At 42.1% G+C, this 72,089-nt stretch overlaps 1 protein-coding gene across 1 annotated transcript; it reads left to right on the top strand.

Annotated features, from left to right (window-relative positions):
* Positions 1–20,934: 20,934 nt before the first annotated feature.
* On the top strand, positions 20,935–67,750 carry LOC144679744 (NSFL1 cofactor p47-like). The gene is made up of 9 exons (XM_078540452.1): positions 20,935–21,109; positions 34,796–34,899; positions 44,936–45,016; positions 46,619–46,784; positions 48,183–48,275; positions 55,696–55,805; positions 56,777–56,914; positions 58,029–58,187; positions 65,575–67,750. Exons 1-9 carry the CDS (start codon positions 20,999–21,001, stop codon positions 65,735–65,737), a joined length of 1,125 nt encoding a protein of 374 aa, XP_078396578.1. The 5' UTR covers positions 20,935–20,998; the 3' UTR covers positions 65,738–67,750.
* The last annotated feature ends 4,339 nt before the right edge of the window (positions 67,751–72,089 follow it).

Genomic DNA, 72,089 nt, shown 5'->3' with positions numbered 1-72,089 from the left:
ACCTCTCAACCTGACTATTCTATATCTCCCAATTCCATCCTCTGCAAACATGAGGCCATTCAAAATTCTGCCTCATGTATCCTAACTCAAACTAAGTTCCCCATGCTTGTTGACCTACAATAATTCCCAATTAATCAAGGCCTCAACTTCAAAATTGTCATAATTGTTTACAAATTCCCTCACCCCTCCCTATCTCACGAATCTCTCCTAGCCTTACAGTACCCAAAGATCTCTGCACTCCACCAATTCTGCCCTCTTGAACATTCTCAATTTTTATCACTTCACCACTGATGGCCTTGCTACAAAGACCTTAAGCTCTGGAATTCCCTCTCTAAACCCCTCCACCTCTCTATCTCTTTTTCCTTGTTTAAGATGCCCCTAAACACCTAACTCTTTGACCAAGCTATTGGCCATCTTGTCGAATATCTCGTTATGTGGTTTGGCGTCAAATTTTGTTTGATAACACTTGTAAAGCACCATGGGATGTTTTATTACATTAAAAGCACTGTATAAATTCAAGATGTTGATATTTGAGCTTTGGGTGACCGACCAGCAGCCACCATTTCAATGTTGAATCAGCCCCAGTGATTCTTTTGAGGCCCTGGGCTCATTTAAATTTGTTAAGCAGAGATACAGGTCACTAAGGCAACAAAGTCAGGCCTGGGTGCCACCAACAAGGCAAGTTGTGAAGAGTGGACAAATTATTGTTGTAGGCCCAGGCTGAGCACTGTTTCTCCTCAAACCTACAAGAATCATGTGGTGGGACTCTTTGGTTCTATTGCACATGGAATATCATCAGAACGTGCATTGCCCAGGCTTGGACCAGTTCCTATCTAAAATGGCAATCAAAGTCACATTTACATTGTAGGACTTCAATTTCCATATTCCATATCATCTGAACTGGTCAAGCACTTTGGACACCGAGAGGTGGGCCTATTTGAAAATAAAGACAGCCACATCGTTAGTATTGTGGGGCAGTAAGGCTATGCATTACCATCAGGCAATGAAAGTTGACTTTAAATAGTTTCTCATTGTTACTCTTTGCATCTCCAGATATGCTTTATTCATGGCAAAAGGTCATCATCGACCTGCAAGGATGGAGTTAATCTTAATCCTCAGAAATGAGTCAGTTGGGGGTTGGGTGAGATGTTAAAACTTTATTGGCTGAAAATGTGTTGGCTTAGCATTGCTTCAAAGCAGTGCTATAGACTGCCTAGATTCCGGTAACTTTTAAAAAGAGATATGAATTCCCAGTGACCTACACAAAGAATTGCATGCCAAAACTTCAGATTTTAAGACTTTTACCAAAACAAAGCAACTAAAATCAACTCCAACTAAACATTACTTTGTCGGCAATTGACACACTAAACTACAGAAATGGTATCCTTCCTTTGACTTCTTACAACAATGGAAAACCCCACTCTGCGTTTGTACATTATACCGCACTCCCCATAGACATGTAGTCTTAAGTTTAAAGTTCAATTCCTCCCGGCTCTTACAGGTTCCTTTCTCCCTGATTTGCCAAGGTGAATTTTCCAGGGTACTTTTGAACCAAGTCCTCTTCACTGAACCCTTTCAGCATAATTGAATGGGCTCCCCGTTGTAAGATTCTATCTGGTGATTCCGTGATCTCTAACTTTACATATTCCTTGCTTTGCCAAGCATGGGTTCCAACCTTAATAGTCCTTTGCTTGGTGATTAACTAAAAGACAGTCCTTTCCTTCTGTTTAATATTGCTGCACCTTTTGTTGGACTACTTTCCCCAAATCATTTGGTCTGACTGACTCTGAGAGTCTGTGAGTCTGCAGCAGTAAGCCTAGCTGCCTTTTCCTTTGTCTTCAGGTGTTAAATGTTCACACCTGACTTTGAATAAGTTTTGGCTTGAGCCCGGTGTCCCAATGGCAACCAGATCACATGAGTTTATCACTAGGCAGAGTACAGCACATCTTCATAACATTCCAGGGCATTCTGTTTTATCTTAAGTTAAAAGAGACTGTTTAAGTACAACCGTCTTATAAATACAAGCGGTCATAACAACATGGACAGATTGTGCCATGTTCTGTTACCTGTGTGGTGTCTCATTGATATCATTGAAGAGACCTGTGGTTGCACAGTTAATGGCCCATGGCGCTGTCTGTCCCAAGAAATCTATGTTGTCCACATGGCATTAAAATAGAGCTATGCAAACACATTTTTAGCCCTCAAAATCTCAAACCCAACCCTTACCCGCCTACTTCCAGGTTTAACAGAGACAGAACAGGGGACAGGCAACCAACATTTTGTATGTTTAACCTGGGCCTGCCAGGTTTCCCAGGCCTCAGGCTCTGCTTCACCCATCACAACCAAATTACTCGCTTGTCTTTGATCAGACATTTCCTCCCCTTTCCCAACCCCTCCACCCCAGATCAGGATCAGACAATTCCACCGCCCCCCCCACCCCCACCAACCTCACACCCGCAGGAGCATTTGCAGGCTCCCAGCCTGGGGCTGCAATCTACTGTGATTCTTCCCAGTTTCTAGGCCTATATATTTGAATTTTTCTAAAACAGAGAATGGGGATATCAAAGAAAATGCAGCTGCATCTCCTTATTAATGTTTTAAATACAACACGAAACAAAAGTTTTATATAAAAGTTAGCAGGAGATTCACATCACTTCACTTTTATGAGCTGTCCTCAATTTTACAAATAGGTTGGAAGTGCATTTGGCCTCAGGTTGTGAGGGATGTTTTTGGTTGGAAAATCCTACTTTGTTCAGCAATTATACATAGATGTTATTTGGTTCTTGTCTGCCATCTAGTGTTAGATTGTTATAGCAATTACATGTCTTCCTTAATGATTTCAGATGACCCATGTTTCTGACTTTCATGTATGAATGGCAGTTAGTTAAGCATTTGGAAACTTTATAAATTTGCAGTCTTCTCGCCATTTATACAGTAAGATTTGAATGCAAAATCCAATTTATGCTTTTCTTAAGTGGCCAAACTTCATGGCCAGAATTTTCCCATCGGCGATTTGGGACGGGGCCCACTCGCCGACGGGAAAATGAGGCAGAATGACGTCAGGAGGAACCCCCGATGTCATCCCAGTCGCTTTAAATTTTTAGGAAGGTGGACAGACAGCGAAATCAGCTGTTCACCCGCCGACCTGTCAATGGCCAATTAAGGCCATTGACAGGTTAATTAAGATCATTAAAGACCTGCCCGTCCAAATTTAAGGCTGGCGGGCAGGGCAGGAGCCCCAGCGGGCTCCTGATAATACATGAAACCTCATTCACTGGCAGGATGAGGTTTCATGTTCGTTTTTTAAAAGTTTAATAAAGTTTATGTCGTTTTTATTAATATGTCCCATCTCGTGTGACATTGTCACATGAGGGGGGCATGTTAATAATAATTTTATTTTTCTATTTTTAAACTTTTGTGCACTGTCACTAATCTCCCTGAGACAGCACTTCGTCTCATGGAGCAGTGCGCTCTTTCACGCGCATGCGTGCGAAAGAGTGCACTTTGACAGCTGGGGATTCCCTCCCACCCCCTGCACAGGAAGCGCATAACGCTTGCTGTTGGGCAGGCCGCAGGGCGGGCCTTAATTGGCCCACCCACTCAAAATGGCGGTGGGCCCCGTTTCAGCGGCGTAGGTCAGCTGACCGCCCGCCGCTGAGCTGGTGGGGCTCGCACGCTCACCAAGGGCAAAATCCTGCCCCATGTGTCAGCACAGGCCATAAGCATTGATGGAAAGTTGGCTATGTGGTGTGGGTGGGGGGTATGGTTTGGCGGGCCTTTACATCTGAGTCAATTTCTAACGACAAATGACATATACCTTCCAATTCTGGAAGTAGACAATATCAACTAAGTAACCCAAAGAAATATTTTAAAGTATGTTCTCCCTATTAAAGTTTGCCGCACATATCCTGTGCTATACCATACTGTGTCTCAGGTACTTTATCATGGAGGCAATTTTACTAGTTCATACTGCTTGTGGGATCCTCGCCTATCAATAGCACGTTTGATAAATTTGGTTAGAAAATCATGGCAAGGCTGATTTCCAATATTCACTCATAGCTGCACGGACTTGTCAAATTGGTCCAATTGGGCTGAATTTGATCAGTTGAAGTCCAACAACAGAGGCAATGTTCTAGTTTCAGCAAGAAGACCAAGATGGACAACAGAGACAGATGAGAGTAGGGGAAAGAGAAAGGGTCAAGTTATAAATTACAACAGGATCATCACCAACAAAAACATGCATACTGCTTTGGACAATGTGCTGTACTGAGACTTGGACATCAACTTCCCCTCGGTTTGATAGTTAATGGCAACAGTAACTGGATAATAATAACACCATAATCAAATCATTTCCATATGAGAGATGGGGCAATTGTTTCTAACCAAGTAACATCAACAGACACATTCCAAAATATTGAAAAGGATTAGCTTTCCTCACCAGTTTATGCACTTTACATCTTTTGCAAAGTCTTAGACCATGAGGAAAATATACTCTTTGATGTTTAATAACAGCAAATTTTCCTGGAGGTGATGGTGATGAAGTTGGCTTTGCCTATCATTTATGTACCTGTCATATTTTATAATTAGTAGTTCTCTGATGCATAAATTTGTTGAGAAGTAACGAATGGACCATGGATCCCTCTGAACATCTTTCCTCAATAACCTGTTTTCAAACAGAGAAAATGTGTTTCACTCCGGCAATATACAAATGCTTGGTGATGCTGGTAGTGGTCTCTCAATTGTCAGTATCTACCTATACTTTGAAAGTGGTGCTTGGTTTGGTGGTTGACTGCTTGCTGAAAGTGATCTGCATTTTGATCCGTTTCTTCCATTTTTAATCTTGCTTTTATTGCAGATATTGCAGTCCTGAGCTAGATTTATTCCCAGTGGCATATCAGAATTTCAGGGCAATAGCAGCACAACCAAGCAAATCAAACAAAAATTACCAATCCTTAGAGGTCTCTGAAGCTTTCACTGGATTATCCAGCACTAGTGACATGAAGGAAGAAGGTCCCATAGGGGATTTGTTATGTTTATAACATTTTTCTACCGTTCTATTCCAAGATAATTCAGCTTCTGTATTTTAGATTACTCTCAGAAATAAGTTCTCACCTCAGTTGGGAGTACATTCACTGACTCTGAAAATGGAATACATTTCTGGTTAAATGAACAGAATAATGAACAGAACATTTTTATTTAAATTATTTTAGCTATGGAATCCATCCTCTGCCTCCACAGGGCCTTTATCACATCTTCAAAAAGCAACAAAGCATCACAACATTAGATATTATTTCAGCTTTTATTTCATGAATTTATTGAAAGTTGAAAATTACAGTATCATAATACATATAGATCATGAAGTTTATAATTAAGAAACATATATAGGAAAACAAAAATAGTCACAATTTATATATTAAGCTGGTATTTTGGAATTAACATTTTTATATATAGTATTCCTATTTGAGTAATCTTTCTAACAGCAAGAGCTATATAACTTTGCCATGTATTTTTCTGAATTTCTGTATTTTCCATGTTTGCCTCTCCACGCCACCAAGCCCATAGGGACAGCATTGTAGTAGGTCTGAAAGAAAGTAGAGGCAGATTGGAGGCCAACCCAATGCTGCATGGTGGCTATGGGTGGTCTGGCAGCAAATTGTCATGGCTCCGAACCTGGATTTCTGCTGATCCAGAACCAGGCTGTCACCAGGTAAATGCAACAATAGCTAAAGATATGACTATTGGCAAATTGGTTGGTGCATTTTATGGCTGTTCCTGGCATGCCTTCTTTCATGCAATACTACTGAAAATATAGCATATTCTGGCTCGGGTGGTTCTGAGGGATCAATCAACATTCTGGTTAGTCAGGTATTTGCGTATCCTACTGATCAAGTCTGTTGTCTCAGCTTCCTTTGAGAATAGTCTCTTCCAACTGCATTCATGATCTGCCAAAGTAAAGCCCGACCAGTTGCGGGTGTTCAGGTATCAATGAGTGGGCAGTCAGACATGCCTGTCATTCCTCCATGATCCTTCATGTCCTCTTCCTAATAGATCGAGAAAACAGTTAGAGCCAGTGATGGTGCTGGAAACAAAAATAAAATGAACAACTGGCAGAATGGCTCAGCAGGAGGACATAAGTGCCAGCAGAAATGAAAAATGGTGCAAAAACAATGGATGTGCATTATTGTGCTTTTAGAGGAAGGATGACATCTTGACACTTACAAGGGCACAATTAAGATACAATATCCTGCACACCAAGATGCTGTGAAATGGTGTGCAGGATGTCCCCACCCACAAATTAATATTCAAATGAAACTCATTCCTGTTAAAGACAGGCATATCCTCACCTTTTCCCATTCCCTGGCTGCCAGAAATGATGGTAAAGGATGGAGTGGGCATTACAGTGAGCAGAGGTTTGGTGGAATGGAACTCTCATTGCTGTCTCCAAGGCCCCCCAGAGGATTTTGATTGTGTGGACCCTTCCATGTATCAGACAGCCTTCTTTTACCCTGGTAATGGGGATTGTGGTTTCCGCTGGTGGCACCTCCTCTGAGGAGGTAGAGAGGGGCAGATGGGAGATGAGGCTAGGTATCCCAATGCAGCTTCCAGGGGAGCGACCTGTGGGAGAAGAGGTGCAAACACAAGGGGCGCAGGGGCAGCAGGTAGTCCAAAGCAGAAGGGGCCGCAGAAGATGCCACTATCCTGCTGCCAGGGTTTATAGGCGGTGATGCAGCTACCCCAACATTTCCAAGGTGCAATGCTGAAGGAGACTCTGCTTCTCGAGGGAGATTGTGACCTCCATTTGTCATATGATTGGGCCTGAGATTAGCTTCGACTGTGTGGGTGGACACTCCATACCAGTGGCTCTGAAGGTCACAGTGGCCCTCAACTTCTATGCCTCTGGCTCGTTCCAGGGGTCAGTGAGGGAATCTGTGTGGACTCTCCCAATCAGCTGTCCACAGTTGCGCCAAACTGGTGACAGAAGCTCTGTTCAGCTGGATGATGTCATTTATTCATTTCTGTACAGACGAGGCCAGCCAGGCTGAGTGAGCCAGAGGGATTGCTGGGTTCCCTCACATCCTCAGTGATTGCTGGGTTCCCTCACATCCAGGGTGCAATCGAATGCACACATGGCCATCAAGGTGCCAGTGGGTCAGCTGGGTGCCCTCGTCAACAGGAAGGGCTTCCACTCCATGAACGTGCAGATAGTTTGTGACCAAGCCTGTGTAAGGTACCCAGGCAGCTCCAATGACGCTTACATCCACAGACATTCCCAGGCGCCGAGGCTTTTCAGTGCTCAAGCTCGGCTGGATGGATGGCTGCTGGGTGACAAGGGCTATCCATTGATAAGGTGGCTTATGACACCTCTAAGCCACCCAAGGCAGCTGCACAGGCCACAGAGGACGAATCCAGTAGTGAGTCAGAAGAGGAGCATGGTGTGGTGAACACTGAGCTTGTGGAGGCAGACCTCTGTGAAATTCAGGGAGGCAGGTACACCAGGGATGCCTTGATTTAATGCTCCTTCAGCTAGGCTGCCAAAGATCCACTTACACCTCATGCCAGGGCTGCCGTCTCCATTCAGGATGTCCGAAATGTCCCTGTCATATGAACCCAACGTCTACTCAGTGCCTGTGCAATCAATTTTAGAGCCACTCACGTCCAGCATTACATACTGGAGTACCTTGCAGCAAAAATAAAAGGTGAAGCATACTCAGGTCATCACAACAAAAGCAAATTTAATGTTATTGTCACATTCAAATCACATTGACGTGACCATTACTGGTGTTGATGTCCACACCAGTAGACATATAAACCAAACATAACTGAACAGAAGATCACCTGTGACCTGTCCCTCTTGTGCTCATGGTGCCTTAAACTTACGTTTGCGGGTGCTGCATCTTGGTGCCTCCCCATCGCTGGCAGCGGCAATGGAGACAGACTGCTGACTCTGATGTCTTGTTCGCCTTGCTGACCTTGGCAGTCATCCCCTGGCCAGTGGAGCCTGTGTTGGACCCGCCTGGGAGGGAGCGGCCAGTGCCACGGCTGGCATCTCCCCAGTCATTGCAGCCTCATCAGATGCCATGGTCGCTGTCAGAGGCGCGGAGGAGCTGCCCCTCTGGAGTGCCCTGAGAGGATCCCACAGAGACGACAGGCAGGTTGTGCGCCAACATGTAGTTGCTCTGGACCTTCCTACTCGCCATCGCTGGATGGGCACCTAGCTCAAATATTGGGTGCCTCATCCATCTCCCACACTAACACTGACCACCTGAGGTCATTGACTATGTGAGGGTTTGCAGGTCCGAGCGCAATGCCAGGAACCCCTGATTCTGTCCCTGGAGATGCCTCTCCATTAGAGTCGCCAGTCTCTCAATGGAGGAGGCAGCGCGCTCGGCCATGAGGGTCAGCACAGTGCTTATGCTCCGCATGGATTCCTGCACACCAGAGGCTATGGCGCGCATGCCCTCATGGATCTCCACCAGATCCCCTCGAACGTCCAGCATCTGCAGCCTAATGGACAACTGCAGAGGCTCATCATCTGCCTTCGACCCAGCATTGTCCTGGTCTCCAGCAGTCCTCCCATTGCCAGCGCCCTGGGCACACTCTGCCTCCGCCTGCACCGCAAGCGAGTGTGAAGTTCCCTCACCGACAATGTAGCCGACAATCTAACACCCACCGAGATGCTGGTATCTGTGCTGCTGCCTGGTTCAGAGTGCGAGTGTGACAAAGGTGCAGATGGAGCCTGGCGGCCCTCTGATGTCAGGGCTTCTGGGTCCTGAGAATGAGTGCGTGCTGGTGAATCTAAGGGATAACAAGGACATGTCATTAGTTAAAGTCACCACTCTGTCACTGTGCATGCCAGGCACACTGGTGAGACAATGGAGATCTGCATCATGGTGCCCTCGTCTTTCAATGATCAATGGAGACTCCAGGTTTGAGGCTCCTATCAATGAAGAGACTACACAAGAATGTTTGCACCACCCGAAACTCTCACCTCTGTGCACTGCACTCTTACCTTCATCTAACATCCCAGCCTCTCCGCGACTGTTTGCACAGGGAGTGTACTGGCTCTCCAGCTCCAGGGCATCCTGCTTGAACCGGGAGAGCAGCAGCAGGTGGTGCAGCCCTCTGCCTGTACATGACCTCTCCAATTGCTTAAGGCTTCTCTTCTCCTGCATGGACAAAGGAGCATTGATTAATCCACTCTCTACCTGCAGCGCCATTGCAGCCTGGCCAACCTTGCTCAAGAAACATCTTGCAGGGCACATCCAAGTCATGGCCCTCAAGCCACAAGGCACTCGGTCCAAGCAACCAGGGCTCACTCCATTGGCCAGCTCTGGCATCATTGACAGTTGGCACTCAGACTCTAACACCCCTAAGCTCCGTGCGGGGACGGTCAGCCCTTAACACTTCACCACACTGATCCATGCCAATATGGTACTCACCCTTCTTGAGTGTAGCAGGTCATTGAACCTCTTGCACCCATGTGCACTGCACAACGTCATGGCTGCTGACCTGGGCTGCCACTTCCTCAGTGCCTTCAGGCTTTCTTTGTCAGGTGCGGCGGCCTCCTCCTTCCATCCCTCGATACAAGGGCGTCCCTCCTGGCAGCCACCTCCTCCAGGAGGCCATGAGGCACTCGTCCAAAAAGCCTGGCATCTCCATCCACTGCCGAGGTCATAAGTACCATCTCCGCAACACACCCAGTATGCGTCTTCACCGGCATCCTTCAAGGGACTGCCTGTGCCATTTTTAAATTGGCCGCTGAGTCGCCATTGGACCCAGTGGCTGACAGGCCCTGCCCCTGCTTGGCCCTTCCCAACCATTGGGAAGCCGCGTTTCACACTGGGCGGGCCTTAATTGGCTAGCCAGCAGGAAATTGCAGTTGTGGGCCAATCGCGGTTGGAATCCTGTTTCCCGGCCACTCCCAGGCCCTCAGGTCGCGCCCACCTGCCGAGCTGAAAATTCAGCCCTTAGTTTATACAACTAAAGCATCCAGTTTGTCTGGTGATCTGGAATCAGTTATCTGCGATGTTCAATTAAGGCGTCCTCTCCCATTGATATTCAATTTCCCAGTGTTTGATGGGCTAATCCTTGCCAGGAAGATATAATAATTCTCATAATATTATTGGAATTTATTGTAAAATAGAGTAATAGTGGGAAGTGTCTATGTGCCTATATGTGTCTGTGTGTGTGTGTGTGTGTGTGTGTGTGAGAGATTTATTTGAATTAATCTGGGTGCTTTGATGTAAGAAGAGAAGTTAGGTTTGAAATGTTAATTAGGTAAACATAGGGAAGTTTAGAAACATAGTTGTCAAGGGAATATTTGCATTTTTAAATAAACCAGGCTAGATTGTTTTCAAAGGAGGGGGTGAAATGTGTCACCTAGCCAGGTGACATTTAGAAACACCTTTCCCAAAGATTACTGGTAAAACTTAGTGCTATGCAAGGTTTTTATTATCAGGGAGATAAAGTCCAAAGACATAGTGGAACAATGGGTATTTGCAATCAAAGAAGGAAATGTGTATGAAGGAGAGAAGACTGTATGGTAAAGCACTTAAAGATCTTACAAGTGTGAAAAAGCCTTCAGCATCTATGCCTCAAGCTGCTGTCTTCAAAGGACTGAAGTTAAGAAAACTCACTTTGAATTCAACCTGTTCAGGGTATCATGTTTCTTTGCCTGGATCTTTTAAAATCTATGGGTTGAATTTTCTGTTTGGTGGGGGGGTGGTGCGGAGCGGGAGCGGGAGTGGACACTGGCAGGCGCAGACCCAATCGCTGCCCACACTTGGGTCCGCGCCACCATTTTACCTGGGTGGGCCAATTAAGGCCCACCCAGCGTAATGCCCAACTCCTGAGGATAGCAGGAGTGGGCGGGCGGCGGCAGGAGTGCACTGTCCACCGGGTCCAATGGCGACCCAGTGGCCAGTTTATCAGAAGTGCTGGCAGCCTTTGCAAGGCTGCTCACAATGGCAAGTGGAAGGGCTCACCAGAGGGCTTCTGATGAGCAGACCAGTCCGGAGGGTAGATTAGGCTGGAGGTTAGGCTAGCGGAGCAGGCGAGGCTGGAGAGTAGGGCAGTGGGACAGGCCAGGCCTGAGGGTAGGGCGGGGCGGGGGGGGTGGGGGGGGCAGTGTGCCCCTCGTTTCTTGGATGAATGCCTTGCTGCCCTCCTCGAGGAGGTGGCAGCATGGTGGGGGGTGCTGGTTCCCCAGGACGGGAGGAGGAGAACCCCTACACATGATGAAATGTGCCTGATAGGAGGTGGTGAGCTCCCGCGATGTGGTGCAATGCACCTAAATCCAGTGTCGCAAGCGCTTCAAGGACTTTTTGTGCTTTGGCAGGGTGATTACCATGTCAGCATTGGGCATGTAACCCAGCAGGTCGACCCTGCTGCAACCCCTCCCCTCCACCCAAGTCTGAGTGTAGGGACTGCATTGAATCATTGACAGCATCTGTCCTTTACTGAGCAAGCAAATACTGCCCATGCTGAGGTCAGCCTGAGAGGGTGATGAAGAGATGTGTATTGGCCCCGCAGCATGTGTTACACTGAGTCCCACATGACTGGTTTGGTGGCAACCTGGAGGAGCTGCACCTAGGCGCTGTGTTTGAACTCCAGGACATGTCCAAGTCAGGGTGATGACATGCTGGGAGGGGAGCTTCAAGGTGGCGTGGCAAAGAACCATCTGTTGCGCTCCACGGGCTTGCGCCTCCTTGCTATGGAAGGATATACCGTGTGGTGCCTAATATGATGTAGGCAACATGTGGCCAAGGGGGGTGAGTGGGGTGGGGTGTGTGGAGCAGGCCTAGCATCTTTGTGTGAGTGTTCGGCAGCAGCAGGGTGAGGAGGCTCTGGAGCCCTGATATGTCCCACTCTGGTTGGGGTGGCGCGAAGAGTGTCCATGTGCAATTTTCACTAAGAAATGCTCGTCTCTCATTTTCAGGAGAAGAATGCTCGCAATGCGGCAGAGTGTGCCTGGACAGGTGGCGGCCAGGCGCAGTTCGCCATTCTTAGCTGCTTCGAGCAGGAGGCCCTGGATCTGGAGAAGCGCCATGCGCCAAGGTCCACTGTGTTGATGAGGCTGGGGTGCCATGGCCAGGTACTTATGCCCAATGGTGAGGTCAGCATTGTTCTCCCAACAGCCGTAGCACTGATGAATGTTAATTGATTTAATTTAGCAACATGGCTTGACCATTGGTTATGGAAGGGTGAGCGCATAATGATCCGGGAGACAGGGATACACTTTGACATTGTCTCCACATTAACTGATCCACTGTCCTTGTTCTTCCTTTCAGCATCATCGGAGTAGGGCCAGGAGGAGGAGCAGCAGAGGCCCCCCCCTCACACCTGAGGGGCCTGAGGTCTCACCAGTGTCACACCATTTCTGTGGGGCAGGCACCAGCACAGATACTAGCACCTCAGAGGGAATTTGAACATCGGCTAGTGTCCCGGGGCACAGCGGTGAGGGCACTTCACAGTCGCCGGAGGGGCTGGCAGAAACAGAGAGTGCCCATGGCGCCAGCAGACGGAGGACTGCAGGGGACCAGACACATGCTCAGTCAGTGCCTGATGATGTGCCTCTGGAATCATCCGGGACGCAGCAGGTGCAGGAAATGCTTGACTGTGCACACTCACGACCCCAGTGAGCCCTCTTATCCTGCCCGTGGATGAGGTTAATACAAATGTGTCCTACCCGCCTGCCCGTTGCACCCGTGCACTGAGCCAAAGATCGCACAGGTGCTGAAAAATCGGCATCAGTTGGTGCCTCAAGGGCCTTAGCTGGCCTGTTAATTAATGACGGGCGCGTGTCGGACATCATTGCACGCCTGTCCAGCGAAATATCGCGATGGCTTGCAATGACGTCGGGACACTCGACTGACGTCACTGCGCGTCATTTTACGTGCAGACATGCGGGGCCCGCCCCCGCATGCCAAAGGGAAAATTCAGCCCTATGTGTCTTACTGTTGCCTTAACAAAAGTATAACTGGGAGTTAGATTGATTAGGGGATTTAGAAGTTATCATAGTAGTAATTTGTAGATCTATGTATGTATTTAAAAATCATTTCTCATATTAATAAATGTTTAATCTAATTTTGTAAAACCTATAAGACTTGGTGGTCTTATTACTACTGAATTTAGGGCACGCATCTCAAAATTTATACAAACTGCAAAACAAGTTGTGGCAGTTGTTTCAAATTTCCCTTTCGGATTTGAACAACTCAGCATTTACCATCAGCTGTGCCATAACAATCCTCTATAATGACTTGTTAAAAAGTTACCAATCCTTGATATTTTATTTCTCTGCTGGAGTAAGGAGTTCACTGTCTGTAGTATCTGATTAAGAAATGATCTAGCCATGGCATCCGTTTTTTCTGATTCAGGAAGACATGCTTTAGATTACTTCATTCAATCCTAATCTAGAAAGTTGCACATTTGTGTTGTCTGCATGGGGAGTATTCATTTCTAACTATTCAATCTTTCAACAGTCTGGAGAGGCAGTCCCCAGATACTAATAATTTAATTTAAAAAAACTATATTTGAAGGCGTGTTCAGGTTGGAATAATTTCAATTTTGGGCAAAGGACGCAGAATCCTGATCCAAAATATAAATTAATTCAAAAGCTTGTCTATATTAATATTTGTTCCACTTATATCCTTGAATTTTAATCATCACTGTTGGTACAGTTTTGCCGGTTTTAACAGGAAAAGAATATTCTACAAAGAATCGCATAGATGTTTAATGATGTTATGTGTACACATACTGTTTCCCAATATCACATTTTCTGCTTTAAAAGTGCTTGACTGAATATATAAGGAGAAAATGCACAATTCTTTTTTCTGACATCAACCTATCAAGTCATTTTGAAGGTGTATTAAACTGAGCTTTGATGGGTGCCATGGAATTCCTGATCTATGAAGTGAAAAAGGTATAAGGTTTCCAAATTAACTGAAATTAAATAGCAGTTTCATGGTTTTTATGCCAAAAGGTGCTCATTTTGATCCAGTACAGCTTTGAATTAGAATGCCTGCAATGGGATTGGCATTACAGATAACTGCGCAGTCACTTTTCAGTAGCGATAAACATATAAATGTTACTATTCCGAATTATTCAAACCAACTTTGTCCTTGCAAAGAGCTGTTTTCAAGTGATTAATATAAACATAGCTGGTTGCCCTTAGAAACTAACGCCAAAGAGGTTTTATTTGAAGAGGGGTCTCCATCCACTATTTTAACTTATCTGTCGGCTCCACAGATGCTGACTGATGCTTTGTGTTTCCAACGTTTTTTGTTTTTATTTCTGATTACTCTGATGTGCAGAATTTTGCCTATTGCTGCACATTTGCCTATGCTTGGAGGGTATTCAAGGTAGAATGATTATGGGAACTTTAGCAGGTTAGCATTGAAACCCAATAGAATGTTGTTCAGTCAGTTCATACATACATGAGGCAGTTTCACCTCCAGGGTAAATCAGGCATTTTGTAAGAGTTATTTTTGTGGCCTGGTCTAAAATATATTAAGCTGCCCAGCTTCCAACATGAAATGCACTCCCAATAGGCAGCTCACCAATTGAGAAGGTAGAAAATCCAGCAAGCCAGCTGTTACTTAAAGGCATCCTGCAGCACCTTAAAGGTGTTTTTTTTAACAGTTGTAGATAGTGAGCAGTGAGATTGGGCAGCATCAGGCAAGATGAACTTGCTACACAGACCCAAGTCCCTATTTCAGTAGTGGAGTTGCTGATTGACTAAATAAGCAGCAAGGAGAATTTTGTTTCTACTTTAACCTGGCTGAAATGCATTCCTGTCATTATGCACACCATGGGAAGCGGTTCCATATGTCTTAGAAAGCAATATATATGGACACATTAACTCACTTCCATTCTACTTACAGGAGAAGCTGGAAGATGACAGGAGGGAGAGCACCAGAACAGAATGATGTCCTACCATTCTCCAGATAATGACACAAATGGAAGAAGCAGCCATCGATATTATTGGCAGAGCAAGGGCATGTGGCACTGGGGATTCCATGCACAGCAGGGTGATTGGGCATCTATCTTTCCGTTTCTCTTCCCACATAAATCACACATTCAGCGTTGAGATTTCCTGTTTGTCATGCTTATTTTCTGTCTTATTATCAGTGTCTTATCCATGCTTGTGTGACAATCAGTAAGACATGGGGTAATGCCTGCTTCAGCACCTTGGGTAACATTTACTTAAAACATAAAAGAGGTAAATTTTCATGCCGGATATCCGAGCACGACCCTCCCACCTGATTAAATGCCCTCCCAGACACCAAACTCACCCCTGGGGAGGGCAGAAGGTTCTGCCCCAGGTTTATGCCTTCACATTTGGCTTGGAAGAGTTAATTGTTTTTTGAAGAACTTCCTGAGATCAGTCCTAAAGTTACCTTTTACTAATTTGAAACTATGTTCCGGTTCTACTCCCATATAATATTGATCTTTTCCACATCACATATAAACTTACAAATCTCTATATACTCGCAGCTCAGCTACCTCCTTTCCAGGTTAAGCAGCTTGTTACTCCTTCACGCCTGACACAGGCTCTTCTGTGCACTGTCTCCAGAAAATTTATGTCTTCCTTGTTTCTTGGCAGCCAGAAATGGACACAACATTCAAGGTGTGGTTTTGACAGTTTTATCACAACTACTTCTGACTTGTATTCGACAACTTTAGCTAGGGAATTCAATATTCTAGGGTGTCAGCATTCTCATGTGGGCTGCAGGATGGGTCAGGGCCTAACATCAGTTTCGGGCAGGGGTAAGGCCACCTCTTATTTGTCCTTACCCAATATGCTGATCAGTGCACTTCCACCTTCCATTTTGGGGCTTTAGCAGGAGGTGTAACTACTGAAAAATGGGTGCTATGCTGACTAATTTCTGGGTCTGTATTTTTTTCATAAAAATTAAAAAAATTCTATGGTGGTTCTACTTGTCTCCACTGTAAATGCGGTGGGAGACCAATAAGACCTCTAGGGAGAGATAGCGTAACTATCCATTTACATTATTTCACCCAGGGTTTGGGCAGTCTCCCATTGGTAAGGTAGGAAATATGAACCTTTATTTACTTTTTGTATTTTTTAAATACTTTTTTATACGTTGTGCGTGTTATGAATTCCTTTTTATGTACATTTTGTATGAGTTCCTGGTAGATGAAGGGTTAATTTTAGATGTGTGAGGAAGTACTGCCTGCATGGCTTGAGATAATCAGAACAAAATTATGGATGGATTGTTTGTGTGTTAAGGATACGTGGTTGAGTTGTGACTACGAGTCATGATCATGGGTTGGGATCACAATCGATGAGTCAATGTAAACATTGACAGAAGATGACAAGATCAGGACATGAGGAGGAGCCCTAGCTGCAGGGGATAAAAAGAACAGGCTTAGAGAAGTTTGTTGCGCAGGTTTAAAGATGACATGGGAAGAAACAAGAGAACACGCATCACAAAACATTTGCGGCTACTAGAGCCAGTAGGAAGCAAGAACAATCTGAACTAGGATTTGTTTGTTAAGTATAACTTTTGTTGGTTAATAAATTGTCCTGATATCACTACATCAAGTGTGTCCTTGTCTGAAATTTATTGTCTGGTCTCTGAACCACTAACAATTATAGCAGCAGAACGCATGAGGGTGGTTGGAGGTGCAAAGCTTGGTATGGATGGTATGAGGTGCCATTGGAGGGAGGGTGGGGAGCATAAAGTGGCATGGGGTTGGCATGGATGGGGCATGGGGAGTGAGTGGGGTGAGTGGGTGAGGCTAGAGGGCTGTTGTTTGTTTTGCTATCATTATTACAGCAGGGATGAAATCCAAGACCACTGAGGCAGGCCTTTTAAACAGACTGCCTTGGCACTGGGCAACCCCCGAGGCTGCCTCCAAACTCTTTCCAGGGGCAACGGGCCCAACTCTAGTTAGCACCTGCTTGCCCCACCCCAGAACGAAAATACCGTCTTTGCTGGCACTTTCTCCCGAGGCGGGTTTGCCGAGTTGGGAGGTTTCCCGATTCCCACTACCCGCCTCTAGGATGAAAATCCAGCCCGTAATTCCTTGAAAGTATGAGTGCAGGTAAATAAAAATACAAAAAAGGCCATTTAAAACCTGGATTTTCTAAATAGGAGGTTATCATTCATAGAGTTATAAAGGTCTACAGCACAGAAAAAGGCCCTTCAGCCCATCGAGTCTGTGCCGGTCATACAAGTACCTAATTACTCTAATCCCATTTTCCAGCACTAGACCCATAGCCTTTTATGCCATGGCATCGCAAGTGCACATCCAAATACTTCAAGAACAATGAGATAATAAAAATGATGTCCCATGTGATTTCACTGTTAATTAATTACTTTTGTATACAATTAATTGAACATTATCACTGTCTTGTAAGCAAACATGCTAGTGAAGTTGCCTACTGCATATAACCACTACCAAATATTTACAATCTACATCAATGACTTAGACGAGGGAACCAAGTTTAATGTATCTAAGTTTGCTGATGATACAAGCTTGATGGGAAAGTGAGCAGTAAGGAAAAGGCAAAGAGGCTGTAAAGGGATATAGATAGGATATAGCCACTGGGCCAGAATGTGGCAGATGGAGTATGATGTGGGGGAATATGAAATTATCCACTTTGGTAGGAAGAAGAGAAAAACAGAAAATGTTTCAAAAGGTCAGAGAGTAATAAACAATATCGGCAAATATTGGGATCAAGAGGAAAGTTTGGGTAGTCATCAATTTAATAGGGATAGGGTTAAGGGAGCAGGAGTTAAGTATAGTGGACATGATTAGCTTAGAGAGGGCATGCGGAGAGATAAGACAGAAACTATAGATTCCTGGACCCATTTAGGGCTGGAGCAGAGATGGGCAGGCACTAAAAATAGCACCACTGCCAGTACCCTGCCTCCACGTTGCCCCCGGACCATTTTTGCAGAGGTAGGTTGTTGGTGGGTGGGGGTGGCGGGGGGGCAGGTGGAGAGGACATGGCAGGTAACTGACCCAGGTAGCTAATGGCCATTTAATATCAAATAGAGGAGGCTGACTGGGATTTTACAGTCAGGTTCCAGGGGCAGAATTTTTCCCTCGTTGGGCATGCACGTGCCCAACCCGAGCAGGAGTAAAATAGTGCACGATGACGCCAGGCAAGCGTCCCGACGTCATTGCTCACTCTCGCAATATTTTGCTTGGCGGGCACGCACGAGAGGCAGCAGCTCGCCTGCCGACAATTAAGTGGCATATTAAGACTCTTAATCAATTAATTAAATCAAATTTTTCGCTGCCCACCAATCATTCGGTTGGTGGGCGGGCGAATAGGCCAAACGGCCTTTGCATTTTTTGCGAAACCTCATCCACAGGCGGGATGAGGTTTCGACCAGTGATTTAAAAAAAAACTTTTAAAACTGATTTTTAACATGATTCTGTCACATGAGGGGACATGGTTTCCTTATCTTTCAACTCTTCATTTGTAATGTTAAAAATCTTCAGCTCCCTGACAGCTCTGTGTCTTCAGGGAGCTTTCACTGAGCGCACCTATGCGCACGCGCACACTTTAGCGCTCACCCTCCTCCTGCCCCAACCCTGGCAGCACTGAGTGTGCCTTTCACGCTGGCTGGCTATTACTTGTGAAATCGTGGTCGTGGCCCGATCGTGGATAGCGGTTGGTTTCATGGCCTCTCCCGGGCCCGCCAGCTGCGCCCACCCGACAAAGTAAAAATCCTGCCCCAGGTCTCTGTAGGTGGCGGCGACAGGTTTAACTGCTTCGAGGTGACCTCCTGGCAGCAGGATGGGGGGAAACTAATGCTCCTCAGGTTAGGTGCCACAGGCTGCCCTCTAGATGGGTTCCCCCCATCATGCCACACACACCACCAACCCTGCCCCCCACAGTGGTGTCCAGGTTGCATTTTAGTTTTAAATTTAAAATGTTGGAGGACACTTCCATTTTGAAGCACTTTCTCCCTCACCGTCTAATGCTTCTTTCAAGCTGTAAAGCCTCTGATTGGCCCTCCAGCTTCGAGAGCCCACCAGTGGCCCACCACGGGATGGCCAGCCCGTCCTATGCTCATTAACTGGCCGCTCCAGGGAAAATCACAATGAGTGACTGCTTCCCACACAACACTGCTACATTTCAACCTGTTGGGAGGGTTCAGAAGCCTGTGGGGAAAATCCTGCCCCTTCACTTCTTTGTAATTAAGATCGAGACCACTAGGTCACCTGCCTCTGCTATGTCCCTTCTACCAGGCCACCGAGCCAAACTTCCTCTAAAGTTCTCCTTTGCCCTAGCTCTGAGCTTTCATCTTTTTCTAGTTTCTCTCCTATCTCCCTCATGCCCTCTCTGAGCTCATCTTGTCCATGAGACCCCACCTGTTCCCACAATCTTATTCCCACCGAGCTGATGACCACCATATTTCCCCCTTTGGTCCCTGTGTTAGCCAATTTGTATTAGTAATTTGTGCATTGTTGAACAATCTACACAAAGCATGCATCAGCTGGGACTTAGAAAAATCCATAGCATGATATTGTTGATGTCAGCTGATATCTGAAACTTAGTCAAATTTTGTCATTGTCACTAGAAGTTATAATTTTTCTTCACGCATAAGCTTTGATCACTTATGATGTCAGCTGAATGCTTCTGAGTGCTTTGAGGGTAATTAAATGATGCTAAATTATCACAAATGATATTGCTTGAGCACTGATGATATCAATTGATGACTAATGTTGTCAGTTATTGCTACTTGGGATGTCAAACAATGATTAACTGGTGGCTAAATGATCACTTTTGAGTGCAGATGATCACAAATGAATACAAATAATGCCTGTTGAACATTGTTGAATGCAAATAAAGTCAAAATTTTCTGGTTGGAGTGGGCCAGTGGAAGGAGAGTGCAATGTAATCAGGTAAGTATTTCGCATGCGCAAAAATCAAGGATCTTCAGAATCCAAGAGGAGATTCACGTGCAGTCTCTGAGTCACTTTTTCTAAAATATAGACAAATAGCATCCTGGCAGCAAAACACCTGCGAGATGGCACAACTGCCTCAAGTACAAAACGTTCCTGTAAAGTCTAGGACAGTTGGTCACCCTGCCGGAGACAGTGGATAGGACTGGATGTAGTACAAACAGTTTGACAATGGAGGCAGTGAAGGGGTAGCGAAGATGATGGTAAGTTCGGACTAGGGTGTCATCAAAGTAAATGTTAAACTTTGAATGATTTTGGCGAAGGGCAGCACGCAGAGGAGAATGCCGAGGCAAGTAACAGTGAAAGGATAGGGAGGGAAGTCATTGCAGAAGTGCTCTAAGAGTGAAACCAGATGAAGGCAGTTCCACTTGGTTCTACCGATGAGGAGTAATGCTGGAAATGTGTGGTATGGTCACCTGTGCCAATGGCTCTGGACATGGATAAGGAAGACTTACCACAATCACAGTGAATGTCATTTGTGACTTTGACCAGTGCAGTGGCAAGGGCAGAAACCTGATTGGTGAGCTTGAAACATTGAGTTGCAGGAAATATGGGCAATGATTTGGTAGGCAACACACATTAAAGGAATCTGGAGGTGCAAGGGAGTTGGAGATGCCCAGTGACCTTTTCTTGTTCACCTAGCAGGGGCTGCTGTCATTTGCGAGGGGAGGCTATTTGCCTGGGGCGGGGGGGGGGTGGGGGATGATAGCATATCTGAAAGATGGGACTGAGGGGAGATGGGAAAGAGAATTACACCCTCAGAGCTAGTACAGGGGTGATCAGCTGCCATTAGTTTCTCCTCTTCCAGATTTATGCTGTTATCTTCAGCTGCAGCTTAGTCCAGTTTAGGGAAGCAGCAACCAAGCTACAAACCACCAAATCCTGAGCTAGCCCGGCGGGAGGACCGGAAACAGTGGTGAGTGGACCGGAAGCGACGGCGTGAACCGGAAGCAACGGCGGGAGGACCGGAAGCAGTGGCGGGAGGACCGGAAGCAGTGGCGGGAGGACCGGAAGCGACGGCGAGGGAACCGGCGGCGGCCGTGGGAAGATGGCGGATGGGGCTGAGCGGGAGGAAAGCATACGGCAGTTGGTACGGTTAACGGGGGCGGTGGAGGAACGGGCCCGGGCTCAGCTGGAGGCGGCCGGATGGGATGTGCAGGTGATGGAGTCGCTCTCGGGTGTTGATTCTTGTCGAGTTTTTGTTCAGATGATCTCGAGGCCGCGACAGATTCCTGATCCCGGCGGGTATTCCAGCCGCCAGGCAGCTCCCTGAGGTCGGTGCAGCCTCCTGGCCGCCTCTAGCTGCACTATCCCGGTGTTAATAACTCACTGATGTGGATGAGGACTTTCCTGTCGGTGGAGCAGTGCCGACTCCTCTGAGGATCTGGGCTGAATTATAATGAATCACCCAGTCGCATCTGACCGACCAGGGCCTGACTGTTGAAAGAGAAAACGTTTCCTTTTCCATCATTTTGATCCATTACTTCCTCTGATAAACACAACAATGGGCGATGATCGTGTGATTATGGTACTAGTACCGATACTACCGGACATTTACTCCCCCATTTTTGTGCTGATAAACAAGATAATGGATCAAATGCTTGAAAAGGGAACCTGATTAATATTGCTAAACACTGCTATCGTAGCACAATTTAATTTACCTTTCTTGCTGCTACTGTAAATGTTTCTTTCTCGGGATTTTATGGAGACAATACATGGGATTTTCCTCAGTGCATGCAATCCCAGTGTTTCAGAAATTGGAGAGATCTTCTTACAGTACTCCAGATTTTCCAGTGAAAATAACGGTGAGACTATCAACATGAAGTGCCAGTGTAATCAATGGCAACCGCTGCTCCTTCGTTGTTGACTACAAACAAGCTGTCCAAAAACAATCTGCCAAGGAACAAGGACAGAAAAGAAGAGGCCAGTAATTTAGTGTGCTAGAGATCTACCAGAGAAAGGAATACTACTTAAACTGTCGATCCTAGGGGACCATTATTCTCAACATTGTAAAGCAGATAATAAGATGGATTTTGCTTTGAGTGGGGAACGAACAGCAGCATCCCTTCGATGCACTTGCCCGAAGACTTTCTATGGGCCTTTACACTGGAAGTTCCCGACAGGCCTGTGGGCCAGCAATGTGTATTTCCATAACCGAGAAATAAGAGACAATTTTTTAAAAGTACTTTTATTTTTAAACTCCAACAATAATTAAAGTATTCACACAAACTTAATTTTTACTGCCACCAAGATTGTTTGACGATAATTATGACTTAACACAACATTAAAAAGTACTTGCATTGGAATGGACAAGCTGTAACTTTTTTGGGCAAGTTTAGTTGATATTTTATATATGTACATCAATTTCTCACTTTTCAAAGTAGTTGAATGCAGAACTAGATGCCATTTCCAGGCATCGTTTGGAGGAGCATCGCTTCTCGGATAGCACTTTCCAGATTTCTGCATTTAACTGTGCATATGCAGTCACTTGAAGTTACTGTTAGCATTAGCATTACTGATATTTCTACAACAAATCTGTCCCATTATTATTTGCATTCCTATCTATTGTACCCTTTATGGTCCTTTTGGATCAACAGTTTAAGTAGCATTCCTTTTTCTGGTAGAAATCTAACTCACTAGATTACTAGCCTCTTCTGTTGACTGTGCATGTGCCTTGGCAGATTGTTTTTGGACAATTTAGGGTTTGCTTCATGTCACAGTTTGTTTAATTAAAATGGATTTTAAAAATCGTGATTTGTTACTGCTTTTCAGAGTGTATTTCGTCAATAAAAGTAAAAACCCTCTTCTATATTAATGCTGAAATCTGTGCAGTTTACTACAAGCCTACACATTTTCAATATCTTTGCGTATTGCTTAATCTTCTGTCACATGTAAAGTAGCCATTACACAAAAATTGTTTGTTCAAATTTCCCAGGAACCAATCAAAATCATGGGAACATTTCACTGTCTGAAGCTCTCGCTCAGTAGTACTAAGATCATGGTGTTTTTGAGAAGTAGCAGGCTAGCATCACACTCCTGAATAGTACTTAAACCACTCTAAGTATCCTTTAATAATAAAAAACAGAAAATGCTGGAAATGCTCAGTAGGTCAGGTAGCATCTGTGGAGAGAAAAATAGAGTTAACATTTCAGGTCAATGACCTTTTACAGATGCTGCCGACCTGAATGTTTCCAGCACTTTCAGTTTTAATTTCATATTTCCACCACTTTCAATATTTTGCTTTTGTGCTGAGTTATTTACTTGTCCTGACACATTTATCTTATTTGACACTCTGAAACTGAAATTAGATGTTAGCCTAGTTTCACATGATTTACTGTCCCAGTGTGAGTATAATGATAGCACAATACACATTACATAAATTGAAGTTTGTTGATTAATACAATTAATTGTTATGTATTATTAAATAAAAAAAGACCAATGCCAAAATATGGGAATAACATAAAATTGTATTTTAACAAGTTGAGGGCTGATTTTAGCTCACCCAAAATCAATTCACTTACACAGAGTTAAAATTGGGCCCTTCATCTGACATGAGTTCTGAAGAAGAGTCACAATAGACTCAAAATGTTAACTCTGTTTCTCTCTCCCCGGATGCTGCCAGAATAGCTGAGTTTTTCCAATACTTTGTTTTTATTGAGGGATATTTTTGCATTGGAAGCAGTTCAGCAAAGGTTCACTAGATTGATTTCCAGGATGAAGGGTTTGTTTTATGAGGAAAGGTTGAGCATACTCTCATTGGAGTGTAGAAGAATGAGAGATAATCATATGGAAGCGTATAAGATTCTAAGGGGGCTTTCTAAAGGTAATAAGGGGTATGTGGAGAGAGCAGGAGTATGGTGTTGAGATAGAGGGTCAGCCATGATCATATTGAATGGCAGAGCAGGCTTGAAGGGCCGAATGATCTACTCCTATTTTCTATGTTGCCATGTAGGTGAGGAATTTCTTTATTGAAGTTTGTGAATCTTTGAAATTCTCTACCACAGAGATGTGGAGGCTGAGTTATTGAATATGTTCAAGGCTGAGATAGAAGGATTTTTGAGCTATAGGGGAGTCATGATTTATGGGAAACAGACAGGAAAGTGGAGTTAAGGTTAAGATCACAGCAGCTATGATATTACTGAATGCCGGAGCAGGCTCCAGGGGATGCATGACCTACTCCACTCCTATTTCTTATGTTTGAGACTAGTGACAATGGCCTGGGTTGCAACAATGAACAAAGAGCACCAACCATTGATTACACTTTCACTTGATTGCAGACTTTATATGGGCTTTTACTCCAAAAGTTGGGATGATTGTAAATCCAGTTCAGCGTGGCACATTCTTCAGGGGATCTGTGGTGTGTGTAACTCTTTTAGCAATCAAATTGAAGAATCCTCACTGAGACATACTGGACTGGATTTTAACACCTTAATACAGGTGGTTAGGTCAGAGGTAAAAAATGTAATAATCTGCAACCTGCCCATTTCTGGGTACAAAGGAGGGAGGACAAGTGTTGGGCAATCTCCCTACTTTCAGGAGAAAAGTTGGTAGTTTAAATATTTAAAAGAGGCAGGTAGCTCTGATTTAACCTATTTTACAGGTTTAACTGTGGCCTATTAGACTTTCAAGTCTTTGGGAATTCTGGTTGTTCAAAGGAGGCAAGCACAACCTCGGAGGCCTTTATAGTAAACCACGTGGGCCGGGGAGGGGGAGTAGGAGCACTCCCCCCACCAAATGTCCAAGCTTTCACCCACATCTCTGTCCTGATACTACCAATCAGACCTTGTCCCATACAAAGACACTGGGTTGGGTAACAATTTTTCCTCCCACGTCCAGTTCATGGATTGGACCTCCCTGCTTCGGATTGTTCTATACCTGACTGGAAGCCATTCTTATCAGTCAGGCTGATTTCCAGGCTGGGAAATTGCCCAGGCTAAAAGATGTGAGCTATGGATTTAAAGGTCCACAGCATGTGCGGTAACCTGGACTTCCCATACTGCTGTCCAAAGCATTCTCCCCTGGCCTTGTTTGCCTATGTAACCTGCCCTGTTTAATAACCAGGCTGCAGAGTTTGAACCAGGAAATGTAAGTTATAATAGTTAATTTAAATGTACAGAAAGGAAAATAAAAGAGGAAAAGATGATTGAGGAAAAGATGATTGAGATAAAAGGACAGAATGAAAATGTCAAGAAAGTTAATTAAATTCTTACATTTTAAAAAGAATTTCTAACAATTAAAATCTTAAAGAATGGGACACCACACTTGTAAAAGTTAATTTTCAGTGGCAGAGAGATTGCTTGGCAGTACTTAAGACTTATCATGCCATTAAAAATTCACTTACACTTTGAATGTACAAGCTCTAACATCTTCTGGCTTCCTGGGCTAGCTATCACTTAAGTACCCAAACTTATCATCATTACACATATTTAAATACTGAGTCTGTCGGCGAGGTATTGGTATAGCAAAGCTTCTGAAGGAGCAGGGCAAATCAGACAGCAACTTTCTGAGTTCTGTGTTTATGTGTGTACAATCAGCATAAGTTACTGTCTGATTTACTCTTTTTGCAGTGAAAACCTCACCATTATTTTTACTGCAAAATCCAGGTCATTTGGTCCAGAGCATGCAAATATAATTTGGTCCCCATTTTATTTTATATTTTGTTCATATTTTAATATTTCTGTTCTAAATTCCTACTTGTAAACTATGTAAATATGTCATTTTTTTTTGTACACTTCTGCCAGGGCTGGTATCTCATTCACAGTTTCCATTATAAACGTGAACATGAGAATATATCAGTCGAAATACTGACAGGAAATGCAAGCAGATGTAATTTTAAAAAAAATATAGGTAGATAATAGTCACGATGTCATAGAAAATATATATATTGAACTAATTCCCAAATAATACAACCTTCTGAAGTGGCAGCCAATACTTTGGTGCATTATTAGAATTAATGGATTTTATGTGCAATTTGAAATTTTCATTTAATGTTAGTCCAGACTAGGAGGGCTTATAACTTGTGTTTCATCCATTTGTACTGCAGCGAGAAACCTTTTAATTACTGTAATATAATTACAAATGAAATTTGGAGCACTGAATTAAATATGAATCCGCTGTATCTTTAGATTTTTTAATTTGGGCATTAAGCATTTAACATTGCTCCTCATAATGAAAACGCAGTGTTCAGGGCATTGTGATGTTTCACATAGAAACTACAAGTTAAAAGAGCTATAAGTTTATTAAAATAAAAGCAAAAAACTGCGGATGCTGGAAATCTGAAATATAAACAGAAAATGCTGGAAAAACTCAGCGGGCCTGGCAGCATCTGTGGAGAGAGAAACAGAGTTAACATTTTGAGTTCAATAAGACTCTTCTTCAGAACTGGAGAGAGGTACAAATCACTTTGTTTCTCGAAAACCCATCACGTTTCTACCTCTCTTAAGAGGTAGATACCTCTCCTAAGAAGAGTTGTATTGGATTCGAAACGTTAACTCTGCTTCTCTCTCAACATTTGCTGCCAGACCTGAGTTTTTCCAGCATTTTCTGTTTTCATATTATAAATTTGTTAACACTTATTGAACGTATGTGAAGCAAGTAACAAGAGAGTGTAAAAGGGAAATTTGACAAAATGTCACATTTGGAGATGCATTCAAAACTGTAAATCTGACTGAATACAATGGAACCTCTATCTACATTCATTATTTTTCTTCTAAATGCATTGGTATACCTATGTGTGTGTGTGTGTCTTTTTTCCTCTTTAGTTAGCTGAAGTTTAAGGATGTGGATATACAATTTTTATTTACCCATAGAAACAGTTTTATCAATGCTAAATAAACATTAGATAGTAGAATTTTATAAGGAAAGTCAAACAACCAAAACTTAAGAATGAAATTAAATTACTTGTTTTCTTCTTCACCAAACCTCTCTCCATTACTAATTACTGTTATCAACAGGAAGAGCTCCTGCTCTGATGTATTAGGTTTGTGACTTTTCATCTAGATCTCTTTTTGCTAGAATGATGGTTCAATTCTTCTAAAATTTTCCTCTAATGTAACCTTGGAAAAACTATTACCGCACTCTGTCCAAAGCTCACTCTTGAACTTACTGTCCCTTCCAACTACTGCCCAAGCTCTAATTCCTCCACTTGTCCAACTTCCATGAGTATGCCATTACCTCCCAGCTATGCCCTCACCTCTCCCACAATTACTATTTGAATCCCTTTAGCTCTGCCTTGTCCACAGCATAGGGATTGTCCAGGCAAAAGTCACCAATGACATCTGTGCCTGATTCATCATTTCTTCTTAACCTTCTGGGGGAATTGGACATGGTCAATCATGCAGACTTCCTCCATTGTCTTTCCTGTATAATCAACATATGTGCAACTTCCCATGCATTAATCCACTCCACATTGTTGCAATACATCTCTAGCGTTGATTCCCCTAGTTGCTACTTTGTCACCTCTGGTGTTTCCTATAAATCAGTTTCTCTTTCTCATATCCTTTAATTACTTATTTGTTGACATGAAGTTACCTCCAATGTGTATACTGATGATAAAAGCAAAATATTGCGGATGCTGGAAACCTGAAACCAAAACAGAAAATGCTGGAAAAAAACTCAGCAGGTCTGACAGCATCCGTGGAGAGAGAAACAGAGTCAACACCCCTAGTCCGTATGACTGAAGAAGTATGACGTCTGAAAAAGTCATACGGACTCGGGGCATCGACTCGGTTTCTCTCTCCACAGATGCTGTCAGACCTGCTGAGTTTTTCCAGCATTTTCTGTTTTTGTATACTGATGATGCCCAACTCTACTTTCTCCCCCAATTCCTTCAATTGCATAATCATCTCCATACTGTCAAGATTTTCTGTCTGACATTGTTATGGATGAGTCAGAATTTCCACAATTGAACATCAGGGAGAATAATTATAATTTTTGGCTCCAACTAAAATCTCTGCACCCTAACCTTTGATTACATTCTCCTCTTTGGTTCAACCTGAGTGAGAAATCGAATCAGCTTGCAGTCTCAGCAATCTGTTAGACACAGATCTGAGTTTCAAACTCTATATGCTATCCACTACCAAGATTGCATTTCCACTCCTGCAGCATTATCTGCCTCCATTCCAGTGTTAGCCTCACTGCTGCTGCAACACTTAAGTCTCCATGTAGGAAAAGGGAGAATTCTCCAATGGTTTTTCTTGACCATCACTGTCCATAAATTCCAAATTGCCCAATGTTCTGCTACTTGCATGATGTGCCTTACAAAGCCTCATTTGCCCATCACCTCTCTTCCCATTGCTCTATTGGTTACCTGCCTACAGTGGATTGAACACAAAATCCTCGTTTTCAATTACACAGTTTTCTCCTGCTTTATGACCATTGCTGTGGCCTCCTGTCCACCCCTACTCTCTTCCACATTTAGTGGCAAACTTTTCAGGTGCCTCAGTCCAACTTGGTGGAAATCTGCCCCAAACCCTTTACCCCTTCTATCTCACTCCCCAGTTTTAAATGCCTTCTCAAAGCACATCTCTTCAACTAATCTTTTGGTCACCTCTTCTAACCCTTCTGCAAAAGTTTGTTGCCAACACCTTTTCCTCATTTTGAAGCTCTTGGTACAATTTCTATGTTAAAGCTAATTTATAAACTAAATTGTAATGTCAAACTCCTCCCTTTTTTGATAGAATAGTTACAGGACTCAATTTAGTAAGTCAATAAAACGTCTACTAAAATTTTTCAAATTTTGCTTTATGGTTGTAACCTAGGTTTGGTGAAAATAATATAATGGTTAGATATTTAATCATCTGTGTTATAAGGCTTTCTTTCATCTACTTTTTCACTCCATGGAAAATGCTTCAATGACAAAATGATAAATTAGGATTTTTTTTTCCAAGACACTGTACTGATACTGTGGAGGATCTGGTAAAAGAAAACACAGCAAAGTTAATATTTATTGCGAATGAGTTGACTGGAGAATTTTTAGTTGCCCTTGGTTTATGTTTTTTGTTATTTCACTGTTGGATGATTTTTTCAAATATGACTTTAAAATGTGAGGGAAGTCTACGCTGAGATTTATTTACAAAAACAGTTATGGCACTTCAAATTAGGTCCTTACACACAAAGCATTTTCAAACATGTCTGGCAGATGTAAGGCAATATAAATACAACAGAACTGCATGGTATTTGACAGAAACTAAAAACATTGTTTGATTGACATCTGGGCATTAAAAGATGAGATTTCCTGTTAATGCTTAAGTCATAGAGGTCTACAGCACAGAAAAAGGCCCTTCGGCCCATCAAGTCTGCACCGGTCAAACAAGTACCTAACTATTCTAATCCCATTTTCCAGCACTAAGCCCATAGCCTTGTATGCCATGGCATCGCAAGTGCACATCCAAATATTTATTAAATTTTATGAGAGTTTCTGCCTCTACCACCCTTCCAGGCAGTGAGTTCCAGATTCCCGCCACCCTCTGAGTGAAAAAATTCTTCCTCGCGCACCCTCTAAACCTCCTGCCCCCTATCTTAAATCTATGCCCCCTGTTTATTGATCCCTCCACCAAAGGGAAAAGTTCCTTCCTATCTACCCTATGTCCCTCATAATTTTATACACCTTAATCATGTCCCCCTCAATCTCCTCTGCTCCAGGGAAAATAACCCCAGTCCATCCAATCTCTCCTCAAAACTAAAACTCTCCAGCCCAGGCAACATCCTGGTAAATCTCCTCTGCACCCTCTCTAGTGCAATCACATCCTTCCTATAATGCGGATTCCAGAATTGCACGCAATACTCTAGCTGTGGCCTCACCAGCGTTTTATACAATTCCAGCATAACCTCCCTGCACTTATATTCTATGCCTCGGCTAATAAAGGCAAGTGTCCCATATGCCTTCTTAACCACCTTATCTGCCTGTCCCACTACCTTAAGGGACAGATGGACATGCACACGAAGGTCCCTCTGATCCTCGGTACTTCCCAGGGTCCTACCATTCATCATGTATTCCTGTGCCTTGTTTGCCCTGCCCAAGTGCATCAACTCACACTTATCCGGATTCAATTCCATTTGCCATTGATCAGCCCATCTGACCAGCCTTGTAATATCCTCCTGTAATCTGAGGCTATCCTCCTCACTATTTACCACTCCACCAATTTTCGTGTCATCCGTGAACTTACTGATCAACTCTCCTACATTCAAGTCTAAATCGTTTATATACACCACAAACAGCAAGGGACCCAACACCAATCCCTGTGGAACCCCACTGGACAAAGGCATCCAGTCACAAAAATACCCCTCGACCATCATCCTCTGTGTCCTGCCATTCGGCCAATTCTGCATCCAATTTGCCAAATTGCCTTGGATCCCATGGGCTCTTACCTTCGTTATCAGTCTCCCATGCGGGACCTTATCAAAAGCCTTGCTGAAGTCCAAGTAGACTACATCAAATGCATTGCCCTCATTTACACACCTGGTCACCTCTTCGAAAAATTCAATCAAATTGGTCAGACATGATCTCCCCTTAACAAAACCATGCTGACTGTCCTTGATTAATCCCTGCCTCTCCAAATGTAGATTAATTCTGTCCCTCAGAATTGCTTCCAATAGTTTCCCCACCACTGAGGTTAGACCGACTGGCCTGTAGTTGCCTGGTTTATCCCTTCCTCCCTTCTTGAATAACGGTACCACATTGGCTGTCTTCCAGTCCTTTGGCACCTCTTATGTGGCCAGAAAAGTATTGAAAATTATTGCCAGCGCCCATGCTATCTCCTCCCTGGGATACATTTCATCCGGGCTTGGAGATTTATCTACTTTTAAACCTGCCAGACCACTTAGAACCTCCTCCCTTTCTATGCTAATTTCTTCAATTATATCACAGTCCTTCTGCCTGATTTCCATACCCACGTCGTCCCTCTCACTTGTGAACACAGATACAAAGTATTCATTTAGAACCCTACCTACATCTTCTGGCTCCGCACACAAATTACCACTATGGTCCTTAATGGGCCCTACTCTTTCCCTAGTTATCCTCTTACTCTTAATGTACTCAAAATAACTTTGGATTTTCCTTTATTTTACCTGCCAATGTTTTTTCATGCCCTCTTTTTTGCTCTCCTAATTTCCTTTTTAAGTTCCCCCTTACACATTCTATGCTCCTCTAGGGCTTCCGTTGTTTTGAGCCCACGATATCTGCCATAAGCCTCCCTTTTTCCCTTTATCCAATCCTGTATATCCCTCGACATCCTGGGTTTGTTGGTCCCATCCTTTATCTTCACTGGAATATGTTGGCCCTGTACTCTCCCTATTTCCTTCTTGCATGAGTCCAACAGCTCTGACGCAGATTTACCTAAAAGTAGCTGCTCCCAGTCCACTCTGGCCAAATCATATCTGATCTTAGTAAAATTGGCCTTCCCCCAATTTAGAACTCTGATTTCTGGCCCATCCTTGTCCTTTTCCATAACAACCTTGAATCTAATGGAGTTATGATCACTGTCTGCAAAATGTTCCCCCACTGATATCTCTACCACTTGCCCGGCTTCATTCCCTAAAATTCAGTCCAGGACCGCCCCCTCTCTTGTCGGACCTTCTATGTACTGGCTTAAAAAGCTCTCCTGGATGCATTTTAAGAATTCTGCTCCCTCTAAACCTATCACACGATGACTGACCCAGTTAATGTTGGGGAAGTTGAATTCCCCCACTATTACTACGCTATTATTTTTACACTTCTCTGAAATTTGCCTACATATCTGCTCTTCTCTTTCTCTCTGACTGTTTGGGGGCCTGTAGTACACTCAGCAATGTGTTGCTCCTTTTTTGTTTTTAAGTTCTACCCACATGGCTTCATTTGAGGAGCCTTCTTAGATGTCATCCCTCCTTACTGCTGTAATTGATTCCTTGATCAATATTGCGATACCCCCTCCTCTTTTACCTCCTTCCCTGTCTCACCTGAAGACCCTGTATCCTGGAATATTGAACTGCCAATCCTGCCCCTCTCAACCATGTCTCTGTGACAGCAATGACATCATACTTCCATGTGTTAATTTGTGCCCTCAACTCATCTGCCTTATTTGTCAGACTCCTTGCATTAAAATAAATACCGTCCAACCTTGCCAAACTCCCTTGTGCCTTAACTGGCCTATAATTTTTATGCCTTCCAGATTCACTTGCTCTCTCTTCTAATTTTGGCTGTGCACCTCCCCCTGCTGAACCTCCTCTCAGGATCCCATCCCCTGCCAAGTTAGTTTAAACCCTCCCCAACAGCACTTGCAAACCACCCCGCAAGGATGGTGGTCCCATTCCGGTTCAGGTGCAACCTGTCCGCCTTGTACAGGTCCCACCGCCCCTAGAAACGGTCCTAATGTCCTAGAAATCTATAGCCCTCCCTCCTGCACCATTTCTCCAGCCATGCATTCATCTGGACTAACCTCCTATGTCTATATTCACTAGCATGTGGCACCGGAAATAATACAGAGATTACTACCTTTGAGGTCCTTTTTTTTAATCTGCTTCCTAGCTCCCTAAATTCCGCTTGCAGGACCTCATCCCTCTTCCAACCGATGTCGTTGGTACCAATATGTACCATGATCTCTGTCTGTTTGCCCTCCCCCTTTAGAATGCCCTGCAGCCGTCAGTGACATCCTTGACCCTGGCACCAGGGAGGCAACATACAATCCTGGAGTCACATCTACGGCCGCAGAAACGCCTTTCTGTTCCCCCTACTATCAAGTCTCCCACCACTATTGCTCTTCCCCTCTTTTTCCTCCCCCCCCCCCCCCCCCCCCCCCCCAACCACCCGTGCAGCTGAGCCACTCTCAATGCCACGAGCATGGCTGCACTCCCCAGAGGAACCGTCACTCTCACCGTTTTCCAACACACAAAAATGGTTTTCAAGCGAGATGCACCCTGGGGATTTCCTGACTGCCTGCCTGACACCTTTCTTCTGACTGATGGTCACCCATTCCCTCTCTGTCTGCACTTCCGTAAGCTGTGGGGTGACCACATCTAAAAATGTGCTATCCACGAAATTCTCAGCCTCGCGGATACACCTCAGCACCTCCAGCTCCGAAACTCGGAGCTCAGGTAGCTGCAGCTGGTGGCACTTCCTGCACATGTGGTCGGTCAGAGCGCAAGGAGTGTCTAGGACTTCCCACATGTTTCAGGCTGTACATAACATGGGGCTAAGCTGTCCTGCCATGCCTCTAGTTAAAAAAAAGCCCTTTAAGTTAAATACAGTTAAAAAAAACCGTTAAATTATTTATGTACTTTAAATAAAAACTAGAACTCTTACCTTTCCTTAGCTTAATCTATTTTAAACTGGAGAAAAACACTTACCCACTACTCACCAATCAGCTCTCGCCTTTTTGCTGATGTCACTTTTTGACACTTCCCCGCACTCACACTGGTTCTGATCTCTCTCGCGCTGTCTTGAGATGTCACTCTTGTTATTTTCAACGAGAACTGACTGCAGGACAGTCTTCCCAGACTGCTTCACCATGATGCTGACTGCAGGACACTCTTCCCAGATTGCTTCACCGCAATGCTGACTGCAGGACACTCTTCCCAGATTGCTTCACCGCGATGCTGACTGCAGGACACTCTTCCCAGATTGCTTCACCATGATGCTGACTGCAGGACACTCTTCCCAGACTGCTTCACCGCAATGCTGACTGCAGGACACTCTTCCCAGACTATTTCGCCGCGAATCTGACTGCAGGACACTCTTCCCAGACTGCTTCACCACGATGCTGACTGCAGGACACTCTTCCCAGATTGCTTCACCGCGATGCTGACTGCAGGACACTCTTCCCAGATTGCTTCACCGCGATGCTGACTGCAGGACACACTTCCCAGAATGCTTTGTTGCGATGCTGACTGCAGGACACACTTCCCAGACTGCTTTACTACGATGTTGACTGCAGGACACTCATCCCTTAAGTGTTTTACCTCAATGTTTCTGTGACTGCATCTGGCATTTTTTTTAAAATTAAAGGAACTGACTACAGACTGAACGCAAAGGTGACTTCCTGAACTTGGCGTTTTTTAAAGCTGTGACTATTTTTTTGTCATCTCAGTCAATGTAGTGTCCTACAATATCTGATATGTTTAACAAAAAGTCCATGAGCAGCTCCCTGGTTAAACATGCATGTAAGTGACCTGCTGTGAAGCATCTGCTAATATTGTTGCTTAACTGAAATGTACAAAAGTATTGTAACTCATTTAACTCCTTGTTTTCCTCTCCTCTCTCCATAATTTCTAGAGGATCTGACCAAATTGTAAATATGCTATGTAGGAAATCATAAACATCAACTAGCTGATAGGTTTTTGATATTCAAACCAGAATGAGAACCAGAAACAAAAGTGAGAAGCTTCATAAAGTTTACTGTTCTGTATGTTTCAAATGTAGCTTTAACTGGAGGATTTACTGTAGTTTATATCTTTAGCATTTTTCAGTATTTTTTATTAATTTCAAATATCATAATGTTAAAAAAAGCCTGTAACAGTTACCCAGAATGATGTTCTAACAATGTAAATGTTTATTTTTAAACCAGTTATCCAAACGATATTGAATGTAAATGTTTCCGTGATATTAATTCTAATTGTTTTTAAGGTGTGGTTAGAATTAGTTGTTTAAAAGAACCATATGTATTGGAATTTATAGTTCTGCTGCTTATCATTTATTGTAACTGGGATGTACTTTGAGAAAAAGCTTATATTTTGTGGGGTTTTCAATGTAGTATAAGGAAACACAATTTCCAGGTATATTCTATCTATTGATTTCAGCAAAATCTATTTGTACCATGTTGTTTAGAGGCTAACAGCACCTTTCTAGATAATTTTATCTTGTTTTCTTATCTAGCTGGCAATGGCTAATTTTTATGAGAACGAGGGTGAAGATCAACTGGTTCATCAGGAGGCACCAAAGTTTAATAATAGTACTAATTGCAAACCTGCGGTTCGTAGGTAAGAAATATCAGAAGTATTTTAAGATATATTTAGTTTTCTTTAAAACTTCTGCTTTGTAAAATTTTCGTTGGCTTTTGCAGTCCTCTTTTGGTTTGAGTTTTTTCTCTTTATTGCAACAGTCCAATCTATTTCTACATTTATAATTATATATTTATAATTTGGTGGCCTGAACAACAATTTTTCATGTTGAAAAAAAGTATCCAGATTTGAATGTTACCTAGCTTTAACTAATGATCTTTTGTTGACTCTGGAGAAGAAATTGCCCTGAGCACTGATTTGTTAGCAGTCCAGTTATAATTATTGTCCTACTAAATCTGCTTCATTTGAACATTTTTTTTGCTGTGTTTCATAAAGTGGTTCTCTGCCGATTCGATCCTATCAATTTTGTGAGACATCTATGCTCAGTTATGTTTAAAAAAATGCCCTGTCATTGGGTGAATCACATTGCAGACACATAAAAGTGCATTTTGGATTGGAAAAAGTTTTAAAGAAAAGCCCCCTACTATTAGATTATAATTTTTGTTAGATATTGATCATAGCCATGGATAATGTGCGACCTGTACAATCTCTTTGTTCAAGATGTTATGATGTGGCAGATGATGTGTGTCTGGTGGACCAAATCCACAGGGGAAACTTGGTCGCGCTATCAGGGTGGTTTTGCAATTTATCTATTATGAGATGTATGCACTGAATTCAGAAGTAATAAGTCCACCAAGACCTTTAGAGATTTTAAAAATTAAATTAAAATATTCATTAACAAAATATAAAAGATTTCAAGCAACAGGCATAAGACTACAATTACTTACTACTATAATAACTCCTAAAATTGGGAATTAACCTGATCCCCAGTTACACTCCCTTTAAGGCAACAGTCCAGAATAGATTTTAGATTTAAAACAGAATCAGCAAGTTAATACAATAACCACTTGACAGTGGAATTCCAAATGGCTTTTCCCCAACTTCAGTTTCATTATATAGCGGGCTTAAGCACAAATGCTGGAGGCTTCATTTAGGCTATTTCTCACACACCTGTTAGATCTTACATAGCCTTCTGACACATGGCCTTTCATTCTCCTTTATATGTTTCTCTCTTAATATGTAAATTCCATTTGTCTTTGAAACTGTATCTTCCTCATAATATAAAAACTTTCATGTTGCCAATATATTGTCAATAAACTTTGGGAAAAATAAACACATTCCTTAGCCTTGCTTATCTGGCTAGTTGTAAACAGACTAAGATCCCGTTGACCATAAGATTTCGGAGCAGAAGTAGGCCATTCGGCCCATTGAGTCTGCTCCGCCATTCAGTGAGATGATGGGTGATTTGATAATCCTCAACTCCACTTTCCTGCCTTTTAACCATAACCCTTGATTCCCTTAGTAATTAAAAATCTGTCTAGCTCAGCCTTGAATATACTTAACAACCCAGCCTCTACAGCCCTCTGCGGAAAAGAATCCCACAGATTCACACTTCCTCATCTCTGTTTCAAGTGGCCACTTCCTTACTCTGAGATTATGCCATCTGGTCCTAGAATCTCCCACAAGGGAAAACAACCTCTCAGCATCTACCCTGTCAAGCCCCCTAAAAATCTTATATGTTTTAATAAGGTCGCCTCTCATTCTTCTAAGCTCCAATGAGTACAGGCCCAACTTACTCAACCTCTCCTCATAAGAAAATCCCTCCATACCCGGGATCAACCTAGTGAATCTTTTCTGGATTGCCTCCAATGCCAGTATATCTTTCCTTAGATAAAGGGACCAAAATTATTCACAGTATTCTAAGTGTGGAGTGAATAAATAATAAGGCAGGCTCAGGATGATACGGCGCAAAAACCCACCATTTTCGGTGGAGGGTTGGACTCCATTTTATCCGCCCGCTACCACATTTAGTGCAATTGTCGGAAAATTCCGCCATATATTCCATCTGCCAAGTTTTTACCCACTCACTTAACCCATCTATATCCCTCTGCAGATTCCTTGTGTCATCCTCACCACTTGCCTTCTCACCTATTTTTGTGTCATCCGCAAACTTGGTGATAGCACATTCGCTTCCCTCATCTAAGTCATTAATATATATAGTAAATATTTGAGGCCCCAGCACTGATCCCTGTGGCACTCCACTAGTTACAGGTTGCCATCCCAAAAATGTCTGCCATATCCCAACTCTCTGTCTTCTATTAGTTAGCCAATCTTCTATCCATGCAAATACACTAACCCAACACCATGGGCTCTTATCTTTTAAGTAGCCTTATGTGTGGTACTTTATCGAACGCTTTTTGGAAATCCAAATATATTACATCTACTGGTTCCCCTTTATCTATCCTGCTTGTTACCTCCTCAAAGAATTCTAATACATTTGTTTGGCAAGATTTCCCCTTCATGAAGCTATGCTGACTCTGCTTGATTAGATTATGTATTTCTAAATGCTCTGCTATTACATCCTTTATAATAGACTGTAACATTTTCCCAATGACATACGTTAAGCTAACTGGCCGATAGCTATCTAATTTTGTCTCCCTCCCTTTTTGAATAAGGATGTTACATTGGCTGTTCTCCAATCCTCTGGAGCTTTTCCAGAATCTAAGAATTCTTAGCAGATTACTACCAGTGAATCCACTATCTTCGTACCTACTTCCTCTAATATCCTAGGATGCAACCCAGGGGACTTATCGGCCTTTAGCCCCATTATTTTCCCTAGTACTTTTTCTCTAGCGATAGTTATTGTATTTATTTCCTCACCCCTTTTTGCCCGTTGATTCTTTAGTATTTTTGGAATGCTATTAGTATCTTCTACCGTGAGGACTGAAACTAAGTATTTATTCAACTCCTCTGCCCTTTCCTGGTTCCCCATTATTATTTTACCAGCCTCATTGTCAATGTTCACTTCGGTCTTTCTCTTCCTTTTTATATATTTAAAGAAGCTGTTATTGTCCATTTTTATATTACTTGCTGTTTACCCTCAAAGTTTATTTTCTCCCCCTTTTTTTTGGTCATCTTTTGTTGGTTTTTAAAACTTTCCCAATCCTCTAGCTTACCACTAACCTTTGCTACATTGTATGTTTTTTCTTTCATTTTTATACTATTCTTAACTTCCTTGGTTAACCATGGTTGGTTTATTCCCTTCCTTGAACCCTTCTTCCTCACTGGGATATATCTTTGTTGAGAGTCATGAACAATTTTCTTAAATGTCTGCCATTGTTCATCAACCGTCTTTTCTGCTAAACTGCTTTCCCAGTCCACTCTGGCCAACTCTGCCCTCATTCCATTGTCATTACCCTTTTTTAAGTTTAGCACAGTTGTTTACGACTCAAGTTTCTCACTCTCAAACTGAATGCTAAATTCTACCATATAATGGTCACTGTTTCCTAGGGGATCCTTTATTAAACCTGCCTCATCACACATTACCAGATCCTAAGTAGCCTGATTCCTGGTTGGATTCACAACATATTGTTCTAGGAAACTGTCCCGAATACTATGTCAATGAATTCTTGCTCATGTCTACCTCTGCCAATTTGATTTTCCCAATCTACGTGAAGATTAAAGTCACCCATGATTAATGTACTGCCTTTTTTACATGCCTTCATTATCTCCTAATTTATTCTCTGTTCTGCAGTATAGCTACTGTCAGGGGACCAAGACTACTCCCACCAGTGTCATCTTCTCCTTGTTATTTCTGACCTCCACTGATATGGATTCTACATCTTCCGACCCAAGATCCTTTCTTGTTATCATACTTATTCCATTTCGTACTAACAAAGCTACCCCGCCGCCCTTTCCTTCCTGCCTGTCCTTTCGAAAAGTCACATACCCCTGAATATTTAGTTCCCAGCTTTGATTTCCTTGTAACCATGTCTCCGTAATGGCCATAAGATCATATCCATTAACTGCTATTCGTGCTGTTAATTCATTTATTTTGTTCCGAATGCTATGTGCATTTAAGTAAAGAGCCATTAATATTGCCTTTTTACCAGTTTTTCCCCCTTTGACCCTATTTGCTGCTTTTTTTTAATGTTTGTACACTCTGTCCCTTCCTGTCATACTCTGGGTATCATTACCTAAATAGCTGCCTTGCAAGGCTGCCATGTCCTTTTGCTTTGTAAGCCTACGTATCCCCTTTCCAGAACCCCCCCCCTGCCGCCCCCTCTCTATTTAGTTTAAAGCCCTCTCTACAGCCCCAGTTGTTTGGTTCGCTAGCCCCGGCACGGTTCAAGTGAAGCCTGTCCCACTGGAACAGCTTCCGTCTACCTCAGTACTGGTACCAGCGCCCTTAATTTCCTTGGTTAACCATGGTTGGTTAATTCCTCCCACACCAATCTCTGAGCCATGCGTTTAACTCCTTGACTTTATTTACCCTATGCCAGTTTGCCCTTGGCTCAGGTAGCAATCCCAGAATTATTACCTTAGAGGTTCTGCTTTTAAATTTAGCTCCTAACTGTTCAAATTCTTTCAGCAGAACCTCCTTTCTAGTCCTATCAAAATCATTGGCACCAACATGGACAACGACAACTGGATCCCTCCCCTCCTCTCCAGCCCTGAGGAAATGTCCTTGACCCTGGCACCAAGCAGGCAACACAGCCTTCGGGACTCACACTCACGGCTGCAGAGAACAGTATCTATCCCCCTAATTATACTGTCTCCTACCACTACTACATTACCATTTCCTCCCCACACTTGAATGGCTCCATGCCGTGGTCAGTTTGCTTATCCTCCCTGCAGCCCCCGCTTTCGTCCACACAGCTTGCAAGAACCTTGTAACTGTTGGACAGTTGCAGGAGCTGAGTCTCCTCGAATGCTATCCCTTGGGTCCCCAAACCTGCTTCACCTGCAGCCACACCCTCCTGTCCCTGACCACAGACCAAATTTGAATTACGTAATCTGAGGGGCGTGACTGCCTCCTGGAGCAAAGTGTCCAGGTAACTTCTCCCCCGGCTCATGTGGTGCAATGTCTGCAGCTCAGACTCCAGTTCCTTAACTCAGATCCGAAGTTCCTCGAGCTGCAAACACTTGGTACAGATGTGTTCGCTCTGGATCACCTTGACGTCCAGCAGTTCCCATGTGTTGCAGTAGCAACACATCACCCGTCCTGCCATTGCTTTCTTTGGATTCTTGGAAGATTACTACCAGTTCATCCACTATCTTCGTATTTATTTTATTCAATTTATTAATTAATTACTCTAGTATCCACACTCTTTACACTTTATTGTAATTTTTTTATACACACCAGTATTGATCTAATTCTTAACAAGTTACCTTTAAGAAAAAGAAAAAAAGATGAGAGATCTAAACACAAACTAAAGACCTTACTTTTGTTTTAAAGACTAGAAATACTCACCAATCAGCTGCTCTCCACGCTCTTTTCCCTCTTGCACTCTTTAATGGTCTCACACTCCTCTCGCACTCGCTCCCTGTAAATGACCACGCTGTTTCTCTCACACTCTCTCGGTATATGTGGCCCCGCTCCTCTCTCACTCTCTCGCTGTAAATGACCATGCTGTTTCTCTCATACTCTCTCACTGTTAAAGGCCCCACTCCTCTCGCACTCGCTCCCTGTAAATGACCCCGCTGTTTCTCTCGCTGTAAATGACCCCGTTGTTTCTCTCGCGCTCTCTCGTTGTAAATGACCACACTGTTTCTCTCACCGGAAATGACCACTCTGTTTCTCTCTCACACTCTCTCACTGAAAACGATCACGCTGTTTCTCTCTCACTCTCTCACTGTAAATGACCCTGCAGTTTCTCTCACACACTCTCGCTGTAAATCCAAATTTGAAATCCAAATCTCTTCATTTATCTAAAAATTCAAATTCCCTTCACACCTTACATGCTATGCCAACATCCATGTTTATTCATTAGCATGTGAAGCACCTAGCTTCTTTTGATGATTTCAAACTTGCAGTCTACTTGACTCCAAATGTAATGAAATCACACACAGACCCAACATTAACCTACTTCACAATAAACCAGAAATATATTCTGAAAATTATTATACTTTAATCACAGAGATGAATAAACATGCTTTCAGATGAACACTATAAAATAGAGGATTAAAAATGGGAGGTGGAACCACGTAGTAAAAGTGTCTTTGTTATGCATATTCACTTAGATTATGTATTCTCCTAATAGAAGTAGGGAACTTCTGGGACATTAGGAAAAAATAAACACACAGTAGACATTCACACACTGTCACACTCATGCAATATAGACTCACAGATTTATGAAAACTGAACACTAAAAATGAAGGATGGACACTCTGCTTTTGAAACAAAATGGAGCTGCGAGGTCAGGTGACTTTTTTTCTTTTCTGTCAATATACGTGAAACTACACAAGACCCTGGAAGCTAGCCTGCATGTCTGGACATTACATTAAAATGTAAGTGACTTTCTGGGATATTTCATTGAGAAGGCATTAAAATGCAACAAACCTTTCCTGTGGATTAATGGCTTCCATTATTCAAATAGTTACAGAAACTTGTTCACAATGGACTTGCAGCCTTCTTGGCTTTGGAATGGAATTCCAAAGAATGAGCGTGAGAAGAATCGCTTTCTATCACAAGGATATGTAATTGGGTTAAATTTGAACACCATCGTATATCAATGGCCAAGATGTCAGAGACCTTTTGTGGGGACAATGAAAAAACAGATACTGTGGTCAATTGACAGAAACCAGGTTTCTGCTAAAGGACATTTTATAAGACACATTTTTGGGGAGCAGGCGGCAGAAAGAAAGAAAGAAGAAGAGTTCCAGACCACCGAAGGAACAGGACCCTGCCTAAAATCCATCAGGAGGCAGAGAATTCGGGCTGGCCAAATCTACCCATTTGAGGAACCAAACAAGGTTTGACACCCCACCTGGAGTGAAGCCAGAGAAATCTGCCACTGCAAATCCATCTTCATAAACCTCCAACCTCAATTTCTTCAGTGGACCAAAATGGGAATCACAGGCCTGCAACGTCAAGACATCACCTTGAAGCAAGCAAGTGTGACAGTGAATTTTTGAACTTTTAAGACCTAAATGCATGTTACCTCTTTTGTAATCACTTTTCTTGTGTGTGTGTGTCTGTCTGTCTATCTGTCTGTGAATGGGTGCTGTTGCGAATATATTTTGGGTGTTGAATAATAAACATTTATCCTTTTTAAAAACCTTACGAGAAAACCTGTCATTTGTGTGTTCTTGTGAGTTACAGCACTCGGGCTAAAACGCTTTTCTTCTAAAACATCTCTATCTTCAGTCAGTCAAGAGGTGGAAAAAGGGGGAATCATTCTACCATCTCCCCTCTGTCCATAACAACACACACCATGTTAACAAAAGTCAAAACTTAAACATCTTGAGTCAGGAGCAACTTGCCAAAGCTGTCACTTATGCTGTCAGAAATACTATAAGCAAATACATACTCAGTGTGCTTGTGTGCAAGTTTTTGTCAAATTTTAAATTGCTGAGAACAATTTACAGTGTGCAGGAATGGGACCTCATTTTCAGCAGTACCCTTTCTGAGCAATAGAGGCTGAATGGCATTGCAGAAACATCAATCTTGTTATTAAAAGCTTACTTGTGCTAATAAGTACCAGCCTTAGCTTTCTATAGCAAGTTTAATTGACAATTACTGCCTGAATGCATCAGTATCTTGAAACTTACAATGAAATTGATGCTGAGCTTCCATTTTGCAAGGCTAACAACAATTCATGACAATTTGCAACACATTACCTCGCCACAAATTGCTGGACAATTTATGTACTAATTTCTGCATCTATATTAGACACGCCATTACTTAGTACCAAATTCTGGCCATTTATTATTCCTGCACACAAATCCATGTGTTGTATATCAAAGCTTGCTTCTGTGAGCGCAAAAATCTGGGGAAAATCAGAGGCCATCCTGTTATCTTTGTTGATTGGGACATTTATATTAGGAATTACCTTGCTTGTTTTAGATTATTAACCTTTTGATTGCTGGAAAGATTTTAGCAGTAGTTGTTTTAAGTATTTGGGCAAGACAAAGTATTTTCTGGATGTAATTGAAGTAAAATGCTTTGTCTCTTGATGTATGTGGGCTTACCATTTAAACAGTCAGTAATGGTATAGCTAGTCTAGTTGGATATGTTTATTTCCATCCTTCTAACTTAATTGCTTCATTCAGTAGTTCAGTATTGTCATTAAAAGAACTGCCAATACCCTAAGCTGTAGGTGACCTGATAGTTTCAGTAGCACTTTTCATTATGCAAGATATAAACTGAGGGTTATTTTCCATTTGTATCATTAAAGTACAGTTTCTAAGTATCTAGGTTTTGGATTGCATACGTATGGGAGTGAGTTACGAGGCTGAAAGCTAACAGAGGGCTGTGGCTGATGTTCAAATCCGTAAGAATGATTTCCTCCCCCTCAAAAGTTCAGGTAGATTTTATATTCCCTAATGCTTCAAGTGAAATTTTGAATCCATTTCTAGCTACATGTAGCCAGTATTGTTGATGCTTTCCACACCGCTGACCTGATTGTCTTAACAGATGATCAGTTTGATTGCTATTTCCTGCACTGTTCCCAATGCCTGGATATCCTTGGTATAGTAAGCTGGACAGAATTCTATACTGAACTCTGTGTGGTGTTATCAGTTCCTTGTCCAAACTCATTGACCCCTTCAAGGATTTTTGCTCTTTTCCCAAGTACAATTTAGCTTTCTTTCTTGCTGCCACTCACTGTTCTATTGGTCTCACTGAGCTATCCAACAATGCCCCCAGATCCTTCCCTTGTGTTGTATCCTGTATCAAAGATCTATTAACTTTATATTCCCACCTATGCATTTCCTAGTATCATTACCATGCATTTGTCCAAATAAAATGCCATTTACAAGTCAACTACTCCGCTTCCCAAACTATCTGGATCCTTGTATTTGACTTGTCTTTTCCTATTGCTTAAGCCTTCCCTCAAATTGCTATCATATACAACTCCATATCATTTGTGTGCACCGTAAGCTGTGTAGACTAATTAATAGAACAAAATATTACCCACTAAGTTTATGGAAGCTTTCTACAATATTGCATCTGTATGTATCAGTTATTCATAAACAGTATATTTCAAGCAAGTAATTAATATGACCAATTTTAACATGATAGTGTATTTCAAAGGGATTTTTCCTGGTAAAACACTAATCACCGATCATTTCTGGATGAGTTTTTGGAAGAAAATCTATTTTCATAGTTTAATTCCTATAACCGCAGCTTAGATTCTTGTACAGCTGTTTAACCATGTTTTGTCAGCCCAATTATGGATATCTGCTCTTGCACAATTTCTCCATGGTTACAGTTTACCAATCTTTCCTGCTGCCTTCTTGTCTCCATGTATGATCTTTATGCTCAAATAGAGACGTTGGACATTTGGAAAACATTGGTGGAATGTAAAAGTTGCCAACAAGTGAGATCATTGTTAGTTAAAGTCAGACACTGTGCTCGAGTGCATCAATTCTGCCAACATCTTGCACATCAATATATATTCTAAAGTCCTTGGAAACTGTCAACAACTTCATGCATTTGTTAGCACTAAGGCACATCACAAAAATGTAATCAGACAAAAATTGACACTAGGGCCGGAATTTTACAGCCTCGTCGTGGCGGGGGCAGGGCCATAAAATGTGGCAAATCGCTCAAAAGTCCATTGATTTCAGCGGGACCATAAAATACCGCTGGCATAAAATTCCACCCCAGGTCAAAGAAGGAGATAGCAGGAGAAGTGACTAAGAGCCTGGTCCAAGAGGTGGATTTCAAGGATATTTATAGAGGGAGGAGAAAACAGGTCAATAGACAGAGGTTTAGAGTGAGGATTTCACAGCTTAGGGCCTAGACAGTTGAAGGCATGGCTACCAGGATTTGGGGATATACTTCTGTGAGCACTAATAGCTCATTAATTCATTTAGAGAGTTTAAAGTTTAAGTTACGTTGTTTAATTAGTGGGCATTAGTTCAAGTACAGACTGGAAATTTACATCAGTGATTGTTTAAATCTTTTATCCTAGTAATCCAAGCAGTGGATACTTTTTTTCCCTTCTAGCACTGGTACTCCCAGAATATCATCCTTGAAAGACCTGAAGAAGAACGAACAAAGTAACAGTGCGGCTGATGAGGGTCAACGGTAAGGACTTTTGACATTTCTGACAGATTGGAACCTGTTCCACTTGCACTAAGATAATCTCGAGTGTCAAAAAATAATTCTTCTCTGGATAATCTGACTTAATCATAAAATAAAGATCATGTTTCATTTTCCATAAGGTCAATCAACTGTTGGATTTCAGAATCATGTCAAGATAGATTGACCATAACCATAATAAGACCAAAAGATGTAGGAGCAGAAGTAGGCCATTCGGCCCATCATGTCTGCTCCGCCATTCAATAAGATCATAGATGATTTGATAATCCTCAACTCCACTCTCCTGCCTTTTCCCCATAACCCTTGATTCCCTTACTGATTAAAAATCTGTCTTTATCAGCCTTGAATCTACTTAACCACCCAGCCTCTACAGCCCTCTGCGGTAAAGAATTCCACAGATTCACTACCCTCTGAGAGAAGAAATTCCTCCTCATTTGTATTTTAAATGGGCACCCACTTACTCTGAGATTATGTCCTCTGATCCTAGACTATTTCTAGAGAGCTAACTAATAGAATTGAGTAGAGTATAATTCTAATTGAATTTTTATCCAAAATTTTTGCTTGCAAAAGGCTGCAGTAGATATCAGTACCATTTCATAAGGCAAGACAGAGTTATGACCAAAATTGTTCCTACCACGTCTAGGTTTCAGCAGATGGCTGTATTGAGAAAATAACAGACATAGCAAAACATGACTTGCCTCTTGCCAAAATATCTTTCTCTGTTGCATGACAACAAACAAGGTCTTAGTTTGTGCAGCCAGTAGCAACGCGGTTATCAGGTCTCTAGCCTGCCCATAATCCATGAAGTACCATCCAGAATAGCCAGAGCAACAATATGAGTAGCCATCCATTACTTTCCCTTCAATCAAAGTTACAGAAACCACAGCAGACTATGAGCCACAAAACAAAATCAGCTGCGGGCCTATGCCAGCGGTACAGTGCTTTATTAGTATGGAAAGAAAATTTATCTGCAGGTTGATGTGAAAGAGCTTGTGGCAGTGCTCAAGAGGGAGGCACTTCTCTCAGCATCCTGACCACCATTCCTCCCTCAGCCAACACTATCTAAATCAGATTAACCAGTCATTTATTCATTTGCTGTTTGTGAGACCTTACTGGGTGCAAATTGCCTGCTGCATTAGTCAATATTATAACAATGTCTACATTTCAAAAGTAAATGTTGGAAAACACTTATGAAATCCTCAGGGCATAAGGCAATTTCTAATTGCTAGTTTTTTTATAAATCTGTCTTCCTCTTTCTTTATTACTTGTACGGCTCAGTTGAAAAGCAAGCAATGCATTCACCCACTGAAGGATTGTTGGAGCTGGTTAAGTATATTTCTTTGTATTTTGTAGAATACATCAAGTTCTTAGTTAGAGATTGAATTGGATTTAGAAGCTGTCAAATATCTATTTTTTTCCCTGATGAATTATTTCATGGAAGGAATACTCTGTGTTTAAAAAATTGTGCACTCTCTGCTTAGAGAGCAAGAGCAAATGTGATAATAAAAATGGTTACTTGTTAGTGTACTTTAGTTTTGTTTGTAAAGTAAAGCACTGGTTTCACTCACTGTACATTAATTTTTCAAGCTTTTATGCAGGTGGTTCTGAACACAGTGGCCAGCAGATAGTTGGACCTCCAAAGAAAAAGAACCTAAATGAAATTGTGGATGATCTTTTTAAGGGAGCTAAGGAACATGGAGCAGTTCCGGTGGATCACTGGACAGGAGGTGTAGGAGAGACAAACAGTGCTGTGGTAAGCGAATGGGGAAACGCCGATAGAAACATTGTGAATTCAATGGTCTTGTTTTTTGCTCTTTTGGAAAGTCACAGTGCTTTTTCTTAAAGTAGGAAAGTAAATTTTTAACACAGGTAAAATTCATTAGAACCACCATTACCTACCATAATTGTGGGGACCTTTCTTGGTGGATAATAGATACTGGCACGTAGCAAGTCTCCAAATTCTAGTTTTAAACCTATGCCACATTAATATTCACACAATCTCAAGTACGATACAGATAAGGAAAGAAACAGCATCTAGTGATATGCAACAAGCAAAGGAGATGAAATGTTAGGGTGCACAACAGGGTAGTGATTTATTGTGCAAGGAATCTTCCTATTAAAGTTTTGGGAGAAAATCTGGACAATATTTGTCCAAACTATGGATATGAATGGTCCATTGTCATTTTATTAAAGGTATATGTAAAACTTAATTAACAAATGTGTAGTACGTTAAAATAAATTCTGAAAGTTTTTAAAGAGTTTTTCTTACCCTCTATGGAAAATACCTAAACACTAATGAAGAAATAATGTATTCACCACAGTATCTAACATGTAAGGGGAGTAGGTGGTGGAAGAAGGAGAGGCAGCCCTGAAGGGTTCTTGCAAAATTTCATTCAGAAACTTTACCACCTGACAGGTTGATTCCCAAACCCAACTGATTCTTATTTTTACAAGTGAACTCTGTGATTTGCACTTGACTTTAATATCCCAAAGCACTTCATGATGAGTAAGTATGCTTAAGGAAAGTGGTTTCCCCCCCCGCCCTCTAACTGCAATGCCAAAGCAATCAGCAAATTTAATGAAAATTTCCACTTTTACGCTGTTAGTCCTGCTGTAAAAGCCCTTGGAAAAAGCTACACCTTGTTGAATGAGATGTAACTGGGTTATTAACAGCATACTAAGTTCATAATTACTGCTCAATAGCCCTGAAAACCTAATTTCATATTGTGGCATGTCAAATTTCTCCATTATGATAAAATTCTACATTTTAATTTTTTTTTTACATGTTTGTTTATAATATTTTAGTTTCTAGGGATAAAGTGCTTTTAACTCTGAGAATACTTCAATGAGATTGGCTATTTACCCTGCTTGCTGACATCACTGGTGCTTGGGGCCTGGAGATCCCTTGACTTGGTGCCAGATTTAAACTGCTGTTGGGAAAGTGGAAATTCATGCCACAAAGATGATTAGATCTTTGTGGACAACTTTCTTTGAGATCAACGGCGATTGCCATTGCTTCACCACTGACCACAAATTCCCAGCTCATTGTAGTGTGAAATACCTTCTGGTCTTTTAAATGTCCCACTACTTTGTACGAATGCAGAACAACTCTGATAAAGGTGTTAGTATTTGCTTCTGATTTATTTTGTAGCCATTCACTGGTGGTGGATACCGACTGGGAGCATCATCGCTAGAACAATCTGAATATGTTTCACAAGATAAAAAACAAGATTCTAACCTCGATGTAAGTTTTGAGTGTTAATATTCCAGAAAGCGAGTTGCTAAAGGATAGAACTAGAGCCAATCTATACACACATCTATAAGTATTTCCATTACAATCACACTCTTCCTAATCCATCAATTACAGTTTCAATCTGTGTTTATTTATGGAGACACAAGTGAACCCCCAGTTAATGCCCACCACCGGCATACAATTCATATATAACTAATGGCAAGAACTGGCTGGTGGGAAAAAAAGCCGTAAGGATTGTCTGCAGCAAAACTGTATTCCATTCCTTGAACCAGTTTCTGCTATTTTTCCCCATTCAGGGATTTTCCCTGCATCATTTGTGCCTGCAGTTATCAACAGATATACAGTGTGTACCTTGTACTCTGTATAGAATGAAGGTTATAGACATATTTTCCAGATAGAATTTTATTTCTCAGAATGGTGTTTTCCTCACTTCTCAACTGAAGAAGTGAGGGAAAAGTAGATTTCTTTAATTCGTTCACAGGATGTGGGCATCACTGGCAAGGCAAGTATTTATTGCCCATCCCACCTCTAATTGACTTTTGAGAAGGTGGTGGTAAGCTGCCTTCTTGAACCACTGCAGTCTGGGTGATGAAGGTACAGTTACTGTTGTTACATAGTGAATTCCAGGATTCTGCCCCTGTCACAATGGAAGAACAGCAATATATTTCCAAGTCTAGATGGTGTGCCTTGGAGCAAAATTTAGATGTGGTGACGTTCCCATGTGCCTGCTGCCCTTGTAGGTGGTGGAGACTGCAGATTGGGCAGTGCTGTAGTCCATCTTGCAGATGGTACCTACTGCAGCCATGTTGCGATGGGGTATGATCTGGGATACTCTTTAACTTAATTGTAAGATTTAAATCAATTATAATTGTTAGACTGAGTTGGGAGAGCTTAGTTAAGTTACAGTCCTGAATACTTTGTTCAGATTAGTTACAGACCATGCTCAGGACGAGCATATTGTCACCAGTTTCACGGAATTTATTAAGTTAAAAATGTAATACTTAGCAAAGGCAGTGGAAGCAGTCAGTTCACTTTGGAGCACTGGCTCGCGACTTCCAATTGACTGCGGCACTATCCCTTGAGGCGTTCTGTTGACCATAGTTTATTTTCTTGCTTCTTCATGCTGTGCTCCTGGCTGCTAAAGTTGCTGCTTATTAGCTCTTATTAGCCACTACCTCTGTGCATGATCAGTGACATCTCTGAGCTCTAGTCCAAACAACAGATAATCAGTCCCTGATTGGTTAGATGGTGCGTGATTAGTATCCGATTGGTGTCTCGAGGGCGGTGATCACCTTACTGATGCCACTTCCTGTTAACCCATGACTGGTTCTCTAAGATGTCAGTCACTTATGGGAGTGTTCTCATTACGGCTTTTCCCTGTTATTGGGCAGAATTTTCTGCCCGTCGGGCAGGCGGGCCTGACCCAATCTCCAGCGGGTGGGGAGACGATCTCCGCTGGAGAAGCGGGCCCCGCCGCCATTTTATGTGGGCGGGCCAATTAAGGCCCGCCCAGCGGGAAGTGCTATGCATTTCCTGTGCGGGCGGGGGGGATTCCCCAAAAGTGAGAGTGCGCTCTTTCGCGCATGCACACGAAAGAGCGCACGTCTCCCTGAGGCTAAGTGCTGCCTTAGGGAGATTGCTTTCACGGTGAAAAATATTAAAAATAGAAAAAAAAATTCCCATGTCACATGAGATGGGGCATGTTCATAATTTACATAATAACTTTATTAAAAATTTAAAAACCCTGTATGAAACCTCATCCCGCCCGTGGATGAGGTTTCATGCTTCACCTATATGCCGCCGGGGCTCCTGGCCTGTCCGCCAACCTTAAGGTTGGATGGGCATGTCCTTTAATTGTATAAATGATCCTGTCAATGGCCTCAATTGACCATTGACAGGTCGGCGGGCCCGCAGCTGATTTTGCTGCCGGCCCGCCTTCCTGAAATCTTAAATGGGGCGGGATGACGTCGAGGGTTCCGCCCGAGGTCATCCCGTGTCATTGTACGCGTCAATGAGCAGGCCCCACCCCCTGCTCGCCGACGGCAAAATTCTGCCCATTAAGTTTATAGCTTTCCACTAAGATAACCAGGTACTGCAAGTTAATTTGTATGACTGCTTATTTGAGATAAGAGGATGTGTGTTGTCACTTTCTAATGATTAATACTCTAGCCACATCGTCCCAGCTGTTTATTTGGTATCTCTAGGTGTTTTTGAGAGCTGAAATTCCTGCTGACATATTTTAGTTAAAGGAACCATTTGTTACCAAGTGAATTTATGATAACTGCTGATGCCTTTGGTATGCAACCTTAATCTCATACCAAAATTACAAAGTTACTTCGACATAAAGCCTATGCAAGGTGTGTACAAAAATCAGGGCATAGAGACACCCAATGTGTTAAAACTGAGGTAACAGGATACACATACAAGATACAGCAAAATACATTCAAGAAATACATGTTCATAACAAATAAAAGTCAAGAGAACTACATAGTTAGAAAACCTGATTACAGAATCTAATTCTCAAGGTTACAGAACCAATGTAATACATTCGTTTGTTATATACTTTGAAGTGACTACTTCTCTTTTAAAACACTTCCTGCCAAGTTAAAATACTGAGCTAACTTAAGACTAAAGGTTTGAAAACTCACAGCTGTTTTCTTCTAACTCAAGTATAATTAATGTTTAGCAAGTATAACGGTTCCCTACTCGGATCTGCTCAACCATGACAGACTTCACAGCACTTGCTCTGTAATTAAACCGTAAATGTGTACTAGGGCCACGTGGCGTATTTCACTTGTCAAGTAAGGATGCAGCTACAGACAAAGATTCACATGGTGTAATACCAGTATCTTTCATTGACTATAATTAGACAGAAATCACAGGTAATTTTTTAAAAATTATTCTTTCATGGGATGTGGGCATTTGTTACCCATCCCGAATTGCCCTAGATCTGATAAAAACAAAAAACTACTGTGGATGCTGGAAATCCAAAACAAAAAGAAAATTACCTGGAAAAACTCAGCAGGTCTGGCAGCATCGGCGGAGAAGAAAGGAGTTGACGTTTCGAGTCCTCATGACCCTTCAGCAGAACTGAGTGAAGTTAGGAGAGGGGTGAAATATAAGTTGGTTTAAGGGCGGTGGGGGGAGAGAAGTTGGTGGGGGGTGGGGGGTGGGGTGGTTGTAGGGACAAGCAAGCAGTGATACAGATGATCAAAAGATGTTACAGACAAAGGAACAGGGAGGTGTTAAAGGCGGTGATATTATCTAAGAGAATGTGCTAATTAAGGATGGATGGCAGGACACTTGAAGTACAGCTGTAGTGGGGGTGGGGTGGAAAGACTGAGGGCATTACAGGTATAGATTTAAAAATAATGGAAATAGGTGGGAAAAGAAAAATCTATATAAATTATTGGAAAAAACAAAAGGGAGGGGGAAGAAACGGAAATGGGGGTGGGGATGGGGGAGGGAGTTTAAGATCTAAAGTTGTTGAATTCAATATTCAGCACGGAAGGCTGTAAAGTGCCTAGTCGGAAGATGAGGTGCTGTTCTTCCAGTTTGCGTTGGGCTTCACTGGAACAATGCAGCAAGCCAAGGACAGACATGTGGGCAAGAGAGCAGGGGTGGAGTGTTAAAATGGCAAGCGACAGGGAGGTTTGGGTCTTTCTTGCAGACAGACCGCAGGTTTGCCCTAGATCTGACCTTGCTAGGTCGTCATTTCAGAGGGCAATTAAGATTCAACCACATTGCTGTTGGTCTGGAGTCACATGTAGGCCAAATCAGTTCAGGATGGCAGATTTCCTTCCCTAAAGCAATGGTCTTGTGGTCATCATGACACTTTTAATTCCTGATTCAATTTTCATCATCTGCCATGGGGTTCGAACCTGGGTCCCCGGAGCATTACCCTGGGTATCTGGAATACTAGTCCAGTGACAATGCCACTATGCCTCACCTTCATTAATATACTTGTTTAATATACTTCAATTACTTGACTTGAACTAAACCACAAATTAAACATTCCCTCTCCTACAATGGTGGTAGAGGGAGTGAATGTTCATGATGGTAGATGGGGTGCTGGCCAAGCAGGCTGCTTTGTCCTGGATGACTTCGAGCTTCTTTAGTGTTGTAGATGCTGCACTACGGGCAAGTGGAGAGTATTCCATCACACTCCAAATTTGTGCTTTTTAGGCAGTGGAAAGGATTTGGGAAGTCAGGAGGCGATCACCCATTGCAGAATATCCAACTTCTGACCTTTTCTTGTAGCCATAATATTAATAAGTTACTGGTTAATGATATTGCCCAGGATGTTGATGATGGGGGATTCAGCAATAGTAATGCTGTTGGATGTTGAGGGGAGGTGGTTAGACTCTCTTTAATGGAGATCGTCGTTGCCTGACACTTGTGTTGCGCAAATGCCATTTGCCACTTATTAGCCCAAGCATGGGTGTTTCCCAAGACTTGCTGCATGTGGACACTGACTGCTTTTTTGACTGAGGAACTGTGAATGAAGCTGAACATTGCTATCATCAGCCAACATCTCAATGTCTGACCTCATGATGATTCAATGATCATTGTTGAAGCAGCTGCAACATGGCCATAGGACATTGCTATGAGGAACTCCTGGAGCTGCATTCTGGGACTAAGGTGTTTGGCTTCCAACAACCACAACCATCTTCTTTTGTATTAATTATGGCTTCAGCCAGTTGAGAGCATTGGGCCCTCTAATTTATTTCCGTAGTGCAGCCTGTAAGTGCATTGGCCTTCTAAACTTCTGTGCGCGGCTGTGCAACATGGTAACTTAAAGGAACCGACTTGCATGCAGCCTCGCAGTTTAAGGAATATCAGCAGAGATCCTTCCAATCCCTATTGATTTTGATTATATAGGCTCCTTTGTGCCACACGCAAGTGTAGTCATTCTCACCTCACTTGTGAAATTCCATTTTGTCCATATGTGGATCAAGACTGCAATGATGTTGGGAAGCCAAACTGAGCATCAGTTAGCAGTTTATTGGTAAGTGCTGCTTCATAACATTGGCAATGATGCCATCTGTCACTTTAAGATTTATAGTCGGCTGATGGCACCATAATTAACTGCATTGAATTTGTCCTGCTTTTCGTGAACAGGATGTAAGAATTAATATTCTGAATCATTTTAAAAATGCAACTTTTTTTTTCAGGTTGTCTCTTTTATCTCTCTCCCTTAACCCCAACTGTATTTCCCAAGTTTTATTTTGCTTTCTTTACTTAATTTAGATCTAATTTATAATTCTTGCCTCATACTTCCTGGTTTGGAATCTGGCTGAGATTTTGTCAGGCCAACGGAGGCCTCACCCAAAGGTCCAAGAACCGGCAGGCAGCCCCTGTCAGTTCTGTGGGGAAGGCCTGACGGAATTACAGTTGGGCCTTCCCTGCGATTGAGGTCCCCAGTGTGCTTCCTGCAGAGAGCTGCCAGCTAATTAGGCCGGCAGCTTCTCATGGCGCCAGCGGGAGTGGTGGCTGCTGACGACAATGCACCCACCAGAAGCCCAAGATCATCGTGGGCCAAGGTGATCAAAGGTGAGTGAAGTGGGTTGGAGGCAAGGGCAGTGGGTTGGCTTTCAGCACCTCTGCGCAAAACCCCCCCCCCAGCACCACCACCAAAGGCCACGTCCCTTCATCGTACAGAGTACCTGACTACAAGGGATTCTCTGCAGAAGGCCACTGGCAAACACATTAGGGTTGGCTGGCGGACTTTTGAGGGTGTAGGTAAGTCTTGCTCTATAAGCCACCACTAAATTGCAGTGGGCTCAGGAATAATGGGTGCCAATTGGCTAAATAATGAGCCTAATTGACATCTAGCTACCGGCAGCCAGGAATCCCGTATCAGCCCCTTCCTCAACTCCCCCCAACAAATTCAGGGGAGGTTTTACCTCCACCTGAAGACTGAAGCGGGACCTCACCCGCGATTAAGTGGATCCAGCCACAAAAGGCTGCATTAAATCCAGACCTGTGTGTCTGTGGATTCTTCACTCTGACTGTTTGAAGAGCCTCTCTATCCCTTGTTCTGCCAGATCCATTGTAGAGGATAGCATGATGGAACAGACAACTGAAATGAAACATAAGTTGGGACTGGTTCTCGGTCCTGAACCCATCCCGGGGGGAACCAGTCATTCATTGGGATTTTCCTGGGGCCCTCCTTAATTGGCATGGAGACAGGTTCTGGCAACTGGGCAGGCTTTCAAAGCTGGAAGGGAAATCCACTTGAGAGGTGCAGCAGACTGTAATGGAAGGCAGGTAACAGAGACGAAGCTTCAAAATGAAGGCACTCTCTCCAACTTTTTACATCTATAATTATAAAATTGATGTGGCAGCCAGGCAAATATGGGGGGAAGGGGTTGTTGATTCCTCCACAGGGCAGCCTTTGACAGCCCTTGCATACAGGCAGGTATTGAGGCCCTCTAGAACTGACACCCTGACCTGGCACCGGATGCCCACCTCCAGGCACCTAAACTGGCCCCCACTTATGCAAGAAACTGAAGGTTGGCTATAAGGCCCCAGTCAGTCTATTTTATTTGGACTTAACAAGTGTAATTGACTACTCACCGCTCCAGGCGAGAAGCCCTATCAACTCAGTTCCTGCATCCACATAAATAGCCCAAAGGTATGATGGAACCCCCCAAGCCTGTTGGAAATCTAGTCCCTGATTACTGGAAGTCTCTGCTCGAAAGCCAGTCAAATCTTTGTGGCAGCTGTCAGTATGGTGGATGGCAATGCTGTTCCTTTGTCACTGACAGCAAAATCTGGGCCAATGTGTTTTGTCTTTTCTTAATGTTTGATCCATCATTAAAGAACCTGCTATATTTATTATTATAAGAAAGATTTGCTCTTCCCTTCGATGTCACATACCAATGGTAGCTGAAACAGTAGATCACCTTGCCCAACCTCTAACAGGGCAGATTGCAAAAGTGACCTGATGTAACTGCTAACAAGAATTTACTGCGTAGGGAATTATAGGAATGAATATATTTGTGTGCTCCTGACATGTTTCACATTCATCTAATTCATGAATATTTTTAAAATTGTCCACCTCATACCATTTTAATACAGTATAAAGGAATATATTAGGTGAATGAACTCTGAATTATTTAAATGCTTGATCCGTTTAAAAGTTAAGCAGCTAAGCATTTCATTTGCAAAGGAATGAGGAGTAAAATGGCTTGGTCCATTTAGATTTAATTTAGTTGTTGAATTCATGTTTGTTATCTGGTTAGATTTTACTATGAAAGAAACAAAAGCTAATCCAAGTTATTTTTACTGATTTTATTTAAATAAAAAGAGATCTTGATGAAGGGAATTTTTTATTAATTGGATATTGTATGTTTCCTGTGTTATTTTCCAATTAACCTGTGTGGAATTTTTACGTAATTTTTGATAGGTTCAGATTTTGCTGAAACTGTGGAAAAATGGCTTCAGTCTGGATGATGGAGAACTCCGAACCTACACAGATCCTACAAATGCTGAGTTTTTGGAATCTATTAGTAGAGGGTAAGAAGCTATTAATACAGAGGAGTTGATTTTTTTTAATAAGATAATCTAAAATACTTTAATATCTTTTGCAAATAAATTTACTGATATGTTTTCGGTGATGTGCTACTTTGAGAAAAGCTCGAACATGGGTCAGAGCTTTACTCAGAACAGAAATGTGATCTGTGAAATTTGATAGTCTCTGCCTTGCATGTGTTATCTGTTTCTTGTGCGGTCTTTGTATTTTACACATGCTTTTTGCCATGTCTACCTCTCTCCATTATTGCATGCCATTTGTCTTTCTTGTACACACTAATTCTCGTGGCTTTTTTCACTACTTTGCATTCTACCCCCACTGTCTCCACCCTTCATTCTTTTTTTTCTCTCCTATCCCCCTCCTTGCCCTCTTGCTTCCTCTCCCTTCCTTTTCTACCCCATTCCATTTTCCCTTGTCCTCTTTCTCCTCAATCATGCGTTCTAATCTTACTCTTTATTTGCATCCATACACCTATAGAGTCATAGAGGTCTACAGCACAGAAAAAGGCCCTTCGGCCCATTGAGTCTGCACCGGTCAAACAAGTGCCTAACTATTCTAATCCCATTTTCCAGCACTAGGCCCATAGCCTTGTATGCCATGGCATCGCAAGTGCACATCCAAATACTTCTTAAATATTATGAGGGTTTCTGTCTCTACCATCCTTTCAGGCAGTGAGTTCCAGATTCCCACCACCCTCTGGGTGAAGAAATTCTTCCTCACATCCCCTTTAAACCTCCTGCCCCTTACCTTAAATCTATGCCCCCTGTTTATTGATCCCTGCACCAAGGGGAAAAGTTCCTTCCTGCCTACCCTATCTATGCTCCTCATAATTTTATACACCTCAATCATGTCCCCCCTCAATGTCCTCTGCTCCAGGGAAAATAACCCCATCCAAGTCCATTGCTTAAATGATATTTCAGTTATGCTGTGTTTTTGTGTGTATTGTTCCATCCAGGGAGATTCCTGTTGAACTGCAAAAATTGGTTCATGGAAATCAAGTAAGTTTAGATATGGAAGATCACAGAAGTGAAGAATATTTGAAGCACAAATTGAAGTTCAAGGCATTTTCTGGAGATGGACAGAAACTGGGAAGGTAGGGGATGAGTATTAGTTGGGTTGTTGGTCCATGTGGTAGATTTGCCACTTGGAAATGTCTTCAAACCTTAAATAGATGTCTGTTGGTTTTAAGCATGCCTACAAATTACTTTTCTGCAAACAGAAAATCAAGATGACAACAAACCTACTGAAGTTTCTTGTGCTTGAAAGGTATTTAAGGTTGACATTTGTAAATAAAGGATCAAATCTGGTATGTTTTTAAGATTACAAGATAATTTTGGGTAAGGAAGGCCCTTACTGATGTGATCAGCCTTGATGGCTTTCTGGGCAGTACATTCTAAAGATTCTTTGTGTGGAATAATTCCATCTGATGTACCTTTCACCTTGCCTTTTCTGAGTTTTATCTAATGGCCATCCCTTTGCTACCATTCTTGGTGTCACAGTAAACAGTTTTTCTAAGGCTTCAACCTTTACAAAGAAATGTGAACTACCAGCAAGAGTGTTTGACTTGTTGATATCTCATAGTTTTTAACATCTGAAAAAAGGAGCATTGGTAGCGGTGAGAGCAGAACATTATCCATTCTCAACAACTGCCGTTTCATTCATTCAACTGTGGAATGCAGGCATCACCGGCAAGGCCAGCACTTATTGCCTACCCCTAATCCCCATTGAGAAGGTGGTGGTAAACCACCTTCTTGAACTGCTGCAGTCCATGTGCTGAAGGTACTGCCACAGCGCTGTTAGAGTTTCCGAATTTTGGCAATATATTGTCAAGTCAGGACAATGTTTGACTTGGAAGTGGTGATGTTTCATTGTGCCTGCTGCCCTTGTCCTTCTGGCTGGTAGAGGTTGCAAGCTGTCGAAGAAGTCTTGGTGAGTTGCTTCAGTGTATCTTATTGATGGTATACTGTAGATATGGTGCGTGAAGAGAGTGAATGTTTAAGGTAGTGGATGGGGTGCAAAATTGAAATAAGATTGACCTTGACTTAGAAATTGATGGTATTTAAAGAATAATATCAGTATTTGAAGTACTTTAAATGGATGATGAATATACAGTTTTTTTTAGCATATTGTTTCTCAAGTTGTAGCTAAACCAGAAAATGTCTGTACTTTTGGCAGTCATGAATTTTTTTGCATTTCTCTTTGTATAGCCCCACTCCAACCATAGTTAGCACACCATCTTCTCCTGAGGAAGAGTTCAAATATTTTGTTAATTTTGTGAATATAAATGATTCTGAGCCAACAACCAGTGTGCAGATTCGACTAGCAGATGGAAGTCGTTTGGTGCAGAAATTCAATCAAACTCACAGGTAAGATTTGATATGGTTCTCACTTTATGATGTTAACACAGTACCCCTTTTCACACGTACGTTCACATGCATCCACAAGCATACTAATAGCTGTGGGACTTAAGCCTGGGTTTTCCCTCGCGGGTTGGGAGCACGGAGATCTATGAATCAGACTTGGGAGAAAGAGGCCCAGAAGGTCAGATTTTCATTCTGGGGAGGTGGGTGCCTTAGAAGTCGGGACGAATGCGGGCACTGCCGGGTGCGGAGATAGGCTGGCTGAAAGACCTTCCTCTGTGTGCTGGCCTTTTATTTAAAAAATGAACAAAGCATAAAACATCCCTCCAGTCCTCACCCCTCATACACTCCCCATGCCCATCCATGCTAACTCCTGCCCTAACCAACTCTCATGGTCCCTCATATTCCCAATGTTACCCCATCTACCCACTGACTGGCCCCATCTAACCCCAATGCCATCCTATTCCCTTCCACCCACCCCCAGGGTCCTTCATATCCCAAATGCCACCCTATTCCATTCTAGCCACCCCTCCATGGCCTCTCAGTGCCACCCTATGCCCCTCTACCCATCCCCCATGGCCCCTCATTCCCCCAATGGATACCCAATCCTCCCCACTCATCTCCATGACCCTTTACAGCCCTTATGCAACCCATAACCCCAGCCATTATCCTTTGCCCTTGCTACCCTATGCTAACTCACCCTGTATGCACCATGGGCAAACCTCAGGAGTCGTGCTGATATAAAATAATGTGTCCATTGATTACATCACTATTTTTAGAACAAACACTCTCATTGGTTAAAAAAAATCAATACATTGAAATTCAACTAATCTCATATTCAAACAAATATTTCTATTCTATAACCACTTTGAGATGCCAATCAACTGCTCACTTAACAGGCACCCCACTGTGCTAATATTAGGTTGTAAAATCAGTCATGCAGCATAAATTCTATAATGATAACCCTCAGGCTTACGCCAACAGAGTGAAATATCAAGCACTGTTTTTTTTAATTTCCACACTTTTTTTAAATTTAAAGCCCAGCAGCATTAAATCCCTAGAAAGCTTGGACAGTTCCAATGAGTTTATAAACTTTTTACACATAATTATGCCTACTTTTAACACTCCTAAAGGGTGCCTTACCTCTTCCAAAGTGCACCTGACCTGTCCCAGAGGCGTTCTGGGACCATACCCAAAGGGGTACCTTATATCTGCAAAAGGGTATCCTGGCTATCCAAATGAATCCACATGGTTCAGACCTGCTCTTACCTGTTCTAGTCTGCACACTTCAGATTTCAGACACCTACCTCATCAAATCATACGAGTGGAGGCCGCTGCTGATTTATATGGATAGCTGGCTCCGTGAACCAGGAATGTGGTATTTCGAATCTGCCCAATCGCTCCCCCCTCCTTTGCAAAAATGGCGGAGGCTGGGTTCAGAAACGGGATTTCCGGATTCGGGCCTCTGCCGGCATTTTAGCAATCTGTTAGTTAATTTAGTGGTCGCTCTTTCACTACTAAGGTTATGGATTCAATCCACACTATAGTACATTTTCACTTAATCCGAGATGACACCCTACCACAATACTGAGGGAATTCTGCATTGATGACTTTCAAATCAGCCATGAAACGTCATCATTATCTGTGTGTAGAAGAGCCTGTAGCCCCATTATATTGTTACATTATTCATAAAGAGCTAGGAACTAATTGTTATACAGATGTATATCTGGGGTGCAACATTTATTGCTGCAGTGCACTCAAGTGCCAAGCAACAATGTACCTCCCACATGCCACATAGAGATCTGTATGAAATACACTTGATAAAGCTCTAGCATTTTAAGTCTAAATTTATGTTTATTTTGAACTCTTGGGAACCAGAAGACATAACATGGTGGGAGCAGCTGTCTGTGAGTAAGATTTGAACATTTTAAGCAGATTTAATGTTGAATTAGATTGAGAAAAATGAACCCAAATTAGTGCTGGAGAGGAAGAAAAAAAAAACGAGTATATTATGCAAAATCGAATGACCGCTGTCACAGCAATGATGCATAGCTGCAACCCACAATGAATTGGGAAGGTGTTGATGTCGTGGAGGCGTTTGGGAAGTTTAAACAAAAATTCAGATTGACATTCAATAGTTTTTTAAAAAGCACCAGTGAAGAGAAAGGGTCACTACATCCTTTTGTGGGCAGGAGAGAAAGGGTTAAATTTGTTTAGTAGTGAGAAGAGTAAGGATGACAGTAAAAGCCCAGACAAAAGTTTTGAAAAATTCAGCACAAAGTCAGTTTCAAAGCCTGAGGCAGGCACAGTGTGAGTCAGTTGACAATTTCTGGAGATGGAAAAATGCAGCCAGAAAATGTAATTTCAAGGAAACAGATGAAAGCCTGATAGATCAGTTCAATTGGTGTTCTGCACACTCTAAAGTACAAAAAGATTTGATTGGAAAGGGCAAGCTCACAATATCACAAGCCTAAGACACTGAGAGCGCATGAAGTCACAAGTAGACAGATGAAGACTCTAACTACCCAAACATCTAGCCTTCAGTTAAGTCAAGAGAAAGGTAGCAAGGTTGATGCAGTGAAACAGCAACAAATGAATGCACATCAGACAAAGATATGCAAGAGCAGAAGACGACCACATGAGTTCACAGACAGAAGGAAATGTCCCGTATTTGGATCAAATTGCAGAGCTTGTGAAAAGTCAAATCACTGGGAAAAAATGTGCAGAACGAAGAAAGAAGATAGGAAACGAGTTTTCAGAGACAGAGAAATAGGGCGAATGAGAAGGGAAAAGAAACCGGAACATCCATGCCCTGGAAGATGACAATGAGTTTGAGAATAAACATAGGAATCATACAATTGCGTGAAATGTCTAGATGCAGCAGTACCCAGAGAACAGAAATTCAGACAACCATTCAGATCAGGGAGAGAGTGACAAATAAACCCATAGCCATAAACCTGAAGCTCAAGATTGATACTGAAGTACATAGTAACATCATCCCACTCAGACTATACCAGAAGATATCTCCTGAAAATTTGAAAGAAAATAGTTACCCAAGGAAAGATGCTCTGAAACTGAGCATCATTATGCTAACGGCATACGGGAGAACTGAGATTAAGTAGCTAGGAACAATCAAATCAGAGGGACACACAAAGGAAAAGATGTTAGTTGGAAGTTCTATATCACTGAAACAGATGGTCCTGCTATCCTGGGGTTGTGCAGTTGCAAAGAACTGCAGCTGATCTCACTGAACCATGAGGTGAAGGAGGCGGCACTGAGGGTTGAAGGCAGTATAGCCATTAAAACCTGCCCTTCAATCGGAAGCAAGGAATATCTGACATAAGTGCATCCAGAGTGTTTTAATGAGACAGTTGAATGTTTTGTCGATTTTGAGTCTCTCATTACTATTGATCCAGCGAAAGAAACCAGTAAAGTATCAATAGAATTAAAAGGAAAGCTTGAAAGAAAGCTTCAAGAGAAGGAAGAAAGGAAAGTGATCACCAGAGTCACAGAACCTGCAGATTGGGTAAATTCCATTGTGGTAAGAGAGAGGCCAAATGAACAGCTAAGAATTTGCTTGGATCCCAAAGATATAATCAAGCAATAAAGAGGAATCATACCCTATTCCAACACTGGAAGTGATCATACCAGGACTGACAGGGACAAAAGTTTTCAGCAAGCTTGATCCAGAACTGGCTATTGGATCGTGAAGCTTGATGAGGAATCTTTGCTGTTGGCAACATTCAGGTCACCCTTTGGTCAGTACGAATTCCTGTGTCTATCCTTTGGCCTGAAAGCGAGCCAGGATGTATTCCATCCAAAAATAGAAAAGACATATAGAGGATGTAAAGGAGCAATCAGCATAGCTGAGGATATCCATATCTGTGGTATAGATGGAAAAGATCACAAGATCATGACCACCTTCCTGAAGCCTTCGCAAGAACCAGGAAAGCTGGGATCAAGCTAAACGCAGACAAATGCGATGTGAAGGTGACAGAATGCCAATTATTCGGAATGGTGTACAGTCAAGCCGAGTCCTGGAAAGGTCATAGCCACCTCTGAGGTGAAAGCTTCAAGAGATAGAGTTGAGAAGTTTCCTTGGCTTGATATAGTGCCTGAGTTTTTTCATACCTCACGCATCAGAGCACACAGCAAACCTATGAAAGTTGATTTAAAAAGACGTTGACGACTAGTGGTCAGTATCACATGAGGGGAAATTCAACAAGCTCTAAGAAGTAGTATGCAAGGAGACAAGTTTGACATACTACAACAGAAAGAAACCTGTCACTCTGCAAGTACAAAAAGACTGGATGCAGCACTGGTGCAGGACAGAAAACCTGTAATATTTACATCCAAAGCCCTAACATCAGCTAAGACCAGATATACCAACATAGAAAGAGAGCTTTTGGCAGCTCAGTAAGAATGTGAGAAATTTCATACATATCTGTATGGAAAAACGTTCATAGAGAGTGATCATCGTCCGTTAGTGCAGATCTACAAGAAAAATCTGTGTAGAGCACCAGCAAGACTGCAGAGGTTACACTTGAGGCTTCAGAGTTACAATTTCACTCTGACATACAAGTCAGAAAGAGAAATGATGCTAGCAGGTACCCTATCTTGGTTGTCGCCATGTGAGAAACACAAGATAAAAGATCAAGGTGTAAAGAACCATCACCTAGTGAATATAGCTCCACCAAAACTGGTCAAATTAGAGAAGAGACCAACAAAGATGAAGAGTTACAGATGCTTTTGCATCAAGTGATCCAGGGATGACCTGATAAGACACAGCAAGCACAGCCAGCAATAAAGCAGTATTTGTCTATCAGAAATGACATCTCACTAGAAGATGGTATTCTATTGGCTGGATCCAGAATAATCATACCCAAAATGAAGCAGAAAGAACCACCAGAGGCTAGATGAAGGCCACATGGGAATAGAGAAATACAAGCTCACAGCCAGATCAGCTATGTACTGGATAGGCATCTACAAGAACATTGAACGAATGCTGTCTACATACAATATATGCCAGAAGTACAGAAATACAAAGCAGAAAGAGGAGATGATAGCTACTGAGGTACCACCCAGACCATGGCATGCTGTGGGAGTAAATTTATTCACATACAATTAGGAATGGCATCTCATAATTGCAGACTACTACTCAAAGTTTCCCTTTATTCAAAAGATTGAAGATTTTAGAACTACAACAATCATCTCACAGTGCAAGCTCTGTTAACTGAGCAAGGGATTCCTGAAAAAATAAGCTGTGACAATGAAATCCAATTCATCTCCAGAGAATTTAAGGGATTTGCTGAACAACAATATGGGTTCAACACCATCCCCACATTACCCAAAGGGACACTGGTTTATAGAAAGATGCACACAGACAGTCAAGAGAATTCTTGCAAAATGCTGAGGGACAAAGGAAGACCCAAATCTTACCTTACTGTCACTCCAGCCTACACCTCTCAGGGCAGACATGAAATCGTCTGCAGAGTGGTTGAATGGAGGAAAGTGTAAGCCAACTCTCTCAAGCAAGATATTTCCTCCAAATGTCCAGGAAGGGAGTAAGTCAGCAACTCAGTGATGCACAGGTAGGAAGTGGTCAACACTTCAACAAGCATGACAGATCCCTGCCTCAGTTGTTGAAAGGACAAACTGTCCATGCACAAGATCCAATTATGAAAACCTGGAACCCAGCAAAAGTTGTCGGTGAAGCTGAGACTCCCAAGGTCATACATCATCAAGACCAAAACCGGTAAGCAAATGAGAAGGAATTGAGTCCATGTTTGACTTATACCTGAGCTAGAAGAGCAGCAAAGATAATCAACAACACCAGCAACATCACCAGCAAGTGACACAACATTAGTGACATCAAGCATGACTCCTACCATGCCCGGAGCAACATGCACACCGCCTGTGCAGCCTGCCAACTCAGCACTGAGTGATGAATGCCAAATTGTTAAAATGGAGGAACAACATCCTACCACCAAAGTAATAATGTGAATAATATGTTGAGAGAAGAAAACAAACTATAACAGACTTTAAAAGTGTTCAGTTTAATTATAAAGGTTGATTGTTATTCATCTTTTAGTTAGATATAATATGAAAACATTGAGCTTTTTTATTCATTCATAGGATGAATGTCGCTGGCTAGGCCAGCATTTATTGCCCCAGTTACCCTTGTGAAGGTGGTGGTGAGCTGCCTTCTTGAAGTGATGCAGTGCATGTAGGTACACCCACAGTGCTGTTAGAGAGGGAGTTCCAGGATTTTGACCAAGGACAGTGAAGGAACAGCGATATATTTCCAAGTTAGGATAGTGTGTGGCTTGGAGGGGAACTTAATGATTGGAACAGTTATATTGATACAGAGGCATTAAATCTTTTTAAAAGAGAGATGTTATATTCTTATATTATTCGTTAAGAGCTAAGAACTAATTGTTATGCAGATATACATCCTGGGTGCAACATGTGCTGCTGCACTGCAGTCAGGCGCGAAGCAACAATATCACTCCACCAGCCACATGGAGAGCTGTAAGAAATTTACTCAATGAAGCTCCAGCATTTTGAGTCTAAAAGTACGGTTATTTCAAACTCTTGGGAAACAGAAGATATAGCAATCCTATTTGAAGAAGGAATTCTGATGTCTTTGCTAACATTTATCTCTTAACTAGCTCTACATAAACAGATTAACTGGTCACTTATCTCATTTGCTGTTTGTTGGACCTGGCTGGAGGAAAATTGGCTATTATGTTTGATCACAAAATAGTGGCAATGCTTAAAAAAACAAAATGGAGTAGGCTATGAATCTAGTAGGGTACTAAATGTACAGTACACCTTTGGTACATTGGTACTCTTAGGGTCCAAGCCAAGTATGCCTTAAAATGAAGTATGCAGTATAGTAAGTGTCTGTAACCAGTCTTGATTCCTTTGCTCAAGTGGCCATCTGCAATTTGTTTGGTGACGTGGACACCTGCATGTACCTCCCGACGAGAGTGATATTAGTGTGGATAGTGTTTTAATATGCAATGTCACCCATGTGATCTACCTGCTCCTGCACAAAATAATGAATGGAGTTCCATTAAGAAAACGGCTTGTTTTGTGCTATGGACCCATGCAATTTGAGGTCCATTAGGATTGGCAATACATATCTTGTTTAGGACTCTAAGAGATAGCAGGGAGGACTCTGACAATTCAGATCAATGCCTTGAAGGTGAACAGAGACAATACGCAACCCCTATTCCAATTGCTTTGCCGTCAATGTCAAACACTTCTGGTATAATGGCTATTTTAGAAGTCAAAGAAGCACTTGTTTTCCTTCGATCCTTTTGAGTTTCTGAATCTCAGTCAGGAGTCTTTAGGGTGTGTTCATCAGAAGTTTTTGTTTTAATTACAGGATTAGTGATATTCGTCAATTTATCATTCAAAACCGCCCTACCTTTGCTACTTCCTCCTTTGTATTGATGACCACTTTCCCAAATAGAGAGCTGACGGATGAAGAGCAGACTTTGCAAGAGGCTAAGTTACTTAACGCAGTCATTGTTCAGCGCCTGAAGTAACTTCATCTTTGTAGGACTGCACAGGATAGAATAAGCCTTACAAATCTTTCAGTATATTGACTCTGAGCTGCATGTCAAAAGGTGATAAAATTGCCATGATGCTCACCTCAAACTATCTTAGCACTGGAAGGAGGAATAAAGGTGTCGTGGACCTGTAGCAGGAGGCTATTCTCACTCTCCTATGAGGGCTTATTGGAACACTTATCTATACAATAAATATATACTGTAAATATGTGCAAGTCTACTAATTCTCAAATAGGAAGTTATGTAATAACATTAACTGGAAACATTCTGCAAAAGTAAGTAGAGATTTCAAACAGCTGTTATAATTTCGAAACTTGGTTCAAACAATCACTATTGTATTTGGGCTAGATTCACTTGAATTTTTTGAAAACTTAGTTTAAACTGCATCTAGAGATGAAAAATGCACTAGGTAATAAGGGCAGATATTGTATTTATGCATGATATTAGTTGTATGCTGGTATTGCATATCATATTGACATTTTATGTGATCTGTAAAAAGACATAATTAAAATGCATATACTGTTGGTAACCTCAATTGTGGAATAAAATGTTCTTGAAATGCATTCTCTGAAATTATGCTATGGTGAATGCTGCTTCAGTTGCCACTTCCAGTCCAGTTGTTTCCTTGAGATGAATATTACCAGCCCTGTCAGAAATGTCTTAAATTGATAGGTACTTTGAAAGTGGCTGCTACAGCAATAGCTGCATGCTTTATAGCTGTTTTTGAAACCAGTTAAAAAGTTTACTTTGGAATTCATTGATGGCTGAAAAAATTGGAACGCCCTTTTTCTTAAAGTTATATGAACAGACTATTCAATGGATATGTTTGAGTTATGAAGCTGCTATCACTGTTATTGATTATCATCTATTTTGTTTATTTTTATATTGAGAGCTGGTTATGAATGCAATGACTTGTGACAAATGTTGTAGAAAAAGAAAGCTATAGTTCTGGACTGTGCTAAATATATGATTTAGACACAGCATATAAAGGAGGAAGGAATCATTGACTAATTATCATAAAATTATTGGCTACCGAGAATCATTTTGTGTGTTCAAAACAGCAACCAAGTTCAGAACCCCTTTTGTGAAATGGCTGTCGCCTCAGTGCAAGTGAGATGAATATGCTCCATTCTGCTTCTGTAGGGAAGAGCTATCATTTTGGCCTCTGCTGCTATTTTTAATTGGATTGAATTTACACAGGGTGGCATGCTGCTTTCTTTTTGTACATATCTTCTGTTTACTTTTATATACTGCCAGAAAAATCTTTTAAAAATTCAATTATTCTGTGCCTTCCTTCCACAAATGTTCTCAGAAAATTCTTTAAAACGTTGAGGTGAATCTTTGCCATCATTTTGAACACCGTTTTTAAAATATGAAAAATGAATATTATTCAGAATTGATTGTTTTGCCTGGTCTTAGCCAACCTGTAGGACCATGAGATTACGTGGATAACAGAAACTTTAGAACTGTATCTAAGCATTCAAGATGCTTTTAGTTGGTAGAGATGCATCTTCTCTTCGCTTGACAATGTTTGAAATGGGTGAGTTCTCACTAAAGTGAAAAGTATGGAAAACTTTTCAATATTTGGTTATTATATGTAAACTTAAGCTTGTGAATAAAACACTTCGACTTTTATTAAATCTTTTGTAATTTCATCCAAAACCTTTCCTTTAAGTTCAAGGAAGGAAATACAAAAGTAGTGTTCTACAGCTTGATAATGGAACTCCAACCTTCATTGACACATATTGGCATTGTCCAATTTTTGTTAAAAACAATTTACATCTTTTTTGTGTTTAAAAGAGACTTGTTATGAAAATCGGAATGTGTCAGCAATGGTATCGATTGTCAATTACGTTAATTTTCATTAAGGTTGTTTGAAGATTTAATGTTGTAGCTCTGAATATAACTAGATTCAACTGGACAGTCATATTAGTAACCTCATGGAATGTTCTTTTGCACAACAATTAAATTTTTTCCTGTAAACAGGCACTTTGAGCAATGATTTATTTTTGTGTTCCTTATTGACCAAGAGTCAAATTCCACCTTCTTGGCTTACATCAGCACACCACTCGATTTTTAAATGCCCAATTTCTGGTGAATTGATGACATTTGTATGTTTTAAGTCATAGATCTTTCAAGAAGAAATTGTTTAAAATCCAATAGAAATTGAACGCCGTATCAAGTGCACCCATATTCTGCCTGCAACCAAAATCCTTTTATTTCACAATATGAGCAATTTCACTATACCACCAATGGGTAGCATAGTGCTGCAGTGCCACTGAGTGGTAGGATATGGCTTTGCACCCATAATTCCTTTGCAGCTTGTTGTTCCCAATTTCAGCCTTATTCCTACAGCAAATCACTGAACAAAATGTAGGCTCCTATGCAGGAGGAAGGGGAGAAATGTCATTCTTGGGCAGCTCTGGAACATATCCAAGCTGCTGGCTCCAAATAACATCAGTGGAAGCCTCAGAGCCAGCCCCATTAACTTCCATTGGTGTGTTAGCCATGGAAATGAGAAAAATAAAACTATGCTTACCTTTATTTAAATTCACGTTTTTAAAATTGTTCGGCTACCAGTTTTTAATCTGAGAAAGTTTCGGGAAAAATCGTATTGAGTGATGATTAAACCATAGATAATAAACTATAACTTCTTTTTACACCTATAAAAGATTAGATTTTTTTTACATATTTTGACTACCTGTCCTGTACAGAAAAGAAAGACCATCTCCATGCTGCAGTTTGCATTGTTTCATTGTTGGAGAGTTACAGAAGCGAAAGCATGGGGGAGGGGAGGAGCAGAGGGTACAGTCCCATTCACTTGCTGCTGTCTAAGCTCCCTCTTCCGTCCCTGGACACACTGGACAGCACTCACTTAATTCGTTCAAGATAACTCAGTGTCACTAGAGGCAAGGTTCCAGTTTCCTGGGAGTGGCTTGGCCAGGTCCGACCTGGTGTGAGGCTAAGTGACAGCTACCCCGGATCTAACCTCGTTATCAGCAGAGACACCCTCCTGTTCTTTCAATTCCTGTTTCTTCTCAGCCTCCTAGAAGATGTTGTCACGAAGAGTTAAGTGCAGCTGAAAGACTTCTTCATGGTGATCAGCAGGAACAACCAAAATAACTGCTCCAACTATCCAATCACAGGCTCCCTTCTGTCCTTGCTGCCCCTCCAATCGTCAATTTTGTCTCTGGATGAGTGGCAAGAGCAAGAGGGAGGGAACCTGTGATTCGAAGAACTGGAGCAATGCCTAATCACTGAATGCACAATCTTGTCTCATTGATTTTCCTAATAGATTGCATTTAACAGGTCTGAGAAGATAACATGAGAGCTTCAAAAGAAAGCCCTCAGCAGTATACTAACACCTGCAGATCTGTTCATATATTATAACTTGTTCATTTCTTTTTCATATGCAAAATGAGGTGCATTGCTAGATGACTCTTATAGACCAATCAACATTAGAGAGAGAGGAACAGACAAAAGATGGCACCATGTAGAGTGTCTGGAAACCAGCTTGGCAAGCAAACCACAAGAAATCAAAGGAGGAAATTAACTTGTATACATCCAGTGTGGGAGAGACAGGGTCTGTGATTAGAGGAGAAGGCCTGTCTTACCCACACCCACTGCTCCACCAATCACTGCTCTGCTATCAGTTCCCTGGTTCAGCAAGTCAGTTTTGGAAGGGTAAACCCCAGAATGCTCCTGGCAATGTGTTCTGGTTGGTCTAATTCATAATCTATTCCTTGTTATGAAGTATAAATTGGGGTCTTTTGCAGAGCATAGTAAGAGCTTAATGGTATCCATGCACTACACAGTGACAACTGATTTCCAAATTATTCAGATTACATAAACTGCACAAAATCTTTTCCATTTTGTACAAATAGAAGACTTTCTCCTGCCTGGATGCATGATATTCAATATAATTATTCATAAAAAGTGTGTAATATTTGGATTCTACTTTATCCGTAATCTCAGATTAGAAAGATCAAATGACTCCTGATCAACAAAGTGGAATGATTGAACAACACAGGTCTTCACTATCAGTGAGAAACATTGGAGCCTCAGGTGACTCTGAACAATACAACTTTTAAGAGGCCAGAGAACAAAAAAGACTGAATGGTTCACAATTGTATCTGTGTTTTCTTGATCAGTTAGTCTGAAAGCTCTGCTGATTGCTGTTTCTCACTATATATTTTCAATATCTACTGTGCAACACAAATTTATTATGATTTTCAACCAAAAGCACTTTTGTGACGGTGCTGTGAGTACGGACTGCTGCTGCTGCTGAGCTTCGAGCAGCTTTGTGGTTTTCTGACAGGCTTTTTAAAAAAAAATCGGAACCATGAAGTGGCCCGAAGGTCGGAGGCAGCAGTGCAGCAACTGTCAGTGAAACTGACCTGAAAGATCAACTTAAAAAACATCGGAACTATCAGGCTGACATTTCTGATTTTTTGTAAAGCTGGTCTGTCAGGTCTGAATTTGGCTGCTCAGTCTAGACAACAGCAAGAACACCATTTGTGATAATGAGCCTGGCCCCCAGGACCCGGTATTTTGCACCTTGTGCACCCCCTCTTCTGGGCCCTGTTTGATACCTAACCAGATCACCTACCTGAGGGCGATGTAATGGCCTGCAATTCAATGGTCTTTGCTGAGGAACTGCTGAGGCACACAAAGCAAACATCTGCAGTTGGCTGGTCTGATGTAATGAGGGCCAAGTCGTCGTATCTCGGGGCCACTTGTTTAGGTGCAATGATTGTTCAAATTTCTAGGTCTATGTTGACATGTTTATTTCCTTACGTATTAATATTTAATAATTTATGAATTATATAGAGAGTAACTTGGGTGTAAATTTTATTAAGTTTATATTTTCAAGCCTAATTTTTTAAATAGCATGTAATATATATTGCTCATTAATTTATATTTAAATATATTGGAGTAATATATATTGTGTAATATTTCATTATATAGATTATAATACATAGTTCTGATGATTATTTTGCACTGCATAAATTAGAAAAATGATTCATTCTGCCCATGAATACAGGTCCTGCAATTATTGTATTTGTAGTGGTTGCTTCATTTAAAGGGCAGAAAGCAATCAATGCAGCATTCATTTCGACATCAATTAGCCTCTATTTGCATGTGATTTCCATTGCAACACCACCTCTGAGGTACTGCAGCAGTGGGGTTTCATCAGCCTGTGCAGCACAATGAAGGAGAAACGTTGACGGAATTACTTTCAACACATTTTTCCACTCTTTCAGGTTCAGAACATTTCACACTTTGGATGAATATTGGTGCTATTGAATGTTGGTCAAGGCCTGTACGCAGCAGGGCATCAAAATGGCATTGAATGAAGCATAACATAACTCCTACTTGCCTCCTCTCCTGCCAGAGACATAAAAAATTGACTGATATGCTCAGGAAGGCAGAGAGCAGGAATGGTCGGAGGATGGACAGTGATGGTTTAAACTAAGCATTAACTTGAAATTAGGGCTTAAAATGCTCCTACTATTAGAGCCAAGGGAACTTAAGTAGCTTTAATAGTGCAAGAGAGGAGATTGGGAGAAAATTGACCAAGGATGGCAGTTCATGGCCAAGTTCCTGGCAATTTCGCCACACAAAGCCCGCTCACAGTAAACTTCCATTAGCAACAAAATAAAAAGAACTCTAACCATGATTCTGCACTTTGTTCTCAAGGTAATTATGGATGACAAAGGCCATCTGGCCCAGCTCATCTCATTCATCCAGAATGGCCTTAAAAGCCACCTCCTCACAGCATCCAATTGGCTCTGAAATGATTCCAGCGATTTCACAATTTTGTTTTTCGACTAAATTTTGATCTAATTGAGAAATACTTTAACTAACACTGCTTTATGTAATAACATCTATGATAGCCCAATTCATAATCTCATAATGTTACAAATTGATGATTACAACAAAATTAGATTCTCCATTCAATCAACAGAAGCTAAAAGATCATAAGTACAACAATAACATATATATTCCCATACTTTAGCCAAAGCTGAGTTTACTTAGCAACAGTACGACTAATCCACCGTTCAAAATTACAGTGCATTTAAAGTTCAAATTGCAGTCTGTATTTAACATATCACTAGTCAGTTTCTACATTTGAGACTGACCTTTTGTCATGTTAGCATATTAATCACACAACACTCCCTTGAATAGCAGATTACTTTGGAATTGGGCAGTTCGTATTCAAGAGGGACTTGGGCAGTCAGCATCCTAGAGAGTTCCTCATTGTTCACCTCTGTACTTGGCCATGAACTGCCGTATTTGGCCATGAACTGCCACCCTTGGCCCATTT

The sequence above is a fragment of the Cetorhinus maximus genome, chromosome 4 (genome assembly GCF_964194155.1).
Source record: "Cetorhinus maximus chromosome 4, sCetMax3.hap1.1, whole genome shotgun sequence".
Classification (NCBI taxonomy): Eukaryota; Metazoa; Chordata; class Chondrichthyes; order Lamniformes; family Cetorhinidae; genus Cetorhinus; species Cetorhinus maximus.
The sequence above is the reverse complement of the archived record's forward strand: the minus strand, read 5'-3'. Positions and strand labels throughout refer to the sequence as shown.

Bases quoted from the DNA above. Each gene is read 5' to 3' on its own strand.
- LOC144679744 (XM_078540452.1), top strand. From the start codon at position 20,999: ATGGCGGATGGGGCTGAGCGGGAGGAAAGCATACGGCAGTTGGTACGG. The intron at 34,900-44,935 runs GTAAGAAATATC...TTTCCCTTCTAG, and splicing joins TGCAAACCTGCGGTTCGTAG to CACTGGTACTCCCAGAATAT. The intron at 46,785-48,182 runs GTAAGCGAATGG...TTTATTTTGTAG, and splicing joins GAGAGACAAACAGTGCTGTG to CCATTCACTGGTGGTGGATA.